A 66,613-nucleotide genomic window follows, 5' to 3' on the forward strand; every position below is an offset into this window, starting at 1 on the left:
CAGGCTAAAAATGATATTGCTAAAATATTGGTATAGTAAAACAAGTATGACCAAAAATGTCAGCATCAGTTATAACGAGGGGTCAGTTGCTAGGAAGAAATAAGGTTTAGAGATGGTAGGAAAAAGTGAAGAGAGATAACATATAACCTTATTAAATTAATCCAATGCAGAAGATTTTGAACAAATGAAAGTAGTGAGGACGTGATACTTTATATCTTTTGAAAAAAAATATGTGTATATGTATATATGTGTGTATATATGTATGTATATATATATATATTTGTATGTATACTATATATCTTTTTAGGATAGAATAAATCATGTATTAACCAGTGCTACCTGATGCTAAAATGAGCTAATACTACAGAGCCTTATTAGACACTATGAAATAGTCAGCTATGAGAAGAAGGTTAAGAGCGCAGTTCAAAGCACTAGAAGCTTGAAGTTTGGTAAATACCCATACACAGAAGAGATTCCTATGGACTGGGAGATAGAAAATGTGAGAGGAAATTTAAAAAGTGCTAGGCACCTACAATTGCAGGCATTCGAGTCAGAAGAAGTGGGTTCGAGTTCCAGCTCTACTCCTAAATAGCTATATAATGTTGGCCAAGGTATTGAAGTTTGTACTTCAATTTTCTTCATTTTTAAATAACACTTATACAATAGAACAATATATAATATTACATATTTTGCAAACCTGAAAGTGCTATATAAGGATGAGCTATCATAAGGATGGAACATATATATATATATACATATGTATGTATATATTCGCAACAAAGATTTTGTTTCTCTAGGGAGCATCATTTTGTAAATATTTGGATAGAAAAGTTGTTGTCCCTTATCTGAGTCGCCAGTCTCACTCCAGTGACACTATTTTCTTTTTCCTGGGGGATTACTCCATTGGATTTTCATTGGTCTAGAGCTAGAAGGCATTTTATAGAACACTTAGTGAAACCTCCTTATTTTACAGGTGAGGAAACTGAGACCCATAGAATGCTTGTAGTGTCATAAAATTTATAGGTCTAGAGCTGGAACAAACTTCTAGGTCATCCAGAACAAGCCTTTCATTTTACAGGTGACAGTCAGAGATATTTACCTGAGGTCATATGGTAAAGGGCAAAGCCAGGATTTGGTCCCATGAAGCCTGAATCCTGAGCCTATGAATTTTCCAATATATCATACGTGTTCATTGTCACACAGCTAGTAGGTAACAGAATTAAAATTTGAATCTGGTTCTTTTCACTCCAAATCTAATGCTTCTTCTAATAAACCATGTTTTCTTTGCTCTCATCCTCTAGTTGTACCCTTGATGAAAAAAGTCAGCAGACAAGGCACTATTGATACAGCACAATATTTGGCCTTCCATCTGAACCCCCAAATTGCCAAAGGTCACATCCTGTACCCCGTCCCACCTCACCACTGAAATACATGTCCCATCATGTCCTGGAAGTCAATGTGAAGACAGTATTATATTTAACTAAATACATCTATTTGTGTAAAATGAGAGACATCTTTGTTTGTTTGTTTCTTTGTTTCTTTTTTGCGGGGCAAAGGGGGTTAAGTGACTTGCCCAGGGTCACACAGCTAGTAAGTGTCAAGTGTCTGAGGCCGGATTTGAACTCAGGTACTCCTGAATCCAGGGCCGGTGCTTTATCCACTATGCCACCTAGCTGCCCCGAGACATCTTTTTATAGCACATAGTATGTGTTCTCTGTAGCCATAACAGAAAATAAAAAGAAGAAACGTTGAAAGATAAATAATAATCTTCTACCATTTAAAATTATAAAGAAGAGAGTGCCCAGTGGCTCCTCAGAACAAAGTGCAATGTTTTGGCTCAACCTGCCACCTTAGGATTTCATTGTGATGTGAGAAATAATTTCTTAATTGTTAGATCATTTAAACATTAGAATTTAGAGAAGGTAAGCAAGAATTTTTTTTGAGGGTCTTTAAAAAGGGACTAGATTGGGTAGCTAGGTGGCACAGTGGATAAAACAGCGGCCCTGAATTCAGGAGGACCTGAGTTCAAATCCAGCCTCAGACACTTGACACTTAATAGCTGTGTGACTGACCCTAGGCAAGTCACTTAACCCTCATTGCCCCACAAAAACAAAAACAAAAAAGGACTAGCTTTTCACCTTTGTGAAATGGCTTAGCCATACTGCAAACTTAAGAGAGAATAGGCTCCATTGTTTTCTCAAGGTCTCCCTTGTGTAATTTAAGATTCTAAATGTGGATTCTAATCTGTTCCCCCAGTTTTGGGGGAAACTGACTAAAATCACTGATAAAAACGAGTTTAGGTTTTTAAGGGTTTATTAGAAAATAGAAAGAAAAAGATTGAGAACAGAATTCCAACAGCCTGGCATTCCTATCTTTCCTCAAATTTCCTGTGAAGTCCTCTGCCACCACCACCACCAAGTCAGGAACCCAAAAACATCAGAGCTCTCCGCGCAGGCTCCCTCTCCTCCTTCCTGTCTCCTCCCAGAAAATAGGAGGCTCCTCAAGTTGATTGGCTGGTAGCCTTGATAGACAGCACCCATGAGCAAACGTCATTTCCTGATGCCAAGGAAAAGCCACAATGTCTCTGAGGCATTTTCCTCATGGTGGAGCTTTCCCACAGCAAGTCTCCAGTAGGTGGCATCATTCCAATCATTACACCCTCTAGACTGATCTGATTCTATTGACATTGAGGTAAAAAGTCTATCACACTTCCCCAGCTCCAATTCCTGCAAAATGATTTAAGGCATGAGATGCTTACCACCTCTTTTAAATTTTGACATTTTGTCTATATGCTTTTTTTGTTCTTTTCCTTGAGAATATTGAGTGACTATATTCATGTATACATACATATGTATGGGTATAAATATATATATATGTATATATATATATACACACATATATACATATACATATGTGTGTATGTATGTGTAGAGTCCCCTTAATTTCTTTCTATAGTTCAAATTCTCTTAAAAATCTCTCTCAGGTTGCTTTCAACTCTCCACATGGAAAAGTAAAGTGACGTACTATAGCCAGATAAGAGCTTGGCAAATTATTTTTCAACATTTATTTACTTATTTATTAATTTATATATTCATTTATTCATTCATTCATTCATCCATCCATCCATCCATCCATCCATCCATCCATCCATCCATCCATCCATTCATTCATTTTTGGTATGCTTTGCTCTGGAGGAGAAAATCCTGTAAGATAATTATGTTTTTTTTTTCTCTTTTTCCTCCCAATTCTGTCAAAGCCTCTGACTGAAAAAGCCAATGCAATTTTGTTCATTGCTGAGATTTTTTTTTGCAACTGAGAACTCCTCATTTTGGGGGGTGGTGAAAAATGTTCTCTACAGTTTGTGGTATGGAGAGGGGCTGGAGAAAATTTGGTCTGAGAGCACAGTGGGAAGGAGCTCAGTCAGAAAGATCCATTTCCCTTGAAGTATTCCTCTTCATGTCAATTCCCTAGTCAGGTTGAAAGTCAGAGAGACAGGTGTGTGCTCGGCAGCAAATAAGACATGAAGCCCCCCCGGGGGACCTTGTTCCAGGAAATTCATTGCTATATGGTGGTCCCAATAGTAAAAGGACTTGCTCCCTCTCTTCTTTTATATTAAATGCTATTAGTTTTACAGAATTCCAAATATTTAGCAACTCACTGATGATAATGATTCAGCCACGTTTTTTTTTTATCCTTTGAACCTTTTAAAGCTCTTTGTGTTTTCCTAATAGTTACTCATAGGAGCAGGGCTGGGATTGGAAAAATTCATGCAGGTTAGTGCCTGTTTCCAGTCCTTAAGGTGCTGTTGAGTTTGAGCAATAGCATACAATACAAATTTGGCTAATTCCATTTTTTTTTTTTTTTGGTGGTGGCGGTAAGGAGTTGGACTGGTTTCTGGGTACATCTCGTTCCCGAGTCAAATGAATGATTCCCTTTCAGCTGCATGTGTTTGAAATGGATGCCTGACACAGCCTGAGTCTCCATGTCCTGATGAGGGTTTTTTTTTTTTTACTGTTGCAAAACAGCTAACAGGACAGAGACTGCTCCCGCCCAGCCAGGGGGTCAGCTCAGTTCTGACCAGGCCACATCTGCCAGCTAACTTAACTCTGCACTGCAGTCACTGGGGGCTGTCCCTGTCACTGTTTCCTCCAGATGTTTCAAGTCAACTCTGGGTTATCTGATGCTTCAGTACAAGTGGTGGGATGCTCCCAGCAGGAGCTGCCATATCTTTTGAAGTGTCCTTGTGGCTGGGCCTGACAGGCAAATGGCCAAAAGATGCTATCTTTATAACATCTGCCGTCATCTCTGCTGTGTGTGGGAACTAATGGCTGCATTTGATAATTAGGCCTTTGCACCATAGCAGAACAAGGGCATGCATTGCTTCATTAAAACAAACATAATTATTTAGCTTATATTTATATAGCACCTTTCATCCCTCTGGACCCCAAAGCACTTGAGAAGGTTTATCTGTGAGAGTCACCATCACTTGTATTTCATGCATTAAGCCACCTCAGGGAATATGAATATTCCCCTTGTGGTGACAAAAAAGAGGCAGGATGTATAGCCTATTACATCACCCAGTAAAATAGCAGAAGTTGGATGTGCAAGGTTTGTGGCAAACAATATGTACACTATGTAAAGAGCCATAGGTGTGAGTCCTAGGTTGTCCACCTGGGAGTTTTGTGATGCTGGGAGGAGATATTTACCCACTAAATACCTCTATTCTTCCTCTAAAATGGAAATAATGACAGTGCCTGCCTCTGATAGAGTTGTTCTAAGGGTCAGATGTGAAAATGCCTTGGAAAGGGCAGGATCATATATATGGATGTTCTGGCGCTTTAAATATCTATACTATTGTTGTAACTTAATTTTGCAGACATTTTTGACCCAGTAATCTCATTTCTAGGCCTATGGCTCAAAGACATCAAAGGAAGAAGAAAAGTGCATGCACACATACATGCACACATACACTCACACACACACATACACGTAAATTTTGCTAAAGCAAAAATTAGAAACTAAAGGGGTGTCTACCTATTGTTGAAAGGCTAAACAGATTATAATGTTTGAATGAAATGGAATATTATTCTGTTATACAAAATGATGAAATGGATAATTTCATAGGAAACAAGGAAGACATCTATGAACTGATGCAGAGTAAAATGAGCAGACAGACCTAGGAGAATGATTTATATATGACAATAACTTTTTTTCTTTCATAAAGAGAAGTGACACTGAAAAATTTTAAACAATGCAATGATAAATTATGAGTCCAGGAGAATGAAGAAGAAATATGCTAGCCAAATCCTTATAGAGAAGTGATTGTATGATGAGACATACATTTTTGGCCAATGCGAGCATTTGTTTTGTAGCACCATGCATATTTGTTATGAGAGGTTTTATTTATTTTTATTTTTTGATGACAGTGAAATGGGAAGGAAATCTAAAAAATGTTTATAAAAATTAATTTAAAATTGATTTTTTAAAAAATAGTTATTTTTGTTGGAGGGGAGATCATGGTTCTACTATGACTATGTCAGTCATGTAGCCAATCTGCTTATGGGTCTCTCTCAATGTTGCAGAGACACAAGAGACAGACAGTGCATCACTGGGCCAGTGCTTGAATCTTCTCCAGCTTGGTATGACATGCCAGAGCTTGCATCCACTGGTATAGCTTTGGAGAATCCAGGGTCACCTGCACATCTCTCTAAGGCATCAGAATAGGGCCCGAGTGGAGGCTCTACAAATCTTAAGCTATTATTATTCAATGCAGTTATGCTGGAGGAGATGAATGATTCTTCCACCAACATCTTCCTTTGATGCCTCACCCTGGTGTGGAGGTGACCCGAGTTCTTGAAGGCTTTGTGAAGGTTGTACAAGTTCAAGCAGGTCCTAACAAACCGGAATAACTTTGAGCATAGGCCTGGTTGATGGATTGTCTGAAAACCAACCTTTCTATGTTCAGAGAAGCAAATTACCAAAATTTGGTCACCAGGAGGTGAAAAGTTTTCAGGTATGACAACCTAGGTAGAGCATCTCTTAGGGCACAGAGAGGTCATGATCTGTCCCAACAGAAGGTATACACACAGTGATCAAATTATAGAACCTCTAAATGCTGTTTGTGGAGTTGATGTGTAATTATTACTTTGATCATAAAATTCTCTTTAGTGTCATTAAGTTGTTGCATTCTGGGAAAATTATGTCTGTGAGGGGATAGACCATGGGATCATTCATCCAGCATAAGGATCCCATCCCCACAATGAAGCTGCAAATAGAGATTACCCAGGAAATCTTGATTAGAGAACTTCACCAGTGGGATACTGGATGTACCAGTGCCATTATGCTATTCTAATAATAATGGTTCTAGTAATACTAATAGTTAACATCTGTATAATACTGTAAGGTATGAAAAGTTCTTTACATATTAGGTCACTTTACCCTAACAGCAACCTTGTAAGCTAGATGTCATTAGTATCCATATTTTACAGATTAGGAAACTGAGGCTGAGATGAGGTTTAAGTGATTTGTTCAGGGACAAAGAGTAAATAATTGTCCAAAGCGGGATTTGAACTTGGGACTTCCTGACTTCAAGTCGAGTATTCTTTCCACTATGTGACCTAACTGAGGTTTCTTTTTAATTCAATAACAATCATGAGTGTTACCCAAAGCTCTATGCTGCTCCTTCTTCTTTTTCCCCCTCTATACTTTCATTTGATGATCTTATCAGTTTCTGTGAATTCAACTATCATCTCTATGTCAATGATTCTCAAATCTACTTATCCATCCTTAACCTCTCTACAACTCTCCAATCTTACAACTTCCTGTTGAACATTATGAATTGGATGTACTGTAGATATTTTAAACTCTCTATGTCTAAAATTGAATTAATTATCTCCCCCCTGCAACCCTCCACTTTTCATAATTTATAATTATTATGATAAAGGGTTACACTATCATCTTAGTCACCCAGGCTCACAATAGAGGTGTCATTCTTGACTCCTCTCTCTCTCTCTCTCTCTCTCTCTCTCTCTCTCTCTCTCTCTCACACGCGTTCTCTCTCGTTTTTTGCAGGGCAACGAGGGTTAAGTGACTTGCCCAGGGTCACACAAATAGTAAGTGTCAAGTATCTGAGGTCAGATTTGAACTCTGGTCCTCCTGAATCCAGGGCCAGTGCTTTATCTACTGTGCCACCTAGCTGCCCCCAACTCCTCTCTATTTTTAACCCTCAATATCCAATCTGTTGGGCAACTAGATGGCACAGTGGATAGAGCACTGGCCCTGGAGTCAGGAGTACCTGAGTTCAAATCTGACCTCAGACACTTGACACTTACTAGCTGTGTGACCCTGGGCAAGTCACTTAACCCCAATTGCCTCACTAAAAAAAAAAAAATCCAATCTGTTGCAAGGCCTATCAATTTTTCCTCCATAACGTTATCTCTTCTGACACTGACACCACCCTGGTTACGTTCTCATCAGTTCATGATTGGACCAGTACAAGAGCCTGCCAGTTGTTCTTTCTGGTCCCAAGTCCAATCCATCCTCCACTTACTTGTCAAATTTTGCTTCCTAAAGTACAAGTCTGACCATGTCACTCCCCTTTTCTGTCAAGTCATTGCCTCAGGATCAAATAGAACAATCCTCTGTGTGGCTTTTAAAGTCTTTCACAACCTAACCCCCTCCTTATTTACAGCCTTCTTATACCTTACACTTCTCCCCCCTTCCCCCCCCCCGCCCCCCCTTCTCACCTTGTTATTTCTTTCACAAGAAACTCTTATCTCCCGACTCTGGGTGCTTTCACTGGCTGTCTCCCATGCTCGGATTTCTCTCCAATTCAACCTCATGGTTTCCCTGGCTTCTTTCAAGTCTCAGCTAAAGTAACACCTGCTGATGAAGCCTTTTCCAGCCTTCCTTACTTTTTGCCCTCCAAGAGGACCTAGTATTCTTGCCTCTATGCTTTCGCATTTTTCACTCCATCCTTCACTCTCCAGAGGAATATTTTCTTTTCTTTTTTTCCTTTTTTTGTATGGGGCAATGAGTGTTAAGTGACTTGCCCAGGGTCACACAGCTAGAATGTGTCAAGTATCTGAGACTGGATTTGAACTCAGGTCCTCCTGAATCCAGGGCTGGTGCTTTATCTACTGTGCCACCTAGCTGCCCCTCCAGGGGAATATTTTCAATGCCTTATTCTAATTCTACCCCTCTTCACAATATTTCAGTTATTTTTCATTTCCTAACAAATAAAACACAAACTCCTTATTCTGGCTTTAATAGGCCTGTACCATCTGACTAAACCACCTTCCCTTTCATTTCACAATATCACCCTTTGTGGTGTCTTACCCTCTCCAATTTGTCTTTTACATATCTGTCAGAATGATATTGTTAAATCATGGGCCTGACTGAATACATTACAAAGTCATGTTATTCCATCTCAAATGGGCCTTCACTACACTAGGGGAGTCCTTTTATTTTTGTCAGTTATTTCTTTATCTAATCATAGCATCAGGATATGTTAGAAAACAAACAAACAAAAAATGGTATGTCATTTCCTATGCTTGGGTCCACCATGACTCAGGTATTTTTTTCATCACAGATACAAGTATCCAATCAATTGCCAAAGATTTTGCCTCTATCTCCACACCTCATGCCCCTCTTTCCTCTCATCTGTCACCTTTCCTCCACTAACACCACAATCACTCTAGACCAGGGCCCCACCACTTCTAGATTATTGCAATAGCCATATAATTGGTCTCCCTGCCTCAGGTCTTTTCTCTTTAATCCACTGTCCACATGGCTGCCAACATGATATTCTTAAATCACAGGTTTGACCGCATTTCTCTCTTTCTCAAAGAGCTCTAGGGACTTCCTATTGCCCTTAGGATAAAACACAAATGCTTCTGTTTGGCATTAACATCTCTCCACAGCCTAGTTCCAGCATACATTTCCAAGCTTAATGCACATTTTTTCCCCTTTTCTTACTCTATGTTCTAGTCAAATTGATCTGCCTTTTGATTCCTGGACATGATATTTTTTTTCCTTTATTCAGGACCTTGAACCATCTGTTCTCCATGCCTGAAATGCATATTCTCTGCACTCCCACCTCTTAAAATCCCTAATTTGCTTCAAGGCTCACCTCAAAGGCCACCTCCAATAAGAGGCCTTATCCTAATCCTTGGAGTTGCTAGTTCTTGACCACTGTTAATTATTTTTTATTTAATTTGTACATACTTTGCATTGCTTATCCCCATTGATATGGTTTCCTTCTTTATAATGCAAGATGCTTGAATACCAGAACAGTTCCATGTTTATCTTTTTTCTCTCCAGGCCCAAGCACAGAATAGGCCTTTCCATGTTTGTTGAATTGATTGTATATTGTTAGCTAGCTTGCACTTCCTTTTGTGGGCCTTTTGGTTTGGACAGATTGTTTTTACCAAAGACGTCCTGGCCCTTGTGAATTTGACTTTTATCTTCTGAAGCATTAGAAATCTAACCCAACAACGTGCCATCTGCAGCCTTACCAAAGTACACTTTCAATTTCGTCAAGCAGTTAACAGAAAAGGGTATTAAATACCAGACCCCAGACCAGTCTAAATCAACAGGAAGGATGAAAATGCCAATTTTGAATGAAAGGAGGCAAATGCTCTATTTGTGGGGGACATGTAAGCCCTTTTCTAAATCCAACAAACTGTAAAAAGGGCCCATCCCACAGGTGACAGAATGAAAAGACTTCAAAGCAGATGATGAGAGGAGGCTGCTGCTACAGGGTGATGGGCTTTGTTTCACAAAATCAGAACTTGAGTCAGACAGACATTTGTGCCACCCCCCCACAACCCTGGCCCTTTTCAGTTTCCTCCAAATCATCCTTCAATTGCACCACGGCTCTGTTTGCCTTCTGCGTCATCAGAACCCTCCCCAATTGTAGGCTCCACCAAACTAAGCATTCCACTCCCCCAGATAACCCCCCTCCCCTCTCACTGCAAACCATAATCTTGCAGGCAGACAATAAAGATAGAACAAGCATTCAAAAAATAAGTGGCTTTGGAGGCTTAGAACATGTCCCAACATTTTCTGCTGCTTTTTTTTCTTTTCCCCAGGCACTCAGGGCACTGCCTGCCTTCTGCACCTGCCACAGGCAAGTGTCTCTGTCTTTCAGTAAAATTACTTTATGCATTTTTAGTGCAGGTCCTGGCCTGCTTTACATCCTGCTTTACCCGAATGATTATATCTTCTTTACTTCACTAACTTTTCAATAGACTCTGCAAAGTAAAGCTGTCACTCTGATATCCGCCATTTGATATTCTCTAATGATGTGAGACTGAAAAGAGAGAGAGAGAGGGAGAGAGAGAGAACCACCTCCTTCAGCCTCCCTCCCTTCCTCTCTGTCCATGGCGTGTATAATCCTGCTTCACTTCATCCACGCTGTTGATTTGTAAAATCCCTTCCTTATTATGGTTTTTCAAGAAGCAAACTGATGTTATGTATACAAGCGCAAGCCTTGTATATACAATGCAAGAGATAGGAATAAAGAAATGAAAATTGGCCATTGGGGGGCATATTAATTCATGTGGATTTAAAGAGACTGTTTCAGAGGAAGGGGGTCAGTTGTCTTATATGATCCAATCCAAAACATACAGCCCCTCTAATTTAAGAGCATTTATTGTACTCTGTGGGTTTAATGGTTTTCTTTGAAGCTTTGTGAGGTAGCTACGGAAAGAGGATGGTTGGGAAAGAATACCACAGAAATGATGGGAAATAGATACACAATTTCATCTCCTGAGTTGCTCCTTTCAAATACTCATTGACACTTAAAACTGCATTAACTGAAATTCACTGACTTTTTGGTATGATTTTCATCCCAGAAACTATTATCTCCCTTTGAGGCTCACCAACAAGTAATTGATTAGATATTTTTCATTCATACAGATACCTGCTCTGTGATTTACCGCTAATCACTTTGCCCTCGATGTGGAGGACAGGGTGACTATAAATAACCTTGTACTTGCTGTCTGCCCAGAGCATGACCCAACTTCTTGGAAGTACCCAAAGACAGCGCTTTAAAGATACCTTTTTATCACATTCAAGGGGGCTCTCAATCATGAGTTGGTGGTAGCTTTAAGCTCTATTTTGGCTAGCTCTGAGGTGCTATATCCTTTACCCAGTTGACTGATGGCTCAAAATCTTCCTCAACCCTGCTGTGTAATCTGGAGAATGGGGCCAGGTGGCACTCTGAAAGTGCAGCCCAGATTAAGGGAGGAGAGTGTGGGGTCTATATTTTACACATTTTTTTCAAATGTACTTCATCTTGACAAGCCCCCTCAGAAGAGGGAAAGCTCTGTGAGGCTCAGGGCGGCCACATAATAGGGGCAGTGTCAGGCTAAACAGGCATGAGGGAGGTAAAAATCAACAACAGTATGTGTGTCTGAGGGGGAGGAATATTTTCTTGACTGATTAAGGTAGGAGGCATAAGGTACACAGAAAGCCACAAATTACCCAGGACAGAGTTGTTTACAGATCAAAAGGAGCTAATTATTGTATGGAGGTGTAATGACATCCTGATCATGAGATTTCTAGCACCTCTTATGATTTCAATTGCACTAGGGTTCCATTTTTTGTTTTGCAGTTTTCACTGTGACTCCCCCCCCCAAAGAATTAACATAGTTGCTGGATCACATACAAGCAGAGACACATACACCTTAAACACACACGCAGAAGTCACTTGCTCAAGTTTGGTTATTATTATTTAATGATGATGATGAAGATAATTAAACTTTATATAGTGCTTTGCATTAAAAAAAAACTTCCAAATACCTTCACATGTGTTGTCTCAGTTAATCCTCAGACAATCCTGTGAGTTAGGCAGGAGTTTTATCTAAATTTTATAGAAGAGGATACTGAGGCTCAGAAAGTTTAAGTAATTTGTAAAAGGTCATAGAGTTAGTAAGCATCAGAGCTTATGTTTGCTACTTTAGTATGTTTGCATTACATTTTCAAGTTTTGCATAGTCATTTAACTTCTCTCAGCCTCAGTTTCTTTATCTGAAAAATGGGGAAAATAATAGCACCTACCTCACAGAATTGTGAGATACCTAATTTGATAACAGATAAAATTCTTTGCAAACATTAAAATGCTATACAAAAGCTATTATTACTATTATCATTAATTATTATCTGGAAATACCCACAATTCTTACAATAGCTCAGGTACCTCCTTGCCAGTGGATAGGTCAGAAAAAGCACTTTAAAGTAAAAAAGCATAATGAAATTGCATCAGAAACATTGAATTCAAGTAAAAGCTGTGTGACTTCAGGTAAGTAATTTAACCTCTCTATGCTTTCATTTCTTTTTCTATAAAGTACAGGGGATGGACTAGACCAGAGATGTTAAACACATGGAACCATGAGCCAACTTCCAGTGAGGCCCAAACCAGGTTAAAATGTAATTGAAAAATATTGAACAAAATAAATAAGCTTTCAATAAAACATAGATAACATTACATTTTAAAACTAAGTTAATATGCAGCCCACAGGTATCCTTACATCTATAGATTGGTAGCCTCCATTTCTATTTGAGTTTGATAACATTGGGCTAGACAATCTCTAACATTTTATGTTTATTTTAAGAAGATTTTTAATGATAGGAATTCTATGTCATATGACAGTGTTTATTTAACCTAAGAATTCTCTTCCTTACATCTGAATAGATTATTACTTGCTACACACTAAATTCACTTCCATTTGTCTGTGTGTGTAAGAGAAAGACAGACACAGATGCATACACAGACACAGAAAGACACAGATACAGAGACAGAGATATAGAGAGACAGATAGACAGAGATACAGAAACAGAGAGAGACAAAGAGAAAGAGACAGACATACACACACACACACACACACACACACAGAACACAAGTTAGTATAAAACCTCAAGTCAACCTGCTTTACATAGAAGACAGCCTCCTTTTTTTTCAGCCAAAAGATGAGTGTCCATTCAGCATCTACTTGAGCACTCTTAAATATCCTTCATAAATCCACTGTCATTTGTCTAGGACAGGTCCGAAAGAACCAAAGGTGTGGAATCCATTGTATGTTCACATGAAACCATAAGCACTGGCTGGTTTCCACTTCAGCATTTCAGGACTTTCATGAATTTCAGCCTTTTCACCTAGAATCATCAAACCTCCACTGAAGCCAATGCTGATCCATGCAACTTGTAGACTTCCAGTTGATACCACAGGACCAAGATTTAGCTAGTAAAAAAGAGATTTCATCAGGCTGATTTTTTTTTAAAGAAGCTAAACAAAGTCCAATGACCCTATAATATTGGTTCTTCTCCTAGATGGTTCGTCCTTATGGTATAATTGTTTTATGACTTTCTTTTCCCAAAGGAGTGCTAATTCATTCTCAGCACCTTGGGCATTGTTAAGTGGATATACAAGTGGTTCCAGCTCATTGGCAAGGTTCAGCATTTGCTGACTGATCAATACCAACCGGGTTGGTTCTTCTTCCTCCCCCTCTTAAATATAGGAACTACATTTCCCCTTCTTCATGTATGTCTTAGTGATTTCTTCTGGCATATGTAAGTTTTCAAAAATAATTAGAGGTTTTTCAGTAGCACCCTCCAATTCCTTCCCTACATTAGCAGGTATTCTTGCTGTAGTTAGTATCTGCTGATTGAACTAGGCCCAGCTTTTCCAACCATTTTCTTCCTTAGTCTAGGGTGCTTTTTTTCTGCTTTTTTCCCCATCCTTTATGGCTACAGTCATTAGACACAAAAATATAAAAAAATGTAGACTTCTTTGTAACTTAATGTTGGCTATTTTTAAACCTCTCTATGTTTTAGGGAGAAATATCATTTTCTTTGAGAGAAAGTAGAAAACATTAAGTTTGGAAATTCCTTGGTGAGGAGAAATGAAATTAATGTTTACTTGTTTACCTTTCTTTCCCCAGTACCTGAGTCAGTATAAGAACTTCAACACCTATGTTTAATTAAAATTAAATTAAACTTAACATTAAAATGTATTTCTTTTCTCTGCTACTCTTGCTCCAACTCTTTCTTTTTCATTTCTATAGTCTTTAATTTTTTTACATCATCTTACTCTTAAAGGAGGAGATAAACACGTATGATTTTACTACATGTGCTCTATTGTTGGGGGGCTATTATATTTTTTCCCTGGGCAGATTTTCCCTTATCTTAGATTTCCCATAGGAATTCCTTCCTCCTTAGAGCAGTCATACAAGAAAATAAGTTAAATATGACAGGTGGCTCTCCATTTACTCACCCTAATTGGATGCATTTAATTTTCAATTCCACCTGTAGCTATCATGTGCTTATCTTGTCTAAGATTCTTATACGCTGTGTTACCTAGGACAACTGATTTGACCTTTCTAAGCATGAAATTCCTCATTTGTAAAACGTGTATAATAGAACTTAGCTCAGAGAGATAATGCACGTAGAATGCTTTGGAAACTTTATTAAATTAAAATAATCATTATTATTACCCTCCTCTCGGGAAGAAGCTTCCTGTACTGCCTTTTCATTGTGTGGTACAAATAACATTGCATCTGGGGTCGGGGGATCTACATTTTAAACCAGTTCTTCTACTTCCTCCAAGTATGACCCTGGGTAAGTCACATATACTTTCTGGGCCTCTACTTCCCCATCTGTGAAAGCTGATGGTTGGACTAGATGTCAAAAAGGCCTTCCCAGCCCTTTATTTATAATTTGTACTAGACATACTGACATCACAAGTATAGATTTTACCTTTCTTGTCTTCATAGAAAGCCTTCAGCATACTGCCTTCATAAATGACAGCCAGTCTTCATACACATATCAGCTAACAGGTGTTATTTCTATTTTATTTTTGCTGAGCAATGAGGGTTAAGTGACTTGCCCAGGGTCACACAGCTAGTAAGTGTCAAGTGTCTGACACCAGATTTGAACTCAGATCCTCCTGAATCCAGGGCCAGTGCTTTATCCACTGTGCCATCTAGCTGCCCCCTAACAGGTGTTATTTCTAAAAGCAGCCTTGGTCTGAAGGTCTAGTTCATAATCTCAATTTTGCACCTGTGTCCTGTAACCTCAAGACTAGCTGAGTTGTTTTGGGCATGTCGAACTCTTTGTGACCCCATTTGGGATTTTTTTGGCAGAGAGACTGGAGTGGTTTGCAATTTCCTTCTCCAGCTCATTTTACAGATGAGGAAACTGAGGCAAACCAGGATTAAGTGACTTGCCCAAGGTCACACAGTTAGCAAGTATCTGAGGCAAGATTTGAGCTCAGGTTTTCTTGACTCCAAGTCCAGTGTTCTATCCATTGCTTCACCTAGTAGCCCCCAACCTCAAGACTACTTTTACCTTTCAGCATTATTGGATATATATACCACATTTGATTTTTTCTACACACTGGGTCTTATGGAACGAGGCTAAAGGAGGTAGAAAAAAAAAGAGGAGAGAGGGAAAATAATCAAATGACAGCTGCATTGTTGCCCTCTCAAATTGATGTTCACCAAAGGAGTGGTTTACAAGGCAGGAAGCTTCACATCTGGAGCAATGTGGAGATGAAGAGACGCACAAAGGATAGCATTATGGGTCGATCATGGGCCAAAGTCAGGCCATGTAGGAAAGTCACTGAAAGCTCTGATGCTCAGGTTATGATTTGGTAGCTTATAAGAAGTGATCTTTGAGATAGTTGTCTCCTCTACATTGTTTGTATGGCACTCTATTCCTAAGGAAAAAGACCCCTGGGTGTAGCTGTGGGTGGTTCTTGCCTAACAGTGGAACTGGTTTGGCCCAAGTTAAGCATATTATGGAAGCTAGCCAGTTGGGTCTTAGCTAAGTATATTTGCCAGGGAAGCTGTTGGTTTATCATATAATGGGGATGATGTATCTTCTTTAATCAGTTACTCATGGGTAGCTCAACTTTGCACCTGCCTTGGCTATTACAAGGCATGCCCATTTATGACTGCTAATCCTTGGAGGAATTTCAATCGTCAGCCAGGCAAGTCAGTCAGCAGCATTTATTGAATGAACACTTCCTAAGTTCTGGGGGTGGGGGTTGGCAAGGTTACCAAGGTTATGGTCCCTGGTTTTAAAGATCTTAGAATCATAGGGGAAAGGCAAGAAAGAAAGAAATTGAAATATACTTAATACACACCAATATTTACATAACTAATCATCTGTATATATGCTTGGGGTAGTTAGAGCGAGGAGAAGCTAGATGAGAAAAGCTTCCTGCTGGGGGAAAAATCCTATAACAAAATAAGAGGGAAATATAGCTAAGACCTTCAGGAGATTTCCAGGACTCTACCCTCACTGATGAAATTTGTTATTTCTATCAAGATACCTTATCACGATCTTTTGATTTCCAGATAATTCAAAAGCATTCTTCCCTTTCTTAATACTCCTAAGTGGCTAAAGACAAATGTGGCCCTTGAAGGGAAGTAATGATCACTTGAATCAATTAATGACTGAATGAAAATTCATTTATTAAGTACTTACAGGTAATGGACAGGTAATGGGTTAAATGTTAGGGATACAAATGTAAAAAGCCATGCAGTCCCTGCTCAGCAGAAGATTATATCTGAATACTAGAAGACAACAAATATAGGGGAATGGAAGTGATCAGAGAAGGGGGTTTTGGCATATGAAGCCACAGGGATGGTGAGTAGTACCAAAACTAAATTCCTTTCCAGGAATGCTATTGTTGTTTTACCTATTGAACTAGAGGTAGAAAGTGGGAGGTAAAAGAGGAAGGGTTATGAAAATGATCTCAAGGTAGCATAGCAGGTATGAGTTGAGCTACATAGGGAAAAATCTCACCAATCAGAACCCCAAGGACCCCAGACTACAAGCCCTATCATTCATTGGACACTTGTCATAATTTGTTATGTGATATGTATACTTACATAGTATATAGTTACCTGTAATCTTATTTCTCTATTTAAATTATAAATCTTTGAGAGCAGAGAGTATATGTTAGTTATCCTTACATCTTCTACAATTCTTATAGTGCCCTGTACCATAAGTATTTGTGAAATTGAATTAGTGCTTGAGGAGAGGGAAGTGACTGCGCCCAGAAAACATGGAGATATTGGAAGGGAACAAAAGAAGGAAGGAAGATAATTGATGGGACTTAACATAAAAAAATAACAACAAAGGGGCAGCTAGGTGGCGCAGTGGATAGAGCACCAGCTCTGGAATCAGGAGTACCTGAGTTCAAATCCGGCCTCAGACACTTAACACTTACTAGTTGTGTGAACCTGAGCAAGTCACTTAACCCCAATTGCCTCACTAAAAAAATAAAATAAAAATAACAACAAAAAATTTGGAATAATGTGGGGAGAGGGATAAGTAATTAAGATTTTTCCTTAGTGTAGGATCTTTTCAGGTTCATAGAGTTAGTGCTGAATAGATCTTAAGGTTAGCTTGTCTAATGCCCTCTTTTACAAATGAGGAAACTGAGGCCCTTCAAAGTTAAATGACTAGATCAAGTTCATTCAAGTAGTGATTGAGGTGGGAATGAAACCAGTCTTCTGACTCCAAATCTAGAGCTATTTTCTCTATTCCAAACTACCTCAGTCAGTATTTGAAATAAACTAAACTAGATGCTGTCTCCTAGGTTGTTCTCCACCAACTCCATCTTCTTTATACTCTTCTCATTTTTAGAAAAATAAATCCTTATTTTCAATTCAGGCTTATAAAAACTGCTGAACTCCCTATTCTGGGGCCTACTGGCCAGCAGATGCCCTCAGAGTCTGTTTGGCCCTGGTGACCAACATGCCCACACAATTATTGCTTACTGTCTGATCTGGGCGATGTTGACACTGAGGACAGAGGCCAAGAAAAGGTAGTTTGGAGAGCAAACAACAAAATGCATTTGCTTTTGTGTAGACACAGCCTTAGTGCACAGGACCCATGGTTTTAGCAAAGGCTAGGCCCCAGGACTGCTTTGCTTCTTCTTTTGGGAGGTGGTCTAGCTAGTCAGGTAGTGTAGCACCTGGCCTAGCTAAGGAGGAGGTGGGGCTGCAGCATTTCTGCTGCACCTGTTCTACCTGTGGCTGTGAAATAATGCATTTCCACTCTCATGAATTTCATACCTTTTGGGAGCAGTTTTAATGCTATACTTTAAAAAGAGAGAGAGAGAGAGAGAGAGAGAGAGAGAGAGAGAGAGAGAAAAAGGAAGGATCACTTTCTTCCTGTATCCTTGAGGCCCAGAAATTTTGATTGTGCCAAATTCTGATTTTGCCTGTGACTATTAACACCCCAGAAAACAGGGCTCCCCTTTCAGCATTTTTAAGGGGTTTGACATTTTTGCATTCTTCACTGAGAAGGAACACGTCCTGACAAGGCATGCGGTTAGAGCAGATGCCTGCATGCCTTAGCTGAATTGGGAGGCCAAGGGAGGGGAGGGGGCAGAGGGAGGAAGGCAAATGGAGGGAGCCATGGAGGGCAAGAACTCTGTTCACCTGAAAAAAAAATCAGCCTAGAATCATTTCTTTTTCTCTTTACTAAATTTTCTTTTTCTTTATTCTCCTTCATATTCTTGCTGCCCCCCCCCAAATATTTTCTTCTAACACAGAGGTCCTCCAGGGCTATGATGCAAGAGGGAATGCTCCAATGTTTAGTGTCTCCAAAGTTAATGAGTGTTGCATCTTATTCTAGCTTTCTGTTTTCAAAGCTTGTGTATTCATTGAACTTCCCTAGAGGACCCAGCTCAGAACCATCTCTCACATTGTGACAGGTGCAGAGTAGGTCACACTGAACCCAGAAGCTGTGCCCAAGTCAATGCGGAGTGAAGGGAATCAAGTCTCCCAAACCAACCTACTTGATATTATCCGGTACAATCCCTTAAGCAACTGAGGCCCACAAATAACAATTGATATACAGTGCTTGTCATTTTACAAAGCTCTTTCTCCTATGAGGTAAGTAGTTTTAAGTATTTATACCCCCATTTTATGGATGAGGAAACTGAGATGAGACCACAAAAGTTTAAGGTCCAAGTTGTACCCAAATTATTGATAGAATTGGAATAGGTTTATATTTTTTACCCTGAAAAAAGGAAAGCTTTTAGTTGTACTCACTTGTTCGCTGGATTCTGAGGTTGTATTATCTCCTCCACTTTGATCGGCTGAAGCCCAACCCGTACATGTGGTTTTGTTGGATCACTACCTTTTAGTATAACATGTGGTAATTTGAAGAAACAAACTCTATATGGCCAGGGAGTATCAACATAGTTTTAGGGGGTTATAGACATTTTAGCTAAGGTTTAAATGCCTTTAATCACCTCACCACTGACTTTAAAATATACAATTTTCTTTTGGGTGCCACCTATCCTCACTTTTTACTTTTTCACCTTTTCAGCCTGGGTCAAGCTAGGTTTTCTTCCTGTCTGGGCTCCAGGTCCACATTTTTGGCTTCTACTTGAAACCACACAGAAATTATGGCTACCTCTTTCAACCGTTCAACTTGTCTATGGTCTGAAGCTCTAGAAAATCATGTCTCCCTTCTGTCTTCTCTTTCCCTGGACTATTTTGTGGAGTTCTCTTGGTTCCATGGCTCTGCCAAGCCCTTTCTTTGCTCATCATTATAAGTACCCCCTGCCCCCATGATGAGCAGCTCCTCTGCCTTTAATGATTTAACCCTGTCTTTTGTCCTTACCGTCTTTTTATCCCTCCAATATGTACACCTCTATCAGACCATTTGGTGACACTTTACTTATCCTTACTTCTGTCCTTTGTAATTTTACAGATTCTAAGCAGCCACCTGCACACCTCTCATTTACATTTGAAAAAAATGGCCAAGGCCTGATATTTATAGGTGAGCACCATATATCTTTTCAGTGCCTCTCCCAAAACATGATCATCTTCCAGAGGAGGGGGTATTTTATCATGGCCTCACAGAAAGTGATACTTTACCCAACTGTTCATGACTGCAGATCATCAGAGAGGACTGCAATTCTCAGCTCTTTGTGTCAGACACCAGGGAGGCTATATCATCCAGGAAGGAGGACCAAGGGAGCCAAATGGTACTGGAACCTCGCGGTGCACTGAGCTGTGAGCCATAGGGAATTCAGGGTCAGTCTTTTGGTGAAAAAAAATATATAGAAGGTAGAAGAAAAGATAGACCCAGGCTCAGACGAAAGGTAATAAATGCTCTGTTTGTGACTTTCCCCAACACCACAAAGTGTTAAAAGGGTATATCACACAGGTGACAGAATGTAAAGCCTTCAAAGTGAAGATGAACCACTGTGGACAGCCCAGGTTGTCAGATTGTGTTAACAGAATCAGGACTCTCCTCCGACAGACATCTGTGCTACCCCCCACCTTGGCCCTTGTCAATTCCCTCCAAAGCAGGCTCCTGCGTCTCTTTCAGCTACAAACCACAAGTTCTGCTGGCCTTGTGTCATCCAAAGCCTCCAGAACCCAAGACTTCACCAAACCACTCATCTTTCTCCCCACCCGCCCTCCCTGCCCTGCCCCACGCCCCGCTGCAAACCATAATCTTACAGGCAGACAATAAAGATAGAACAAGCATTCAAAAAAAATGAATAGCTTTGGAGTCTTAGAACGTGTCCCAACACTTTGTGCTGGTTTTTCTTTTCCCCAGGCACTCAGGGCACTGCCTGCCTTCTGCACCTGCCACAGGCAAGTGTCTCTGTCTTTCAGTAAAATTACTTTATGCATTTTTAGTGCAGGTCCTGGCCTGCTTTACATCCTGCTTTACCCGAATGATTATATCTTCCTTACTTCATTAACTTTTCAGTAGACTTTGAAAAGCAAAATCATCCCTCTGATACCTGCTATTTGATATGCTATAATGTTAGCCTGGAAACAGAGGTAGGGGAAAAGAAGTCCTTGGTTTGGTCTTACTTATCTTCATCCTTACATTTTATCTTTTCCTAATCAAATGACATAACAGAACAACTTTGCAAGCCTTTAAGCCCTTATTTAAGGGCTAGATGTTGTCTTTTTTTCTCATTTATTAATTTCCAGTGTACCAATTACATTATTTGAGTTGAGGCACTTCACTATAGAGGATAAAGTGTTAGGCTTTCAGTCAGGAAAAAAACAAAACAAAAAACCCAAAACGACAAACCTGAATAAAAATTCTACTTCAGACTCTTAACAGCTGTTTGACTCTGGACAGCATATTTTACTATTTGGAATCTCAATTTCCTCATTTATAAAATAAGAATGAAAACAATAGCACCTACACTTCAATGCTGCTGAAAGGTTCAAATGAGGTTTTATACAAATATATGTACATATCATAGACATAAGCTCTATTAGAAACATGAAATTTCTTATAAATCACAAATTGTTAAATTAATAGTAGTTATGATTATTTAGATGGCCCTACTACTTTTTCTTTTTTAATACTGGCAGATTTTCAGGGCAGTCTGCAACTGGGTGATGACATAAATGGATCATCACAATTGTTGTAGGGGCTGCAGAAAGATAGGTGTGCTAATGCATTGTTGGTGGAGTTGTGATTCAGTCCAACTATTCTGGAAAGCAAATTGGAACTATACCCTGGAAATGTGTAAACTGTGCCTTTTACCCAATTATACCAATATTAGACCTATACATCAAAGAGATAAAAAAAAGAAAAGGACTTGTATGTGTTAATGACAACTATTTCTTATCATATCAATGAAATTATAGGAGTCTCCATCAATTGAAGAATAGCTGAACAAATTATGGTTTATAAATGTAATGGATTACTATTTTGCTATGAGAAAGAAATGAGGAGGGAGCAGTTAGGTAGCGCAGTGGATAAAGTACCAGCCCTGGATTCAGGAGAACCTGAGTTCAAATCAGACACTTGATACTAGCTTTGTGACCTTGGGCAAGTCACTTAACCCTCATTGCCCCACCTAAAAGAAAGAAAGAAGGAAGGATGGAAGGAAAGAAATGAGGAAAGAGATGGACTTAGAGAAACCTGAGAAGACATATATGAATTGATGTATAGTGAAGTGATCAGAACCAAGGACATCATCTATAAAATAACACTGTAAATAAAAGTAAGAACCTTCATCAATATTATTATAATCAATTATGACTATTTGTGATTCCAGAAATTTTGTGATGAAACTGAAGGAGCTAGGTGGTACAGTGGATAAGAGTCTAGCATATGAAGTCAGGAAAACCTGACCAGTCCCAACTCATTTTCTGTTTGTAGGGTCTCTCTCAGGTATACATAGTGATGGACAGGAGAGTACTTAAAAATTAATTATCAAACTCTTTACTCCTGAACAGAAGTTGACAAACATTTAATGTTCAATCCTGGTGAGAGCAGGATGGATGGAGAACGATGGTAAAAGCCAATTGAAAGGAACCTTGGCCTCCTTTGCAGAACAGTGACTGTAGCAGGGTCTAGTCAAAGGGAACAAAGGGTAAGCCAATCTGTATTATTGCAAAAAATTCAGTAACAAAAGCTTCAACATTTAAAAGCAGATCATCAGTGTGCACCAGTGTGCACCAGGAGAAGAAGATATTGAGTCTTGCTTTACATCTTGCTTTATCCAAATGAATATATCTGAGTCTTGCCATGGTGTTGTAGAGATAGCAAAGGACTGATGATGTCTAGCAATGTAGAAAACTAATGGAGAGCCCTTGAGATTCTGCCTTTCACTTCATACAGTCCTTGAAGGTGCAATGGCCTTGTATTTTAGTGCTCAAATAATTGTAGATGCTGGATAGTCACTTTGGTGGTACTGAGTTTACAGAAGAGAGTCATGTGTTTTTTTTAATCACCTCTAATAGGAGGGAAGAAAGAAAAACTGATTTGTGTTATGGTTCTAAGTCTGCTGTAGAGAAAAGAGAAGTACTTATTGACAGCATGGCACATTTAGCAAGACATAGGGAACTTCCAAAGGGTATGAAAAGCTTTTCAAAGATGTATGGAGAATATTTTGTAAACAGATTACCTTATTGAAATGAAAGAATCTGTTTTATTTCATATGTGCATATTCATGGTTAATGATAGAATTTATTTTCATATTGAAAAGGGGATGCAAAGGACAGCTAGGTGGTGCAGTGGATAGAGCACTGGCCCTGGATTCAGGAGGACCTGAGTTCAAATCTGGTCTCAGACACTTAACATTTATTAGCTGTGTGACCCCGGGCAAGTCACTTAACCCCAATTACCTCACCAAAAAGAAAAAGAAAAAGAAAGAAAGAAAAGAGGATGCAGAAAAATTTATTGAAAGTCAAAGTTACAACCCAGATAGCTAGCTGTTAAAAGTCCCTACCTGGTGACTTCTTTCCCTCAGGATAGTAAGTCCCTATCTTATGGGGAAATCTGGGCATCCTCATCCTTGCCAAACCCTTTTTTGGAATCCTGTAATCTTATCATGATGCTTCTGTATTTCCTCCATACTTGTTATAACTGAAATTGTTAAACTGCTTTTGCTTCTGGGTCGAATTTATCATACTATTGAAACTGATAACACTCTGTAACCTATGGATAAACAAACAAACAAAAAAGACCAAAACCCTTATATGCCCTCAGAAAGAGGGAGTCCCCAAGCTCCCTTCTGAGGGGGGGGGGTGTCTCCAATATGATCATGTTATATTTCTTCTTGGTAAAAAATTAAATTGGTATTATGTTTTTTTTAAAGTCAAAGGTACAGGGATTGAAAAAGCTTGAGAACTCCTATAATAGACTGACCTCAATTATCATGGGTATGGTGCAGGATGAAATGATGTAGATCTAGTTTATAATGTGTTCATCAAAAACAGTCCCATCATCAGATAGAGTTGATTTGGTTCGTCAAGGAAATATTGATGAGAAGTGATAGATGGAATGACTAGAAGAAACTGAAGTTAGCCTTGCATAGCCATAAGATATGTTCTCAGGTATGGATTACAGAAGCCAAAGAAGAGGCAAATCCATTTCAAATGAGTTTCACTGAAGAATTTCAGACAAAGTCTACTGGAAGATAGACAAATGGACAGAGCCATTCTTTTTTGTAAAGTTAAAGAAACAGAGGTCATGGCAGCCTGCTTTGGGCACCATACAAACAGAGCATAGTCAAAGACTATGACTAGATGGGGGAAGCTAGGTGGTGCAGTGGATAAAGCACCAGCCCTGGATTCAGGAGGACCTGAGTTCAAATCCTGCCTCAGACACTTGACACTTACTAGCTGTGTGACCCTGGGCAAGTCACTTAACCCCCATTGCCCTGAAAAAAATAAAGACAAAAAGAATATGACTAGATTTTGCTACAATTGTGGATAAAATAGGGAAATGCCTCCTGGGAATACTTGAGAGACATATATGGTCTTGCTTTTCCAGTACTTGAGTTCTACCCACCTGCCATTGGCAAACTGAGTAATATCAGTTACATATATTAAAGCATAGCTGAGTCTGTGTCTTCTCCTGGAAAGTGTGGTATTGGTGTAGCATTGTACCAATCCTCACTGCTTCAACTATCCATGGATGATTGGCAGCTAGAGCAGCTCTATTAATCTTTAAGAATTGATATAAAGGTCAACAATAAAGGGAGTGTGACCCTCGAGTGATCTAACCTACCTCCTCAGAGGATATCCCACTTTTGAAAGAATGTCAAAAGGTGGAGATAGGCAGTGGAGTACCGTAATTGACTTATGAAAACCTCAATTGATTCATGACTATGAAAGCATAATGACTTTCATTATGATTATGGACACATGCCTAAGGTAAGTAGAGACACAGAAGTACTGACTCCTCCTTTACTCCATCCCTCCATGACCAAAATTGGTAGTTTGACTACTCCTTTGTGAATTTCCCAAGAAGTTGCTTTCCCCCTTCTGTCTTCTTTAAGAGATTACAAGCCAATTTTGTGAATAGTGTTGGGGAGACTTAGGAAGATTCTGTTGCCTTTTAATTTCTTGTGAATTGCCTTGCTAATCTGCTGTGATGAAATATTTTGCTATTTGACTTGTGATTCTTTTTTTTATGTATAAGGTATTTTATTTTTTCCGTTACATGTAAAGATAGTTCTCAACTTTTGTTTATACAAGCTTTACAATTTCAGATTTTTCTCCCTCCCTCCCCCCCTCCCCTAGACAGCAGGTAATCTGATATAGGTTATATCTATATATCTCTATACATATACGTATATATGTATATATATACACATATATATATATACACATAATAACATTAATCCTATTTCTGCATTAATCCTGTTACGAGAAAAAATCAGAGCAGTGATGCAAAATCTCAAAATAAAAAAAAAAAACCCAGCACCCAAAACAAAAGAAATAGTATGGTTCAATCAGCATCTATACTCCACAGTTCTTTTTTTTTTCTTGGATTTGGAGATCCTCTTCTATCATGAGTTCCCTGGAATTCTTCTGTACCATTGCATTGGTGAGAAGAATATAGTCCATCACAGTAGGTCAACACTCAATGTTGATGATACTGTGTACAATGTTCTTCTGGTTCTGCTCATCTCACTCATCATCAGCTCACGCAAGACCCTCCAGGTTTCTCTGAACTCCTCCTGCTCATCATTTCTTAAAGCAAAATAGTATTCCATTGTATTCATATACCACAACTTGTCCAGCCACTCCCCAATTGATGGGCACCCCCTCAACTTCCAATTCCTTGCTACCATGTAAAGAGCAGCTATAAATATTTTTGTACACGTGGGTCCCTTTCCCCCTTCCATGATTTCTTTGGGCAAAAGACCTAAAAGTGGAATTGCTGGGTCAAAGGGTATGCACAGCTTATCACCCTTTGGGCATAATTCCAAATTGCTCTCCAGAATGGTTGGATCAGCTCACAGCTCCACCAACAATGCATTAGTATTCCAATTTTCCCACAGCCTCTCCAACATTTATTATCTTCCTTTTTTGTCATTTTAGCCAATCTGATAGGTGTCAGGTGGTACCTCAGAGTTGTTTTAATTTGCATCTCTCTAATCATTAGAGATTTAGAGCATTTTTTCATATGGGAATAGATAGCTTTGGTTTCTTCATCAGAAAACTGCCTGTTCATATCCTTTGACCATTTCTTAATTGGGGAATGACTTGGATTCTTATAAATTTGATTTAATTCCCTATATATTTTAGAGATGAGGCCTTTATCAGAAGCACTGGCCTCAAAAATTGTTTCCCAGCTTTCTGCCTCCCTTCCAATTTTGGATGCATTGCTTCTGTTTGTACAAAAATTTTTTAATTTAATATAATCAAAATCATCCATTTTGCATTTTATAATATACTCTATCTCTTGTTTGGTCAAAAACTGTTTTCCTTTCCAAAGATCTGATAGGTACACTATTCCTTTCTCTCCTAATTTACCTGTGGTATCACCTCTTATGTCTAAATCATGTATCCATTTTGACCTTATTTTAGTATAAGGTGTAAGATGTTGGTCTATGCCTAATTTCTGGCATACTATCTTCCAGTTTTCCCAGCAGTTTTTGTCAAATACTGAGTTCCTATCCCAGAAGCTGGAGTCTTTGGGTTGATCAAACACTACATTACTAGTGTCATTTACTACTGCATTTCCTGAGCCTAGCCTATTCCATTGATCTACCACTCTATTTTTTAGCCAGTACCAGATAGTTTTGATGACTGCCGCTTTATAGTAAAGCTCGAGGTTTGGTACCGCTAACCCCCCTTCCTGTGAATTTTTTTTCATTATTTCCCTGGATATTCTTGATTTTTTGTTTTTCCAGATGAATTTTGTTATTATTTTTTCTAGCTGTATAAAATAATTTTTAGGTAGTCTGATTGGTATGGCACTGAATAAGGAAATTAATTTAGGCAGTATTGTCATTTTTACTATATTAGCTCTGCCTATCCATGAGCAATTGATATCTTTCCAATTATTTAGATCTGATTTGATTTGTGTGAAGAGTATTTGGTAGTTGTGTTCATAGAGTTCCTGGGTTTGTCTTGGCAAGTAGACTCCCAAGTATTTTATATTATCTACTGTTACTTTAAATGGAATTTCTCTTTCTATCTCTTGCTGCTGGACTTTGTTGGTCATGTATAGAAATGCTGATGATTTATGTGGATTTATTTTATATCCTGCTACTTTGCTAAAATTGTTAATTGTTTCAAGTAATTTTTGAGTTGATTCTCTAGGATTCTTTAAGTATATCATCATATCATCTGCAAAGAGTGATAGTTTTGTTTCCTCCTTGCCTATTCTAATTCCTTTAATTCCTTTCTCTTCTCTGATTGCTAAAGCTAACATTTCTAGGACAATATTAAATAATAGGGGTGATAATGGACATCCCTGTTTCACCCCTGATCTTATTGGGAAGGCCTCTAATTTATCTCCATTGCATATAATACTTGCAGATGGCTTTAGGTAGATACTGTTTATTATTCTAAGGAAAGCTCCACCTATTCCTAAACTCTCCAGTGTTTTTATTAGGAATGGGTGTTGTATTTTGTCAAAAGCTTTCTCTGCATCTATTGAGATAATCATATGATTTTGGTTGGTTTTCTTATTGATGTGGTTGATTATGTTAATAGTTTTTCTAATGTTGAACCAGCTCTGCATTCCAGGTATAAATCCCACCTGGTCATAGTGTATTATCCTGGTGATCACTTGCTGTAATCTCCTTGCTAATATCTTATTTAAGATTTTAGCATCAATATTCATTAGGGAAATTGGTCTATAATTTTCTTTCTCTGTTTTTTGCTTTGCCTGGTTTTGGTATCACTACCATATTTGTGTCATAAAACGAATTTGGTAGAACTCCTTCTTCACCTATTTTTCCAAATAATTTGCATAATATTGGAATTAATTGTTCTTTAAATGTTTGGTAAAATTCACCTGTAAACCCATCTGGCCCTGGGGATTTTTTCTTAGGGAGTTCATTAATGGCTTGTTCAATTTCTTTTTCTAATATGGGTTTATTTAAGGTTTTTATTTCTTCTTCCATTAACCTGGGCGGTTTGTATTTTTGTAAATATTCATCCATTTCATTTAGATTGTCAAATTTATTGGCATACATTTGGGCAAAATAATTCCTAATTATTGACTTAATTTCCACTTCATTGGTGGTAACATCACCCTTTTCATTTTTGATACTGGTAATTTGGTTTTCTTCTTTCTTTTTTTTAATCAAATTAACCAATATTTTATCTATTTTATTGGTTTTTTCATAAAAACCAGCTCTTAGTTTTATTGATTAATTCTATAGTTTTTTTGCTTTCAATCTTATTAATTTCTCCTTTAATTTTCAGGATCTCTAATTTAGTGTCTAATTGGGTGACTTGTGATTCTTAAGCAATTTATGAATTAAAGTTGTATTAATTGGAAAGCCAAAGTATGATTTTTCCCCATAACTGGTTAAATAGTACATTGAACCTCCAGGTAGGGAGGGGGTCTGAGAATAGATGGGAAGCATGGTTATACAAATGTTCATCTTTAAAGAATTCCCTTTTACAAACTGAGACCTCTTTCAGGGATAACATTATAAACACATACTCAAACACTTGAGGCTACAAACCCTTGTAAGAACACTCATTAAATTGGAAAGGATATCCTCTTGTAGAACTCCTTCATCCCTTTTCTGCATATTATCATTTCCCTTCTCCACACGCTAGAAGCCTATCCATATTTTCCCTTTATCCTCTGCCCCAAAAGATTAATGTCTTCCTGTCTAGTTTAAAGATCATCCTTTTCCTCTCAATCCAACTGGCTTGGGCTCACCTCTCCAGTCCTCTGAAAACATTTATCTGACTTTATTCCTCTTACCTTTAATTGATCACACAGTCACCAAGATTTGGTAGCCAGTGACTACTTTTTCTGCCATTGATAATGGCACTCTCCTTTTTTTGGTGACTGGATACTTCTGTAAACCATGAGTCAATGGTCAAATCCCTCCTGGCAGTCAAATGCCATAGAAGACTCATAAATAAGGAATTGACTGGATAGTTTTCATTCATACCAATGTCTGGCTTTTGGTTTGCTGCTGATCACTCTGTCCCAGACATGGAGGACAATTTGGTAAATAAATGACCATACCTTTGCTGTCACTATTTTGAACACACCGTGATCAAACTACATATCTCACTGCTGAATATTTGACTTGAAAAGGTCTCTTCTCAGATTAATGATGCTTTCGAATATAAGTTAGTGGGACATTTAAGCTGCATTTTGACTAGCTGTGAGGGGGTATAACCCGTACCTATTTGATTGACAGCTCAGAATCCACTTAAATCCAAGTTTATATTTGGTGTTGGGGGCAGGTGATGCTCTACCAGTGCAGCCTAGGTTAAGGGAGGAGAGTGTGGGGTCTATATTTTACACATTTTTTTCAAATGTACTTCATCTTGTCAAATCCCCTCAGATGAGGGAAAGCTCTGTGAGCCTCAGGGAGGCCACATAATAGGGGCAGTGTAGAGCTAAAGAGTCATAAGGGAGGTAAAAATCAACAAAAGTATGTGTGTCTGAGGGGGAGGAATATTTTCTTGATGGATTACGTAGGAGGCATAAGGGTACACAGAAAGCCACAAATTACCTAGGACAGAGCTGTAAGAAGCTAACTGCCACAGGAGGATGAAATGATACCCTACTGAAGATATTTCAAATATGAAAAAAAATTCATTTTTGTCCTAATTATTTCAGTGTTATATCTTATTCTCCGCCCCCCATCCCAAAACAGAAGTAAAGAAATATTTCTTGACATAGTTTAAATGGACAAAGGAGGTTTTAATTTCTGGACTTATGGTCATTGATGGTAGTAAACAGTCTTATTCTGCTATATAGTTTCCCCAGACTGGAACATGGGACCTTGAATATTATATGACCTTAATTCTGGGTTATCTCCTTATGAATAGAATGATAATTCTAGGACAGATAGAGTACTATCTTGTCTTCTGAAGTAACTAAGGATTCTAGTTCCTTAGCCAATTCAAAGGTTCTTGGTGCATAGGATCAAGAGTGACTTCCTTATATTTAACCAGACTTTGTTTCATTTGTCAGTAAGGGAAGATTAGAGAGTAATTAACTGTACAGCTTTTATCACTGTAGATGATACCTTTTGAATAGTTTCACTTACCTTGACTCCTTTTTTTGTTTTTTTGGCTGGGCAATGAGGGTTAACTGATTTGCCCAAGGTCACACAGCTAATAAGTGTCAAGTGTCTGAGGGTAGATTTGAACTCAGGTCCTCCTGAATCCAGCGCCAGTGCTTTATCCACTGTGCCACCCAGCTGCCCCCTCTTACCTTGCCTTTTGAAGCATAATAGTCTCTTCCCATCTTGCTAAATACTTAAGGGGGATAGTCCCCCAAATTCTTTGTTTGGCCTTCTTCCACTTTCTTTACATTGCCTCTTCTTTGACAACCCCATTCAATGGCAAAGTTCAGTTATCATGTATACAAATAATTTCCATTGTCTATGGCTCCAGGTTTTACCTGGCTTCCAAGCTCCACACTTACATTTCTGATTATCTGCAGAATAGAGTCACTTATGTATCATTTCTAGATTTTGCCACCATGCTTCAAAAGCCTCTTCTCTTTGGACTTGAGGCTCCCTTCCATTGGTGAGGTTCCTCCTGAAAGAAAGAGCCCAGACCAGCCATGCTTCATTCTTCAGATTTGCCACAGTACAAATATCTTCCTCCCCCAATTCCCGTTCAGTGCTTTAAAAAAAGTTCCCCTACTTCATCAAAAAAGTCACCTCCTTGAGGGAGGTGCTGTCTTTTTGCTTGGGTGTGTAATCTGCAGCACTAACCCACATTACCAATCACATAGTGCTGTAAATAAATGACGTATTGACTTGACCTATTGGTATTTTCAATGCTCAACATTTAGAAATCTGAGCTTTTCCTTAAAACCCAATTTTCTCTTTTGATTCATTTTCATATCAGTGCACAACATTCACCACTTACCATCTTCAAAACATTGATTTACTTTTGATTTTCTCCTCTCCCTCATTTCTCGTGGTCAATTGGTTATCTGATCATCTTAGCAACATCTCTTGATTGCCAATTCCCATCTTCCCGTCTGTCTATCCTGACCCTGCCACTTCCTACAAGGTCTTCACACCTCCACTTTCTAATCTCTCCAATTAATGCTACATATTTCTGATTGATTTAACACTTAGTATTTATAGTTTAACATTATGTATTGTTACAAAACCCTTTTAGACTTCTAGCACCATAAGGGTATTTGTCTTCCTCCAGCATGGAGCAGGTTACACTGAGTATGCATTGATATATGTTTGTGAATTGAAGGAACAGGTGAATGAAGTTATAAATAATGCTGCCAACTTTCAAGAGATCAGGAGGTCAGAAACAAGAAGGAACCTTGAGAGCTGAAGATAAGATGAGATGAGAACATGCCCATGGAAGACTAAAAGCAGAAGCCTCTTGATTTGGGCTCAGTGCTAGCCCCAAGAAAAACCAGTTTAGGGAAAAACTGCGTGCTGTACCTAGGAAGTGATTGAGTTGGGGAACAGGTGGCTGCAAAGAGCAATTTGACCTAAAACTGAAGGGTGATGGCTCAGGCCAAAAATCCCTCACTGACTAGAAAAGAATAAAGAGAGTTTTATCAGGGAGAAGTTAGGATACTGGTACTGCCATTACTTAGAAGTATGATCACAATCTACTCACTTAACTGGCCCTAGCTAAAGTGAATAACAAGACTGTGAAATAAAGTTAATAATTATAATAATAATAATAATAATAATAATAACAGCAATAATAATAATAATGTGAATAATAAGTCCATTTTGACATAGTTTATAACTTTAATATCTCTTTGTGCTATGGTTAAATAGCCTTAGTACCCAGCTTTTAGTTAAAAGTTCCCTCGGTGGAGAACATAAGCTCACAGACTGCTTTTCTTTTTTTCTCTTTTTCTGTTTCTCGTCTCTTCTCTTTTTTATTAGAGCTGTTGGGTTATTTTTTTTTTCATTTTGGGATCCCCAGTACCAAAATACTGCCTGAAATATATTAGGTACTTTATAAATAATAATTGTTGAATTGAATGAAATAAAATCTAATTTAATTGATTTTCAGGGAGAGAGGGGAGAGAGGAACTGACAAAATAACATGGAACAAGGGTTGGTGATACTCAGGACACATCTTCAGAGGAGGCACTCCAACATGCTGACAAAATTTCTTGGGAAGATTTTGCATGTGAACTATTTTGGCTCTTATTTCATCTCGTTCCAAAATTTGGTTTTTGTACCACTATTTAGTGTTTTTTATAAAATGCTCAAAACAAATTAAGTTTTTCATTCTTCTTAATAATTCTCTTAAATTAAAACATGCATATGAAATTATAAAATATGAAAGTCAAAAAATATGAAACCTAAAATCTGAAGTTTGTATTGCTTTCAGGCACAATTATAGAAGCAAAATTAAAAGAACAGTTGAAAAAGCCATGAGAGTTTAGAAAAATTACAAATTAATATTCTTACATATCCTACAATTATTAGTTTATGATTTTAAATTCTGTGGACAAACTCCTTTTCTTATTCTGTATGGATTTTGTGCAAAATAAGTTCCCAAAAAGCTTGTGATGATTTTATGTTACAAAATAATGCAGGACAAATTTGTAACTTGTACAATCTATTCTTTAATGGCATTTGTTGGCTGAGTGCAAGGCTCACTAGTTTCTGGTGAGAATGAAAAACTGGTTGGTAGTAAAAAATATATGTCTAATATATGTATGAATGCATGTATGTATGCATGCATATGTATACACAGTTGATTGCTTTCCAAAGTGAATTTTTCACTTCTGCTTGAGGGGTGACCGAAGAACACTGTGCCTGGGCTCTCTTCCACTTAGTGCATATCATTGTTTATAACCTGGCTTCCTTCAGAAAACAGCTGGAACGAGGAAAAAGAAGCCAGGATTTTGAGTATCAAGTAAAAGAAGGCTCCACTCTGTTCATCCTAACCACAACACCCGCCTATAGCTCCAGCTAATCTATTTTCAGGAGGGGGAAGGAGGAGGGACTCAGCCACAAGTTGGATACACTTACTGGAAAGAGGAGCCAGGTCTGGGTCTGGCAGCAGAGGAAGAAAAGCAGTAGAAAAAGAGTAAGGAGCAAAGAACATGTCACTAAAATGAATTTTGCTAAATTTCAATTTGCCAATATATGAGCAGAGGATAGATTTTCTCTGCTCTTGCCAAGTGCATTTTGAATGTACTTAGACATTCTGGCCATTAATTTGATGGGAATGGTCCTACATCAAAGGGAAGCCAGGGAAGTGTGGTCTGTTCATCTATTTATGAAATCTAGAAATCATAGAAAGAGGAAGTGGAGTTTGGACTGGGAAACAAGCAGCAAGGAGGATTAATTCTATGGATATAGGGAAGCTCTTAACCAAGACCCTGCCCTAGTTAATCAATGCCAATAGACTAGTCTACCTGTTCTTGCTTCTATAAGCACTGCCATCATATATTTTATGTATACAGAATTGTTTGCATGTTGCCGTTCCTCATTAGACTGTCGGGGTCCTGGAGAGTAGGGCTACTTGTCTGTTGTTTTGGGTTTTTTTGTTTCCTTTGTATCCCCAATTTAGCATGGTACCTGCACATAGTAGGGCTTAATAATACTTATTGACTTAATCTAATTTTATTCAGAAATCTAAGAGACAGGTATCCAGTTATAGCTTCCAACTTGCAATTCAAAGATGGGACATGAAATTGAAGGGTCATAACAATGATGAAAGCTCAGTCTTATATAGCTACATTTATTTCAGGTGATGCTTTCTTTGTCCACATCATCTAAAAACAAAGAAAAGTACAAAAATGGTACTCTGTAGTCATGGGAAAGTGGGCTTTTACCCAGGGTGGAAAAGCAGGCAGAGGACTGGTAGTTTCTAGATTATGTATAAACATTAACTGTTGGTACTTGAAATGTGAGATAAATGTACATACTGTTGTAGGAATTGAATCATACCAATATTAAGATTTTTTGCTATAAATGAAACAAAAACCAGGAAGATAATTGAAGGTTTTTCACCAATATTCAATCAATATGCATTTATTAAGTACCTGCTATGTTCCATGCACTCTGCTCTATGCTATTATAAAAGAATAGGAGGTTGAAAAATTATACGAAGAGCTCAATGATACCTTTCAAATTATGTAGGTGTTACCTATGTATGTAATATGTGCATGCACACATGCATGTGCATATGTGTGAATAGAGATAGATTATTCATGTTTATCTTGTATGCACGTGTTTGTATGTTTGTGTGTGTGTACATAGCTGGCTTAGGCAATCAGCACCATTGGAGCAGCCACATCAATAAGGTGAAGTATTAAAATATTATTTTTTTAGAAAGAATTTTTATCCCAACTACCCCATAAGGAAGATGAGGCAAGTATCGCTGCCTGTGTTTTACAGAGAAGGAAGTTGAAACCTGAGATTTACCCATGATCATAAGGTAAATCTTAATGTCAGAATTAAAACCATAGGTCATAGATCTCCTGACCCCAAATTTTGTTGTATTTTTGGGTATATGTGTGTATCTATATTTTATATAGATGCACACACAAATATACACACACATCAAATATATATAGGTATATATACACATACATATATATGGTACACACATATATACATATACATATGCATGCATATATACACATATGTGTGTGTACACACACACACACACACACACATATATATATATATATATATAAATGATTTGGGCTCACCTAAAGACTAAGTAGGACATTAAGGTTTTTAAAAATATAAGATTTCTGCTGACTCTGGTTTAAATTGCTGCTAGAAAAATGCAATTATGTCAAGAAATCTATTAAGAAAATAACAGTTTTTAAAAATCAAGAAAACAATTGGATAGTAAAAGGTAATAAATCTTTTATTTCAGGAAAGGATTTATTTAATTCAATTATTTGCAATGATCTTTTACAACTGTTAGTTTTATAATTTCATTATTCATACACAATTGATTTTTTATGATGATGATGATGCATAATATAGACGAAGAATGTACCAGTAGGCAAATGATCTGTGATTTCATCAGCTGGGGAACTCCCAGTATGGGAATTCTCTCCAGGAAGCAACCTATCTATGATCTGGTAGATAAGTCCTAGGGAGTAACCAATCAGAAGTTAAATGCCTTGCCCCAGGCCACACAGCTATTAAGTAGCAGGATTTGAACACAGGTCTTCCTTATTCCAAGTCCAGCACTCTATCCACCTTGCCAGTATTTGCATCTGAGCAAAACTGTTTGCATTATCTTTCCTCCTGCTGCTTATTATATATGTGCACTAAAGAAACAGAAACAAGAAAGGAAATAATAATTTAAAAGTAAAAATTTTTTAAATCCCCTTGATTTGATGTTTTTTTCTGATTTGAAAGAAAACCATCATCTGATAACCTGAATCAGGGGGAGGTGCATTTGATTGCTCATTAAAATTAAGAAAAACTGTGTACCATTGGCACAAAACCAAATTTAATTTGTTTTTATACAAGGGGAATTAAGTAGTTTCAGTTATTTTCTTTAACTTGGTATTCACAGTCATTATTCATATTCATCCTATTAATGCTTCATGATAGCATTACCACTTTTTTGCTCATAAAAATCAAATTAGTATAGATCCATATGTAAATTTATAGCCCTGGACATGATAAATTGTAAAATAAATGTGAATCATTTTTGTCAACAAGCAAGAACTGCTGGTCTGAGTTCTGATCTTCCATCAGTCTGTCATAATAGTTTACAGGTAACTAAAATAAAATTTAAAACATTATCAATGCTTATTTAAATTACAAAGTATAGAAAATAAGCATTTGGAGTGTGCTTTTTAATTTGCTGTCTTGCAACTAACACAGATGTTTAGGTGTCCTTATTCTAGAGATCATGGGGGTCTTTGAAGACCTGGGCTTCAAATTCTAGATGGCTCTGCAAAATAAAAGTGAAAAAAATTAGACACAGCTTACACTAAACTCTTGTAGGATTCTTAAAGTGGCCCATTTCAATTGATGACATAACCATAAGTTAATGAAAAAGCCTTTCCAGTCAGAGTGAAACAATTAAAATGTCTTAACCTTGTTAAGAAGGGTAGATCAATTGGGGAAATGGAGGGGGGGATTAGGTGGCTGCTGAGGAAAGAGCTATTGAATTGTGGAAGAAAGTAATTAAAAGTTATCAAATCCATTCCACATTATAAGACAATAACCTTATTATCTGTTGTGAATAATTTATAAACTAAAATATACAATTATCTACAAGTAATGCTATCTATATTCAAAGATTCATTTCCTTACAATGCCTTAGCAAGGTAGTGAGTAGTGGATGGCGTGTATCCTTTTAGAATCTCCAGAAATAAGAGAGAAATCCTAGATCGATTCACTTCTGAGATGAAATTTCTGAATCCTTCCACATTGTCCTACTCACTGCTCACCTTTTCTAAACCCCAGTCCGGAATTCCTCTGTTTGATACTATCACTTTTGTTCAGGAGGTTCCGTAATGCCTTTAGAATAAATACAAACTCCATGTTGAATTGAAAGACTTTCATAATCTGGTTACAACTTCTGTTTCTAGGCTGATCACACATCACTCTTCCTTTATGCTCTTACCAGCTAGCTCTCTTTCTGTTCTTCACACACACACATAATTCCATTTTCCAGCTCTGTACTTTTGCACAAGCTATTCCTAATGCCTAGAATGCTTTTTCTCTTCTTCTCTCTGTCTTGAAATATCTAACTTCCTTGAAGATACATCTCCTTTGCCACCTCCTTAAAGAGTTCGTTCCTGAATCTATCAGTGATTACTACATCTGCCATATTACTATTCATTTATTTTGGATGTATCTTGTATTTGTTGTTGTTGTTTTTCAGTTGTTTCAGTTGTGTCTAACTCTTCATAACGTCATTTGGGGTTTTACTGGCAAAGATACTAGAGTGGTTTGCCATTTCCTTTTACAGCTTATTTTACAGATTAGAAAACAGAGGCAAACAGGGTCAAGTGACTTGCCAGGGGTCACACAGCTAGTAAGGGTCTGTGGCTAGATTTGAACTCACAAAGATAAGTTTTCCTGATTCTAGGCCCAGGATTCTATCCATTGTGCCACCTAGCTGCCTTGTATTTATCTGTAAAACACATTATGAATATGAAATGGAAGTGATCAATGAAGAGATTAGATATGATAAATAAGGATCTAAAGAAATATGAACAGAGGTTCACAATACTATACAGGAGGCAGCGACAAAAACATTTCAAAGAGAAAGAAGAGCAAAAAAGCACAATGGTTGTCTGATGAGGCTTTACAAATGAGAAGTGAAAGGGAATGGAGAAAGGGAAAGATACCTAACTGATGCAGAATTTCAAGGAATAGCAAAATGGGGATAAGGTTTTCTTATATAAGCAATGCAAAGAAATAGAGAAGAAACAATAGAATGGGGAAAAGATCTCTTTGAGAAATCAAGGGAAATCAAGAGATATCAAGGGAATACTTCAGGCAAAAATGTGTATGATAAAGGAACAAAAATGGTGAAGAGTTAATAGAAGTTGAAGAGAGTAGGAAGAAGGTGGCAAGAATATGCAGAAGAAATATACAAGAAAGATCTTAGCATTACCAATAACTAGAGTGGTATGGTTAATGATCTAAAATCAGACATCCTAGAGAATGAAGTCAAGTGCTAGGAAGCATTATTATGCATTCAATATGTCAGCAAATTTGGAAAACTTAACAATAGCCACTGGATTGGAAAATATTTTTAGTGTCTCAGTCCCTAAAGAAGGGTAATGCCAAGAATGTTCAAATATTGAACAAATGTGTTTATTTCACAAGCCAGGCCAGAAAGGTTATCCTTAAAATTCTGCAAGTTAGACTTCATCAATATTTGAAGCGAGAATTATAAGAACATACTGGTTTTCAAAAAGTCAGAGGAACTAGAAACCAAATTGCTAACATTTGTTGGTTTATGAAGAAAGCAAGGGAGTTCCCCCCAAACAAAACATCTACTCCTACTTCACTGACTACACTAAAGCCTTTGACTGTGGATCACAACAAAATGTGACAAGTCCTCAAAGAGATGGGAATACCACATCATTTTACTTATCTCCTAAGGAACCTGTGTGCAGTCCAAGAAGCAACAGCTAGAACTGCACATGGAGCTGACTGGTTTAAGAGTGGGAAAGGAATACGACACAGTTGTATATTGTCACTTAATTTATTTAACTTATATGCAGAGTACATCATGTTAAATGCCAGGCTGGCCAAATCAAAAGCTGAAATTAAGGTTGCTGAGAGAAATATCAACAATCTCAGATATACAATTGAGACAAGCTGATGGCAGAAAAGTAAAGAAAGAATTAAGAAGCCTCTTGAAGAGAAGGAAAGGGAAGAGTATAAAAGCTGTCTTGAAGCTTAACATTAAAAAAAAAAAAGAACTAATATCTTGGTAACTGATCCCATCATTTCTTGCAAATAAAAGGAGAAGAAATGTAAACAGTGTCAGATTTCATATTCTTGGGCTAGAAGATCACTGAAGATGGCAACTGTTATTTCATGAAATTAAAAGATGTTGCCTCCTGGAAGGAAGGATATGATGAATCTGGACAGCATACTAAAAGGCAGAGACATTACCTTGCAGACAAACATCCGTATACTGAAAGCTAGGTTTTTTTCCAGTAGCAGTGTGTGGCTCAGAGAGTTGGACTATAAGGGAAGAAGAGCAACGCAGAATTGACACTTAAATGTGGGTGCCAGAAAAGACTTTTGAGAGTTCCTTGGACATCATGAAGATCAAATCAGTCAATGCTTAAAGAAATCAAAATGAGAATATTCACTGGAAGGTCAAATACTGAAGCTAAAGTGTAAATACTTTGGCCACATAATGAGAAGATGGTGCTCACTGGAAAAAACCCTGATGTTGGGAAAGATTAAAGGCAAAAGGAAAAGGGGACAGTGGAGGATGAGATATAGTGTCATAGAAATAATGAACATGAATTTGGACACACTTCAGGAGGTAGTGGAGGATAGAAGGGTCTAGAATGCTATAACCCATGGGAGCATGAAGAGTCAGATGTGGCCCAAACAACAAGAAAACATGCAACTGTCTGATACAGTGAAAGCTCTTGAGGGCAGGGATTATTATCTCACCTCTATATATTGATATCCTCTAGCTAGCACAGTGCATGGCACAAAGAAAGTATTTAATAAATGCTTGCTGATTGATATAGGAAGATAAACTGAGGAAAAGTTCAAATGAAGGTTTCATTTGCTTTTATGAAAGATGATGATGTGGGTATATTTGCAGGGAAGCACTAGTGGATAAAGAAACATAAAAAATAAGAGAGAAAGTAGAGGCAGCTAGGTGGCGCAGTGGATAGAGCACTGGCCCTGAATTCAGGAGGACCTGAGTTCAAATCCAGCCTCAGACACTGGACATGTTCTAGCTGTGTGACTCTGGGCAAGTCACTTAACCCTCATTGCCCTGCAAAAAGAGAGAGAGAGAGAGAGAGAGAGAGAGAGAGAGAGAGAGAGAGAAAGGAGATAGATGAGGAGGAAAGTTCCTAAAAGAGAAAGAGGGGAAATACATGGCTATATCCTAAGGTTAAAGTCCTTAGAGAAAAATTAATTTCACAATTCCCAAGTAGTGAGAACAGAAATATAGTCAAAACAATACATATTAGGAACTTGATTGTGGGATGCCCTTGGTGATACCTCATCTTGACAGATGGAAACTTAAAATATATTTCATATGACAAGAGAGGGCAAGTGGTCTTACCCTAGTTCCACTTTGGTGGCTCACAGTTCCTTTGAGTACTTTCTTTCTAGGACTGAAAAGGTTCTTCAGAAGCTATAGAAAATAACAAGGAACTATGAGAGCATTGTAATAGGAAGCCCTAAGTACTAATCCAGTGGGGAAATTCATTTGTACATGGCCAACTACACATTTGCTTTAATGCTGTGCAATGAAAGTTGGTATCTTTAGTAACTGTTAATACCTTAAAATCTGGTAAACATGGACCAAATGCTTCCATCAAAAGAGCTTCTTCTCTAACAGATGTTTCATAGTCTGCAAAGGATAGCTTCCCATCATGGTCATGATCCTAAGAAAGATGGAGATTAGAAACTAGTAGATATTTTGAGAATCAGAGTTCTACCCCCCTGCTGAGAAAGACATTGTGATAACCAGGGCAACACCCCCTTGAGGAGAAAGCATGTGACTAGTGTAGGGAAGCTGCCTGGCATCCGGAAGTTACATCTATTCATAAAACCACATGTAAGTCATGTCAATCAATGCTATCAGCCAATTAGCCTGGAGCTGTGTGTGGGGACTGCCCCTCTTCTGGTCCCCCAGGGAGCTTTTGCTCTAGGAGACTGAGGATCTGTCTTTTTCATTGGAAGTCGTGATAGGAGCAGGATGTGCAGGGAGCTAGGCTCTTTCTTTCTCCACGTGTTCTCTTTACTCAACCCTATCATGCTTTAATAAATGCTTAATGCCCCCAAAGACTGGTGCTATGAGTTTCTAATTTAAGGTGACCACACATTAGATTTTTAGACATAGCAATTAGATTTTACACCTCACAATATCATGGCAATAATGGTTTTGCTAACATTGTGGGTCACATATGTATAACAATACATACGTGATAGAAAGAAAAAAAATCACATGGTTTTTCTTTTTATCAAGGAGAAAAATCCACATGTCACAGTAGCCAGAGAGCTGGTCTCAGAGCCAGGAAGACCTGGGTTTTAAATATTGCTTTTGATACATACTGCCTATAAGGCCCTGGGCAAATCATTTTAATCTCCTCATGATCTCAGTATTGATCTAAGAATATAAGTGGTAGAGGTACAGACTTGCATCGGCAGGAGTTGTGTCATGAGAAATTCCTTATACTAATGAAACCACAGATTCAGTCTCTATCTCCTGTCTCCACCAAAGAGAACAAAACGATTACTGAACTTCCCTTTTTTGCTTTTATTTCATACCCAACTGATGGCTTTGATGGTAACATAGTGATTATCATTTATTATAACATGCTTACCATTTTCTTAAGTGATTATACTCAACTAAAGTCCCTTAATCGCAGCTTCACTCACAGGCGCTCTTCTTGCCACTTGGGTATGCTTGAGGAAGGCTGTTTCTTATCAGCATGTGAAACATTTCCTCTCGTGAAATGAAACCATCACCATTCAAATCGTAAACTTCAAAACAATCTTTTAAAAACATAATAAATTGGAATTTTATCAAGTTGACACTTCATCAACTTTCCCTTAAGTAATTTTAGAATATACATAGGATAGGGACCTAGGACGCTAGCAATTTTAATAATTTTCACTGTGACTTCACCACTGTTTAGTTATCATTGCCTTTATAATTTTGATTCAAAGAGAAAAATTCATGCAATCAACCTAATATTAAAGCCAGTTTTTTATTCATACATGTTACATCAAATACACATCTATGACCTAATGCTACAATTATAGCTTAGCAGAGAGTCTTCTTTTCCTTTCCACTTAGAAACTTAGAACTACATTGGGCAGATTGTCCTCTCATATTACGTGCTCCCTGTAATCATCTTTCATCACATCCAATATGTAATTTCTTTCTAAAGGGTGGGCTAGGCTAATGGAACCCAGAACATACTTGATTTCCAGGATTTTCTTAGACAGTGAATTTGGGGCCTGACTCTGGCCACCTATGTTGATTGATGCCACATGCTATAGCCCATTATGGCAATATATACTAACTTCATCAATGTTAGAAAATTTGACCACCTCTCAGTAATATAAAAATATCCCATGCTGTTATATGTCCTCCAAGTCTCCTTAAGGTTGGGGTGGAAGATGAATTAAACATATAAGCTATAGGACTATAAAGTTTAAGGACTCCAGCAGGTCCCAGGATAATATGGGTGCCACTTCAATACCCCCCCTTGTATATACTATATATAGTATAATACAATATATATATTATATATATGTATATACACGTGTGTATGTGTGTGTGTGTGTGTGTGTGTATATATATATATATATATATATATATATGTTGAGATTGAGACCCGACAATATCCAAAGTATTTTGTATTGCTGTATTTTTGTTCCTCTCCCTCCATGGCAGCCCTGTCCTCCTGAATCCTATAATTTGCTGAAAGTAACCTCAGCACTAGACTAGATAGCTCTAGTGAAGAGTACATTGATACTACTGGCTATGAAATGCTTAAAGTGATATATAAATGCTGGTTCTTAAAAAAATTCTTAATTGCCTAATGGGAGCCCAAAAGATTAAGAGGTTTTTATCTTTCTATGGGATGTTTAGTGTTGTACCACACTTCCTTTTAATACTAGGATGGAACATTATACAAGATGACCAAAAAATAAGCAAAAAATGCCAAACACCTTAAACTGAAGCATCTATCTGCTCCTTTTTCTCCTTGTCACTAGGCTAAATATCTTTTATAATGTGTTTGTTAATGTGTTACAATTCTGGGTTTTGCAGATATTCTATAACTGAAGTGATTTTGAAATAGGAATTAATTATGCAAATATCACTGTGCATCTTAACCATACTTTAATACAATAGGGAGTATGTAAACACAATATATAGAGGGAGCTAGATGGCTCAGTTCTGGGCCTGGAATCAGGAAGACCCGAATTCAAATCTGGTTTCAGACACTAACTGTATGACCCTGGGCAAGTCAGTTAACCTCTTTTCCCCTTAATCCACAGTAGAATGAATGGGCAAACCACTCTAATATCTTTGCCAAGAAAATCCCATATAGGTCATTACATCAGACACAATTGAATAACAACAAACAGAATAAATACCATTTTAGACAAAGAAAGAGATATAGACCAGACTTAGAATATGGAGACCAGACTTAGAATATAGAATATATGAGACTGCCTGGTGTAATAGAATGCACAATGGTGAGGATACATGGATTCATAATCCAACCTCTTTCTAGTTGCTACTTGACCAAGTGGAATCAATCTCTCTCGGTCTCAGTATCCCCATTATAAAGGGATGAAAATTGAACTAAGTGACATTTAAGGTCTCATTTAGCTCTAAATTCTATGATTCTACATCTCAAGTAAAATAGAAGGATGGGAATTACTGATCGACAGTTCAAAGCATAGAACATGTTCTGAAGTCTTTTTGTTATTCGCGATTGTTTGGATACACATAAAATTTGTGTTTGCTGAAAATGATTTTTAAAAATCAAGTGAGAAAACAACTATTTTCATGTGGAATCGTTATTGTCTTTTGGATTCCTTTTCACTTTGATAACTCTTAGTCAAATTAAAATCTCAATCTTGTTTGCCTAAAACCACATGTTGTACCTTAGAATCTTTCCATTTCCTTTTAAAGTGTGTGGTCAATTCATTGAATATTTCTGTTGTGTCTTTTTTAATCTATAAGAAGATATGCACTATTCACTTAGAAATAACATTTTACCCAGGGCCATACAAGACAATGATAAAAGCATAAACAAATTAAAGTAGTGGTTTTCAAACTTTTTTTGTTCCAAGTACAGTATTCTTGTGAAAAGACACTGTAGCATATTGATTCCCCTATTAAGTAACATGTGTACTCTGATTCATTCTGGATTCACACTTGGACTTCTTCCTGGAAAACTTTCCTGGGTACTTTTTCTTATCCATGACTTCCTTGGGATATAAGTAGAAATGGAGTTTCTGATTCAAAGTGTATGGACATTTTAGCCACTTTATTTTCATAATCCCAAAATGGTTGTACCATTTCACAGTTACACCAAAAAATGTATTAATGTTTTTCTTCCTGCAAACTCTCCAGACTTGTTGCCATTTTGGGGGGTCTTTTTCACCAATCTGCAGGATGTGAGGTAAAATCTTGGTGTTTCTTTGTGTTTCTCTTATTATTAGTGACTTGGAGCATTTTTTCATATGGTTGTGAATACTTTGCAGCTCTTTTGAAAACTGGTAATTATCTGTTTACCATTTATTTATTAGGAAATTGCTATCCATGATTGTGTGTGTATGTAGTTTATATATTTTGGGTAGAAAACCCAAAATTGAGAGAAAATTGATACAAAGATTTTTCCTACCATTTGACTACTTCTCTTCTTATCCTGGATGCATTAGTGTCTGTCCAGAAGCTTTTCAGTTTCAAGTAATCAAAGTTATTGACTTTATCTTTTGTAATTGTCTCTATCTCTTGTTGGGTTAAACTATATCTCTTACCTATAGCTGTGAGATATAAATAATCTGTTTCTCTTAAAAATTATATTATGATATTTAATATTAAGGTCACATTCATTTAGAGTGTATTGAGTGTGCTATAACGTGCTGGTCTATGCCTAATTTCTTCCAGATTGTTTTAGCAAATAGGGAATTTTTGTCTAGGTAATATGTTTTGTACTTTATGAGTTCTCTTGTTTCTGAATCTCCCCTGTTTTGTCTGCTTCTTTGTTCTATCTCTCTATTTTTTAAACCAGATTGGTGATTTTTCAAAGTAAAAATTGCAATCTGCACAATGGTCTTTTTATTCTCTCTAAACCATGATAATAGCATAGCAAATAGCATATGACAAGACCCATGATCTGGGCACTTAATAGCCTCACAAAAGTGATACTACACAGGTGAGGGGCCCAAGTCTTAAACTTACAACTTAATTTTGCAACCAAAATTGAATGTATGTTTTCTTACCTAGAGGGATAAAATATTGTTTCTCAGATGTAAAAAACTTATCACTAGATATAAAACAAAACTATGATGGAAAAGACTTATATGATATACTGCTAATTTAACGAACACTCAAGTCTACCAAATACAGTCCAAAACACTTGAACAAATAGAATTGCAAACAACAGTGAAATTTACCAAATGATAACTTGTGTACAATTGAAAAAATCAGTCTGCTCTATATCAAGAGTTGACTAGATATGGATGAAGATGTCACAGCCTGCACTGCCATACAGTATGTAATTTGAGGCTTTACAAAATATTCAAGGACAAACATCCTAGTAGCTTCTCACAAACCCTTCCCTATTTCCTAATCTCTACTTGACCAAACTGCTTTACTGCTGAGTCTTACTATGTGAAATTTGTAAAAATTGTGATATAATTTAATAACATGAGAAATTCCATTCACTTTTCAAATTCAGCTAAAAATAAATACACCAAGAAATATCCATGTGACAAAATATGTTGAATAGTATTTTTGTCAAAATATTCTTCTACAGTTAGTACTTATGTCCTTGTATGATACTTCAAAAGTCATTATTTCCTTCACCCCCTTCAGATTAATAACTTATTACTGCTTATCAATTTGTCTTTTGATCACATAACCCGAAGGAAATTGTTCTCTATGAGATTATCAGTGATCTTTTATTTGCCAAATCCTAATATTTTTTCTTTGTCCTTATACTTCTTTACTTCTCTTTAGTATCTGATACTCTTGACTGTTCCTTCTTCTCTTAGTTACCCTGTAGTCCCTGGGTTTTCATGATTTTCCTCTCCACTGTTTTTTGGTTTTGGTTTTGGTTTTTTGGTGGGGCAATGAGGGTTAAGAGACTTCCCGGGATCACACAGCTACTAAGTGTCAAGTATTTGAGGCCAAATTTGAACTCAAGTCCTCCTGAATTCAGGGCTGATACTCTATCCACTGTGCCACCTAGCTGCCCTGACTCCACTGTTTTTCTTTCTATTTGCCTGGCTGATCCTTCTCTGTTTCCTTTGGATGGATGGTCATTATTCTTTTCTCATGACCAATGCGATAGTGTGCCCCAGGAATTTGTCCTCAGTCTTCTTTTTCAGCTATCAAAGGCAATAATTTATTATTACATTTATGTAGAATTATCTATGTATTCAGTCTTAAACACCCTCTTCTATCAATAACTACTGCCTACTAGATATTGTCAAACGGATGTCTGGTAGTCATCTTAAATTCAACATATTCAAAAAAGGACTATTGCATTTGTCCCCAAAACTTCTCATTTTAGCTTCCCTATTTTTGTTGAGGGGTACCAACCATCCTTCTAGTTACTGAATTCTCAATGGAATAATCCTAGATTTGACTTTCCCTCTTCAGTCCCTCATATCCAATCAATTACAAATAATTGATTCTACTCCAACAACATAACCTCGCATCTATCCCTTTCTCTCCACTCACATGGCTACCAACCTACTTCAGGCTCACAGCAGCTCTTCCCTGGATGAACAGCTTCTCAACTTGTCTCCTTGTTTCAAATCTTTCCTGGACCAATCTGACCAGCTGGCAAACTGATATTCCTAAAGTAAAAGACTAAACACATCAAGCTCCTAATTAAGCAAATCCAGAAGATCTCTTTTAGCTTTTGTAGATAAAACAAACATGATTTACCCTTTTCCCCCTCAAGGATAAGGTATAAACTCTTTCCTTTTAAAGTCCTTCACAATCTGGGTCTGGTTTGTCTTCCCAGGTTTACTGCATAAGATTCTCCTCTATACCCTTTGCTCTCAGCCTAAATGATCTGCTTGCTTGTCTCCAAACATTACCTTTCATCTCTAATCATTATATTTTTGTACTGGGCTGTTCTCCATTCCTGGAATGCACACTTCTTACCACATAGGACCCTACCAGCATCCTTCAAATTTCGGATTGAGGGTCACATCTTAGAGGAAGTCTATCCTGTACTGATTCTTCGCAGTTGTTAATACCTTTATCCCAGAAATCATTTTACATATATTTTGCATTTATATGTCTACGTACTTTGTGTTTCCCTGCAATAGAATGTAAGCTCAATGAAGTCAGGATTATTTTGGCTTTTAATCCTGAAGACCAAGCACATGATAGGTGATTAGGAAATCTATTAACCCAAATCTTAACTTTTAAATACAGTAACATTTATTATTTGTTCAAATGTGAATGATATGAAAAAAATAAATTAAGTAGATATGATAGATAGCTAATTCCATACTTGTATAGATGTGAATTTTTCAAATTGCTTTCAGCTTATTTGTCTTTCTGGTTTAAACTAGAATCACAACCTGAATGCTCCAATTTCAAGCTATCATCACAAAAATGTGATACATTTTAAAAGATAGAATATAATTTCATTTCTTTAGCTAGTAGCCTTAAAGAAAGACAAAAAGTTTAAAGTACATTTTATCAGGTTGCTTTGGTAAAGAATACATAATTTGGGGCAGCTAGGTGGCGCAGTGGATAAGAGCACCGGCCCTGGAGTCAGGAGTACCTGAGTTCAAATCCAGCCTCAGACACTTAACACACACTTACTAGCTGTGTGACCCTGGGCAAGTCACTTAACCCCAACTGCCTCACTTTAAAAATAAAAAAAAAAGAAAAGAAGAATACACAATTTAAAGTTTTATTATGTTATGGAATTATTTTAAATGTTGTTAAGCATAGATGTGGAAATTTACTTTGGAAAAAAAGCAAAAGATTTTTTGAAAAGTGAAAATGTGTCAAATACTCTAGATTTCAAAACAGCCATAAATGCCTTAATTTTGTCCTTAGCAGAGGTCCTAAATATTAACATCTAGCTCACCATCTTTGCCCATAATATAAATGCCTAACAAATATCTGCTTAATGAATGAGTTAAGCAAAAACCTTAAAATAAATGCTCCAGGGGCAGCTAGGTGGTGCAGTGGATAGAACACCGGCCCTGGATTCAGGAGGACCTGAGTTCAAATCCGGCTTCAGACACTTTACACACTTACTAGCTGTGTGACCCTGGGCAAGTCACTTAACCCCAATTGCCTCACCAAAAAAAAAATGCTCCAAATCCTAATAAATCATGTTTATTTCATCTGTGGCACATATGCTAATATGGGGCACATTGCTGTGTCAAGATAATGGAATGTGATAAAGAACAATATGCTTTCATAATTTCCTCAGTATGAAGACCTCCTTTCTACCAGCACAAATTACAAACAATCTATGATTTTTTTCAGTCTTAGCGAAGTGCTTTAGGCATACAAGTTAAGTGTCACATAGCTAATAAGCACTACAGGCAAGATTTGAACCCAGGTATTCCTGAGTGAATGAATGATTTATTAAGTGCTTAGCTATTTTCAAAGCATTATGCTAAGCACCAGACATGCAAATAATAAATACAGTCCTGTTCTCAAGGTACTCATATTCTAATTCCAGAGACAATATACATGGAAGTTTTCAGCTTCAAAGCAGATAACAAGGTCTCATGGTCCTTAGGGTACAACAACAAAGTAGATGGTAAGGCCTCTTCTTTTATTTCAGTTGGTAAAATCACACTGGTTTCTGGTGCTTAACTGTTTGATGGTGCCAATGGCTTGGTGGAAAGCTCTTTTGTCAAAGTCTTCAGAAATTGTGGCAATAGAACCCATAGGAGCAGTTGCCAGTTTGCATCTTCATAACAGTTACTTCCCAGAATGATGGCTTTCATCATTGGCAGCATTATTATCACTAAGGTTCTTGGGTTCAGAATCCTGGGATGGTAGTCTCCATCGGTTCTGAGGGTCAATGGTGGTCAAGGTGGTAGTGGTTGTTTGATCAGTATGGTACGCACTGCCTTCTATTGTTTTGTTTTTGTTTTGTTGTTCCTCAGAGTGGCCTACTTCCTCATTTAGGCCCTCTTGCCCATGTGAGTGGCAGTTGGTTTGCATTTGACAGAGATATCTGACCCTTTTCCCATGAAACTGCCTCCCCAAATGATAGCTGTGAGGGTTGGGTTAAATGTAGGATAGATCTTTGGGGCAGGATTGTCCGTCTCCTCTCAGGGTTCTTGTGCCTAATTGTCTTTTGGTGGCAGTTAATCAGAAGTTATTCTTGGTGATAATGATGAAAGTAGTCCCCTTCTTCACAATGATTTCTCTCCTAGTGATAGCTATAGGGGCTGTTATGAAAGCAGGGGTTGAGTTTTGGAGACCACTGTTATTTCCAAGATTCTTTGTTCAGAGTCTTGGGCTTTCTCCTTTCCAGTCTAAGAGGAGATAATAATAAAGGTGGTGGTGATTTGACTTGCCTGGCATGTGCTTCCTCTTCACTCTCCCAAGGTGCCTTGCTACATCAGCTAAGCTGGCTTGCCCACCCTGTGAGTACCAGTTGATTGGCAGTTGGTCCCCTCTCCACAGGAGCTGCCATCATCTCTGGATGATGATTGTGAGGCTAGAAGCAAGATTAGTGGTCTGGATGTTAGGGTGTGGCCTCTCCCTAGGCTTTTGAATTTATATTATGAAGTCAATACTAACATCCTGCCCACTATTTCAGGTTGCTTCTATGTAATTGACAATTCATATTTTAAATGTCATAAATATTTATGGAGGTAGCATATACTTGTTAGAGAAGGAATGAAGAATGGATACAGAGAAAAACTGTATCAACTTACACATATAATAGATATAATGTAGTAACACACATATTTGTTGTAGTAACGTGGTATAAATGAAAAGAGCAATGCCCTTAGCTGTTACAAATATTACATTGAAGTAACAGCTGCACCACTTATTAGCACTATCATCTTGGCTTGTCATTTAATGTCTTTTGGTTTTCTCATCTATAAAATGGAAATTATAATATATGTATCACTTACCTACCTTAGAAGTTGTTTCTCAGGAAAGTTTTGGCAAACTGTAAAGCACTATGCAAATGTGAGTCATTATATCATTCCCCATGGTGTCTAGCACAGTGAAGCAGCCATCATTTGGAAGTGGAATGGGGGACAAGGGGTTCCAAACCTGTGTACTGAGAAGATAAATGACTTTCCCAGGGTCACATGGCCAGTAAATATCAGAATCTGGACTTAACCACCTAGATCTTCCTGACTCTGAGGCAAATATTCAAATATTCTACTACTTCACCTTACCTCTCACATAAGTGATATTTACTTAATATATGATGAAACAATATGCAAAAATGTTTGGATTTAATCTTTAAATAATAGTTTTAGAATCAGCTATAAGTTAATGGGTAAAAAGCACCACAATAAATGCTAACTTTATAATGCCTTATTATGAAACTTCAACTATATAGAGTTCAAGTCAGATATTGGTCTTGAACACAAGTGGTAAGTAAAACAAGCCCATCTTTTTTAAAAATCACATTTAAATTAATACTCTCCATGTTGAAAAAAAAGATATGGCTTAACAAAATAACTTTTGGGAGGTTAAGATCTGTGATTTTATTGATGAGAGAAAGCCCTGTAATAAAAACTCCTTGCACCAATACATGTAGGGAACTCCTTTCTAACTTATAGTGTAATAGTTAGGTAATACAGTGAATCAAGTGAGGGACTTGAGTCATGAGAGCCTGTGTTCAAATATGACATCAGATACTTACTAGCTGTGAGACCCTGGGCAAGTCACTTAACTCTCTTTACTGTAGTTCCCTCATCTATACAATTAGCTGGAGAAGGCAAAGGCAAACCACTCTAGTATCTTTGCCAACAAAACCCCAAATGGGGTCACAAAGAATCAGACCCTACAGAATAAGAATAACAAGAGTTGCCTGAGGCACTAGGAGGTAAAATGAATTTCCCAGGGTCAGTCATATAGGCAGTATATATCACAGGGGAAGCTTAAATCTGGGACTTTTGATTCCAAGACTGGCTCTCCATCCATTATGCCATATAGCTTCATTAATTGGGTAAACTGAATTGAATTCTCTATTGGTACTTGTCTTCTACTATACCCATTATGCCATGATGTTTTTCATCCAATGAAAAAAATTAGAATTCTAAGCATGTATATATAATTAGCATGAACCTATATCAACTATGCAATTAATTTTCAGGCAATTAAAAAAGTAAAAAAATATATTTCTTGATTTTCCTCTTTATTGTCCATTACCCACTCACTTTTCATTGATTAATATTCATTATAATATATTGGATAGAAGCTCAGAGTTCAAAGGAAAGGTATAAGAGGAAAATGAGTATCACCAGAAATCTCTGTTTTTGCACAGTTTAGATTAATACAAATCAAGCAATCTTTATCTGTTTTAAGCACAAAATCCAGAAAATAACCATTTCTAAATCAAACACTGAAACCTTACATTTCATTTTTTCTTCCAAACTCCCTCGAAGGAACACACATAATCCTGAAACCCATTCTGTTACATTCACAAATCCGTCATTGTCTTTGTCAAAAGCACGAAATACTACAAAGAAAAATTTGATACAAATATAATGATTTACATGAAACTTCTTTTTAGAACATTTTTTTCAATATAATATTTTGTCAGAGACTACCACAGTATAAAAAGCCCTTTTCTCTACATTTTCATTTTCCTTTGTATGTGGGGAAAATGAAAATTTGGGAAATTTGAGGTAATTTGTTATATATAGAAAAGAAATACTTCCACAGAGAATTATATAGTCATAGCAGGAATTTATTCCTATTAAATAACATGTTTTATTTGTAATTTTTGTACATAATCTTTTATGCAAAAATACAATGTGTTTTCTATGATGAAGAGAAAAGCCAAAAATTCTTTAAGACCAAATTATATATATATAAAACCAACTGAAAATAAATAGAAATATTATATAAATAGCATATTTTATGAAATTTAGGATTTTCCTTATAAAAATGAGGCAAACCTGATATGACAAATTTTCTTTTTTTAATGAATGCTTAAATGTTTTTGTCCCTGTTCCTATGACTTACTAAAGTTTATTTTCAAGTGAATTTTGAATCATAAAATGCAAATTTCATTACACAAATCACCTCCCAAACTCCGAAGCCACTTAAATAATTTTTGCCCAGATTTGATCAATATGGATTGATTATGTCTTCTTACCCCTGTCCATAATCATGTCATCAGTCATTCCAAATGTAGTATGCAGTATGTTTCGAAATGCATTACGATCTAGTCCCGTGATACCTTGTTTCTCAAGTGTTTCTCCCAGCAAGGTATGAAAAAGTTTTATGAGGCACTCTATTTCATATCTGTTAACTGTGATGAAAAAGGCAAGAGATGAAAATCAAACTTATAAAACACTGAATTTGTGATAATTTTGTTATAATGGGTGATGTACCAAATGTACAGTTGTAAATGATAGATAATACTTTTTGATGTATTTTTGAAATCAAGGGTTAAATTTAGCTAAATTTAGCTTAACAAAAAGGGAGGTTAAGAGTACCTCTAATTTTTAGTGGTAAATTTTTTAAATGGGTATGTCATAGTGTTATAATATCATAGAAAGGAATTAAGAGGTCATCAAGTCCAAGATTCTCATTTTAAGGATGAGCAAACTGAGTTATAGAGAAAATAAGTGACTTTTCCAAGGTCACACATGTATCTGAAGTCAGAGTTGAACTCCAGGCTTCTTGACTTGAAAACCGGCAGTCTATGCTATGTTGCTTCAATAGAATTATGTTACATTAGAGTTAAGAAAAAATGTCTGGCAAATGTTGGTAAAAATTAAGCACTTGTTCACTTCTGTCTGATTTTTGTAACCCCATGGGCCATGGCACCCAAATACTGTCCATGGTGTTCTCTTCACAAAGATACTGGAGTGGCTTGCTCTTTCCTTCTCCAGTGGATTAAGGCAAATAGAGGTTAAATAGTTTGACCAGAATCACACAGCCAATAAGTGTCTGAGGCTAGATTTGAACTCAGGTCTTCTTGATTCCAGGCCCAGCACTCAGCTGCTTCAAACAGGAACTTAAAAAAATATGTTTGAGGAAAGATATAGGGTTAAAAATGGGAAAATAAACCCAAAACCTGACTATTAAGAATGCCGAATCAATAATGCTTCTATCTATTAATTTTCATTTCAACATCTTAATTATGAGATTCCGTGCAACTACCAATTTTACTTCCTATAGTGCTCCATGTTCTAGTACCATGGAAACAGATTTCAGGCTCATGTAAACCATTTGGGCACTAATTTTCATTTCATTTTGTGGTAAAAAAAATATGTAAGTTTTTTTTAACAGTCGGTTAGGATAACTGAAAGACACCAGTTTTTCTTTAAGGACCACCCTTTCTGGGAGGAGACCAATGGCATGAGCTATGCACGCCAGTGCGCCTGCTGTGCATGTCAGACTGCCTGCTATGCACTCGACTTCCGGGGTGCGAGCTGAAAAGGCAAGGAGAGAACGGAAGTGGGGCTTTTTTCTGCTCCGCTGGTCTCCTGGCTGCGCTGCACAGACAGACGCGGACTGGAGTTTGACTTGGCCCGGCTCTTGGTTAACAGCACGCGCTTGACTCGGTCTCTCTCCCCAAAAGTGGCCTTCGGTTTTGGTGAGTTTTATACAGAATATAGACTAAGCCTAGACTTAAGACGATTTGTATTGTATTTCTACTTTCCTATCCTTCTAATCAACATCACCTTGTGACTACCATACAATAAAGGCTCTATCTAGAAAACCAGAAGCTTCTTCCATTTACTAGTCTGGGAGATAAATTAAGGGAAAAGTTAAGTAGGGGAGATTTATGATCTAATATCCAATTTTAATCTCACAGTTTCAATTAAACACCCATTAATTCATAAGTACTCTCATCGAAAGTAGAAACATCCTTTCAAATAAAACTTGTGATATTTATCCTAGCACCTACAGGTTCCAACTGATATCACTCAAAAATGATTTCATGCTACTCCAATGTGCAAGTAAGTAGTCACAAAGAAGTAAACAAAGTTTATGCTGGTAAGATAACTGATCTGAGAGATAGGAAAGCAAGGCTCTCTAATCCTGCCTCTGTACCTGAGTAATTAGACCACTTGAGACTAGTCATAATCTCTCTGGCCCTTACTTTTTTCATCTATTAGGGGACCTGAAAATACTTAACATTTTTTCCACTGCTCATATCCTAAACTTCAGAACTTTGGAGAAAAGAAATTAATTTCTTTTTACAATGTTTATGCTATAATGAATCTTTCGCCTCAGAATATTTTTTCTATCATGGAAGATCATAAACCATTTACATTCTCCCATCTTTAAAATGTAGGCATGTATCTATATATAAAGAGATAGATAGATATGGATATGGATATGGATATGGATGTGGATACGGATACGGATACGGATACGGGGGATGTGGATGTGGATACGGATATGGATACAGGGGATGTGGATGTGGATGTGGATGTGGACACGGATATGGATACGGATATGGATATGGATACAGGGGATGTGGATGTGGATGTGGATGTGGATGTGGATGTGGATACGGATACGGATATGGATACGGATACAGGGGATGTGGATGTGGATACGGATATGGATACAGGGGATGTGGATGTGGATGTGGATATGGATGTGGATGTGGATGTGGATGTGGATGTGGATACGGATATGGATACAGGGGATGTGGATGTGGATGTGGATGTGGATGTGGATGTGGATGTGGATACGGATACGGATACGGGGATGTGGATGTGGATGTGGATGTGGATGTGGATGTGAATGTGGATGTGGATGTGGATACGGATACAGATACGGGGATGTGGATACGGATACGGGGGATGTGGATGTGGATGTGGATGTAGATGTGGATGTGGATGGGGATATGGATATGGATATAGATATAGTCCCTCCTATGAACTGCTAGGATGGCATTGATGTAGTTCTATAAGATTGGGAGATTTTAAAAAGATATTTTCTTGTTCTAGAATTATATAAAGCTTAGGCACATATATATATACACACACACAAATGTCTTATAGATGCAAATACATTAGTCTATCTATGATCTATCTATAATCTAGCATCTTATTTATTTATTCAGGGTATCCAAAAGTCAGGCTGTAGTGCAATTTTCTGTTATTAAAAGATTAAAATGGTATTAATATTTAGGTCTATTATATAGACATATATATACACACACATGCATATGTATAATGTATATCTCTATGTACATACACTCTATGTACCCATATATATGGATTCATATATTCTTTTTAGGGAATTAAAAAAAATATTTACAAACATTTACTTAGGGGTATACAGGTGTCAGTCTGTTACTACATAACATAAATAATATGAAAAAACCCTAAATATGGGATAGAAGTAGAATTTAAGCTAAGGAGTTCATTTTGAAATAGGATGGATTTTCATGCTGATTTAGAAAAACAAAGCAGGTATTCACACACGGTAAAATACAACCTTTTTTAAACAGGCAGCCAGGAATTAGGAATTCCCTGTATACACAGCACTGGCTAATTGTCAGATGAGGGCAATGTTTTATTTCTAGGCCTCACAACTTGTAGAATATAGAGGCCTCAAAGATCAAGGAGCCCTGATGATAAAAGGACTAAATGAGATAAATGCCTGTGATGAAAAACTAAAGTAACTGAGACTATATACCTGGAAAAGAGAAACCTGAAGGTTAACTTGAGCAGCATATTTACATATACAAAAAATTACACAAAAGATAACTTTTCAGGTTTCATTGAAGTCCCTGTAAATAGAAATAAGCTAAAGCTGTGAGGTTACATATAAGAAAAATTTTCTTGACTATGAAGTTCCTTAAATACTGAATTCTGTGAAGGAAGGAAAGTATGACATTTCAAAACATGTTTCTTTACCTTAGTGTGGTAGAAGGGGTCCTAGATTTGGAGCCAACTGCTTTGGTTTTGAATCCTGATCCTGCTTGACTACCTTAGGAAAGTTGTTGAGACTTTCTAGGACCAAGTTTCCTCATTTACACTAAGTTGGGCTAGATGTTGTCTGTGGTCCCTTTTAGGTCTAAGTCATATAATTGATTGGGTAATTTTAAAAGACATTTTCTTGTTCTAGGATTATATAAAGCTTATCCACTTAGGGGGCGGCTAGGTGGCGCAGTGGATAAAGCACCGGCCCTGATTCAGGAGTACCTGAGTTCAAATCCGGCCTCAGACACTTGACACTTACTAGCTGTGTACCCTGGGCAAGTCACTAACCCCATTGCCCTGCAAAAAAAAACAACAACAACAACAACAAAAAATAAAGCTTATCCACTTAAGAATTAGGGTATAATCATCTCCATAATCAAAATATATTTGATGAGAATTTGGTCAGAATATAATAGATATACACCAAGAAAAATAGTATCCATATTCCTTCTCCTCCCTCATCTCAAATCATTAAAGTTAATTTGCAGACTTCTTTCAAATTTGATCAATTAATCAAAAGACATTTATTAAGTGACTGCTATATGCTAGGTACCATAAACAATACAATCAAGTAGTCATTAGGGTTTCCGTTTTTCTTTTATAGAATAACAGATGACAAAAGTGTTTAACATCTTTTTTTTCCTGTTACCACCAACCCTTAAAAAGTATACTCCTTTCCCTTACAAGTTTACATAATGAGGTCTGTTTACAACATATTGCAAACCTACACCAAAAGGACTATGTTTCATTCATTGTTTTGCATAACACCAATTGTTTTGTCAGAATGTTTATTCAAAACAGCTATTGAAAAATTTTAGAACAGCTGTTTTTTCAGAGATGAAAAAATGTTTTAAGTAAAAAAGCATCAGACTATAATAATCACAGTAATACTTTAAATGCACGTGGCTTCTTTGTTCTAAGGAGTTAAAATGTTCTCTCTACATAGCATAACCTTTTATTTACAGTATAGTACTGTAACAGTTTTCTTTTGTTGCCACAGCCAAAAAGTAAATCACACTCATTACATCAGATATTAATGATTAGAAATTGCTGAATCCTACAATCTCTAGGACAGCCACTAAAAACATGTTTGTTCTTTCCTTTATTCTTGATAATACAGGGGCACTCCCAAATTCAAAGTTTGCTCCTGTTTACTCAGGTGGTTACAAGTATTAAAACAGTAAAGAAACCATAATTGAATTTTCTAGATATACCTCTTATTTATCAAAATAATTTTAATCTATATTTCTGAATTCTGTATTCTAGCCCTTGTACAATGTAAGTGTTCCATTTAACTCTTGAAGAGTTGAACAAATAATTTCCAGGGCTTCTTAAAATGTGGGCATGATAGAGACAGGGACTTGACTTGTGATTTCAGTGATAGAAGGAACTTCCAAATGGAAATCCTCTCTCTCTACCAATGCAGGTAGGCACTTTCTCCACAGTTTATAGCATTAGCTAGTTGTCTAGAGTATTGAAAAGTTCAGTGACTTACCCAGTTTGTACTCAACTCAAGGTAAAGCCATGAATGCATGTCTTCCAGGGTCTAAAGTAAGCTTGCTCCCAGAAAAGTGTGTTGACTCTTATGGTCATGTTAGGGATATTTAATGTCCCTATCACCATTATCAATCTACCCAAGTCCCCAAATATTGCATCAAGGGCCCCAAAGGGGGAAATTCTTGTATTTAACTCATCTCAACAAACATGTATAAAACTGTGCACCAAAAGTGTGTTGGATACTGGGAATACTAAAAATAAAAGTTTCTACCCTCAAGGAATTTACATTCTACCAGAATATACAACATATACACAAGTTAATTATATCCAGGATAATTTGAGGAAAGAATATTGACAACTTGGTGGGGAGATGAAGGGACATTCGGTAGAATATGACACTTGAGCTGAACTTTGAAGGAAGCTAGAGTTTAAATGTGACATGAGTAAGTTGGGAGTACTTATTTCATAAGTTGCTTCCACTTGCATTCACATTCAGTGTAAAATATGCACATCCTTCATAATTTATACATATATTAAATGACCATATTATAAATAGGTCTCTGTGTAATATTACAAAAGGAAAACTTGAAGGGAGATTATTTATTAAATATTCACAAAAACCTGTGTTCCTGAACACAATCACAGAATGGACAGCCTGAAAGAAGACAGAAAAAAATGGGGAGTTGGAATGGAGAACAGCTGGTAGGCCAGTTTGTAATGAAGAATGTGTGATGGAGAGATCTATGAAGTAAAAACTGGAACAAGTAGGTTTGAGCTAGATTGTAGAGGGCCTTAAGTGGCAAATTGAGCAGTCTTGAATTTCATCCAGGAGGTAATAGGATACCACTGAATATTTTTGAGTAGGATAATGATATTGTCAGACCTATTCTCTATTGATATTAACCCGGCAGCTGGTTGGAAGATGGACTTGGGGGTGAGAAAACAGACTGGAAGTGTAGGAAGGAATTGCTGGGTGATAGCACTTCCTCAAAAAGTTTGAAAAAATAGTATCCCTGTATATGTGGCATGGAACCATTATTATAATGGGTACCAAAACTATAGCTGTGTAAGTTGCATAAAATATACAAACTATTCCTACATGTCCTTGTTTATACTTTTGAGTTTTTATATCAATTGGCATAACACAGTGTCTAGATCACGATAACCTTTCAATAAATTCTTACTGAATTGAACTTAAGTTCTTGTCCTGCATTGGTATCACAGTATATTTGGTATAGGACAGCTATGCAAATTTCATGAACATAGTAGTTATTATTCCACTAGTAATTGTGATAAGCCCCAAGCATCCTGTGAGAATATGAATTTCTTTTTCTTTTTCCAAAAGATTGTACAAACAAGTCAAAAGGAGAGTAGGCAAGGGTGTGTAATAGGGTTAAGGGCAGGGGACTAGTGGATAGCAGCTAATTCCTGAAAGAACACTTACTACAGAGATGGATTTCTGCCCCGAGGAGTGAAGAGGAGGCAGTTGCTTAGACTCATTAATTCGACCTGCCTTCAATTTTATACATACAGTAGATATGGATAAAGGTCTCCTGTGAGAGGAGTTACAGGAGGCAGGTGACGTTCTAAAGGTCTGAAGGATGTTCTTTTTGTAAATTGAGGAAATGATAGGGAGGAGACCCTGATACGTTCAGTGACCCGGTAGTGTAAAAATTGGGGGCATGCATCAGGAAGCTGGTGCTTATATACGTCTCAAGGCTTGGGAGCAAATGGTCACTTTTAAAGTTTCCTCAAGAGGTAAATTTTAGAAATCAGAGGGAAACCGGGGAAAATTCTGTACGTGGAGCTGATTGATGTGAGTGCAGAGGGGCGGGGGAAGGAGAAAGTGTGACATCCGTGGCCTTGGCAATGGGCCAGGAGACGGAGTTAGGGTCTCCTGGGATCCCGAGTTGCCTGTCCCAGAGTATACACGCGGCTCGTCAGGAATGTGATCAGCGCTACTCACAATGCTTGGAGGTTTTGCTCATGGAGTCCGTTAGCTTCTGCAGTCTCTTCCGGTTCACAGTATACATTGTCGGGACGGGTGAGGAGAGAGCTGTTGTTCTCTCGATGGTCTATCACTGCGAGCTCTCTGGAGTCACCTGGAGCCTCCCACCCGAAGCCTTCTGGTATGGTGGTCCACAGGCCAGCAGGATCGCCCCCTCTCCAGCTCCTCCCTGCCCCTTCCTCACCTCGCCTCCCTACCTGCCCAGACCCGCCCTGTCCCATTGCTCGCCCCGCCCCACTCCAAACACACAACGTGACTATGGCAACCAGCTCAAGGACCAGTCTGCTATTGGTTCGCGGGGAGATAAGTGTCTAGTCCGTCTAGAGAAACCCCTCCCGGATTCCAGGGTGACGAGCTGCCAGGTGCTGGGAAAAATTGCTCTTGCTCTGGCTCTTGTGTCTTCGCCTTATTATAATTATTTTAAAAATCTCTCCCAGTCTCTGTCTCTCTGTTTCTGTCTTTTGTCTTTCTTCTATCCATTCTTTTTTTTTTCTGTCTCTGTTTCTCTCTCTCCCTCTCCCTCCTCTGTCTTTCTATTTCTGTCTCTCTCCTATATCCATTCATTTTTTTCTATCTTCGTGTCTCTGTCTGTCTGTCTCCAGCTCTTTTGTTTTTTTTTTCCTGTAATTGGTAGAGACATGAATGAGGTAGTCCCGTTTCAAGTTAAGAAAAATCAGCTACAATTGCTTCCATAACTCTATATTAATTTATAAATGTTGATTCTGTTTGCCTTTGTACCAGCTCCTACAGCTTAAGGGAGTCATTGCCCTTTCCCTTTACCTGTGATGACACTCATTATGTGAGGAAACTTCCTTAATTATGTAGATCACTATATACTCTGCAACTTAAAGTTTAGAGTTGCCTTGGGCACTGGAAGTTTGTGTTTTTCTCAGTCTTTTGGCCAGTATTTGGGAAAGACAGAGACTGAGTATAAATTTTCCTGATTTTGAGGCCTCTATTTTGCCCACTAAACTGAAGTAAATGAATTTCAAGGAAGCTGATTTGTGTCTGACCTCCGTCAACAATATTTACCAGGTTTAGGCTTGAGATTCCCCTCAGAGAAAGTAAGGAGAATGTTTCATGTTCAGCTGTCTGGTTAGACTAGATGAGCTAAGGAAAGACTGTTGACTCTGAAGTCAGAAGCCTTAGGTTTATGTCTTACTTCTTAGTCTTAATATTTGTATGACATTGGGCAAATCACGTAGTTGTTCCTAAGACTTCCATTTCCTCATATGTAAAATGAGGGAGTTGGTCAGTCAAAAACATTTATTAAGTGTCTATTATGTTCTAGGCTCTGTTCTGAGCACTAGGGATACAAAAAGAGCAAAAGAAAATTGTCACTCTTGTCAAGGAGCTCACAAACTAATGAGGAAGACAACAAGCAAACAAATATGTATAAATAAGATATTTACAGAATAAATATGAAATAAGAGAGGGGAGCCACCAGAATTTCAAGGATTCAGGAAAGGTCCCTATAAAATATTGGATTTTAATTGGGACTTGAAGTCAGTAGGTAGAAGTGAGGACAGGTGTGGGGGACAGCCAGAGAAAACTCCTAGAACCAAGAGTTTGAATGTCTTGTTTTTGGAACATCAGTGCATGAATTGAATTCGCTGAATTGAAAAGAGTATATGGCAGGAAGGAAGGTGTAGGAAGGCAAGAAATGTAGAAAACTAGGTTATGAAGGGCTTTGAATGCCAAAGAGAGGATTCTGTATTCAATCCTTGAAGCATTTGCCTGTCACTGAAGTAGGGGAGTAACATGGTCAGACCTATGCTTAAGGAGAATGACTGGTGGATGAATTGAGGATCGATTTTGCTGAGAGTGATTTAAGGCAGGGAGACCCACCAATAGGCTATTACAACAGTCTGGGTAAGAGGTGATGAGAACTTAAACCAAAGTGCTGGTACTGTCAGAAGATAGAAAGGGGCATACTAAGAGATGTTGCAAAAGTGAAATTGACAAGTCTTGGCAAAAGTTTGCATCTGGTTGTAAGAGAGAGTAAAGAATCAAGGATGTCACCTAGGTTTTGAGCTTGGGGAAAAAGAAGAATAGAATTTCTCTTGACAGTAATAGGGAAGTTAGATGAAGCAGAGGTTTAGGGGGAAATTATGAGTATGGTTTTCAGCATGTTGAGTTTCAAATATCTACTAGACATCTAGTTAGAGATGTCTAAGAGGTAGTTGGAGATGTGAGATTTGGAGGCCAGGAAAGAGTCTGCGGCAGGATAGATAGATTTGAAAATAATCAGCATATATATGATAATAAAGTCATGGAAGCTGTTGATCATCAAGTGAACTAGTATAGAGAAGAAGAGAGGTCCTAGGATAGAAGCATTAGGGATAACTACAGTTAAGAAAGCATAATCTGAATTAGGATCCAGCAGAGGATGCTGAGGAGTGGTCAGATAGGTCAAAGGAGAACCAGGAACACTAGTGTCCTAAAACCCTAGAGAAAAGAGAGTGTAAAGGAAGAGAGGGTGATCAGCAGTGTCAAAAGCTGCAGAGAAGTCAAGGAGAATAAGGATTGAGAAAAGGCCACTGGGTTTGACAACTAATATCATTGGTAACTTTGGAGAGAACAGTTTTAGTGAAATAATCATATCAGAAGCTAGATTGTAAGGCGTTAAGAAAAGAGTGAGAGGAGAGTCAGTGAAAACATCTCTTGTAGATGGTTGTTTTCAAGGAATTTATCCACAAAGGGCATAAGAGATATAAGATGAGAGTTAGTGGGGATGGAAGGATCAAGGAAAGGTTTTTTTAAGCATGTGGAAACACACATTTGTAGGCAATCGGGAAGGCACTGTAATACAAGGAGAGATGAATAACAAGTAATACAAGGAGAGATGAATAACAAGTGATACAATGCGGATGATAGAAGGAGCTTTCCAAGGAAGGCGGGAGTACAAGACAAGAAAGAAAGCATACATGGTCAGATGACTGGCCCCATTCCACTGCTTTCCCCGCTAAAGGCTGAAGATGAGATAGAAAATACTCAGCAGGAGATGGAAGTCAAATCTGCACAGCAGGAAGAGGAAGTCCCACTCCCCACCAACTTTGCTCTTGTTTTTGTTTCTTTTTCTCAAGGGACAGACAGGTGCAGCAGGATATGGAAGGTCAAAGGGAAGGTCACTTCACATTGGGAATGGTGTCCACATTGCAATTGGGAGATCAAGCTGGCAGCAGGAGGTGGGAATTGCCTTGTGCTGACACAAATGGAATTTGGCTGTCCTCTTGTCACCTTCATCCAGGGGATACATATAGCAGAAACTAAAAGATAGAAGATGGGGGCAGCTAGGTGGCGCAGTGGATAGAGCATCAGCCCTGGATTCAGGAGGACCTGAGTTCAAATCCAGCATCAGACACTTGACACTTACTAGTTGTGTGACCCTGGAAAAGTCGCTTAACCCTCATTGCCCTGCAAAAAAAAAGATAGAAGGTGAAAGATGGCTAGCCAGAGGAAGGTCTGGTTCATTTTCTCCTTGCAGCTCTAGGTCTGTGCACATAGGTTCCTTCCAGTTATAACTCTCTGGGCTTCTGACTCACTTGTCTTCTGAAGGGAGTGAGGTAGCCTTAAGACTATTTGGGTTCTTGCTTTTTGTGTTTTTCTATGTTGCCAAGAGGGAGGCTGGAACTGTAGAGCAACTAATATAAGTAGTATGCATCTTGCAAAGAAGGACTTGGAACACTATACATGGTACAAATGGAATAATGGAAGGAAGTCATTGGTGAAAAAGCAAAGGAAGATGAGAAACAGGGCCACAGAAGGGGCCAGGCTACAGCCTTATGTGTAGTAAAATGAAGCCCAGCTCCTGTCTTTATGGAAAGGGGCTACTATAATTGATTTTCTCCTTATTCTAAAGATAATCCTTGGGGCAGCAAAGAGAGTTCTCTCACATACGAAGCATGAGAACAATAGTTGGTCTTCTCTTCTATACATTGGCAACATCCTCTTTAAGATAATAATATAATGGGGGCAGCTAGGTGGCACAGTGGATAGAGCACCAGCCCTGGAGTCAGGAGTACCTGGGTTCAAATCTGGCCTCAGACACTTAACACTTACTAGCTGTGTGACCCTGGGCAAGTCACTTAACCCCAAATGCCTCACTAAAATAATAATAATAATAATAATATAATGGATGTGTTACTAGAAACAAAGATAAGATGCAATTTCTCTTGGGAGGATGTGAAAAGAGTCTTAGAAATCCACTATGGGCACCTTATTTTCACATATGAGTAAACTGATGGCTAGAGGAGATAAGTGATTTACCCAAGCCCCTCATCACTTTCCACCAAGGATTATCAAAATAGCTTGCCTCGTTATTCTCCCTGACTTAAATTTCTTCCAATTCTAGTCTATCCTCCGCTCAGCTGTCAAATTGATCTTCCCAAAGTGCTGGTCTGACCATGCCACTCCTCTATACTATAAAATTTGGTGACTAATTTCTCCAGGATCAAGTATAAAAATCTTCTGTTTGCTTTTTAAAGTTCTTCACAACTTGGCCTTTTTTTAACCTTTTCACTCTTCTTAAATTTTAGTTCCTACCATTTCCTCAGCAATCTAGTGACACTGGTGTCCTGGCTGTTCGTAGAATAAGACACCCCATCTCTGGACACCTTCAGGTCTCAGCTAAAATCTTACCTTTTGCAAGCAACCTTTCAAGGTCTTCCTTAATCTTTGTGTCTTCCTTTTGAGAATGACCCCACTTTATCAAGTATAATTTTTTTACAAATACTTTGTAATAATAAATTGTATTAAGAATGGGTATGAGTATACATTAGCACCTAACTTGAATAGTATTTCTTTATGTCACCTTGACTGGTAAATTCTTTTTTTAAATTTTTAAATTTTTTTTGGTGGGGCAATGAGGGTTAAGTGACTTGCCCAGGGTCACACAGCTAGAAAGTGTCAAGGGTCTGAGGCCGGATTTGAACTCAGGTCCTCCTGCATTCAGAGCAGGTGCTTTATCCACTGTGCCATCCAGCTGCCCCCAGCTGGTAAATTCTTAATGGAAGTGGTAGAGAATAGATGGAATGAACAACAAAAGCAAGATGATTTTACTCAGCTATTGAGATTCTAGGGGCTACACTCAGTTGCATCCTATGTGGAATTCATGCCTATTTTCATAGAAACCTTTTTGGTAAATTTGATCCTTCCCCCATTGCAGAAAATTAGGAGCTGAAAGGATTGTTTTAATGGTTCCTGAAAAGCCCACAAGCCCCACCTGTCTCCAGCTAGTGTCTCTTAAGTATCACCTAGCAAAGCATTCAGAACACGTAGGCTGTCAAGCCTTAGTGGTAGGCAAGCCTGCACTAGTGGATAGCACATTTATGTGGTGTCCACATATCCTGACTAACATTCTGCATACTTATCTTGCTGGGGAGCACCCACAGAGTGAGGTAATGAGTTCTTATTTCACAAGCTTTAGGCTCGGGACCAATCACCTGTGTTCACTTGAAGTGGAAAATATGATATGTGGGCTATCATGGACTTGAGAACAAAATGGTTAAGTCTGATGGCAGCAATAATTGCTTATTGAGAATTTTTTTTGTGAAGCAGAGATAAAACTATGCCCTTTGCTATGCGTAATTTTCTGTTTCAAACACAGTAGAAAAATATCTACTATGAGTTAATGTCTGAAACTTACAGCTCTCTTTAGAACAGCCTCAATTGCAGAGCTGACCTCACCATGATGCTTGGCAGGTCTTTTTCTCATCCTGTGCTAACAGAGGCAGAACCTTATATGCCTGATGGCACATTTTTTCAACATACTAATATTTAAATATAGTGATTTCACAAAGTCCTTGTGCAGTTGTCACATTTACAAATTTTAATAGTCAATTCCAGTCAACAGGCATTTATTAAGCACTTAATATATGCTAGGTAGTCTGCTAATCCCTGGGAATACAAATACAAGCAGAGAGACAGTTCCTGCCCTCAAAGAATGAGCTTACATTATAAAAATGGGCAGAAAAAAACAACATTAAAAGGAAGCTGAAAAGAGGTGTGGTACCAATGTAGGGACATGATACAAAAAGTCCATAGAGTCAGGAGTGCAGTGAAGAGAGGAATGAAGGTATCACTAAAATGCATGATCTGAAAGGAACTGGCCAATCAGAGAAAGAGACCACAGTGTGAGGTTTCCAGGGCTAGAGTCAGGGGTGTTCTAGGAAATGTTTAATAACTAGCTTGGGGGTAGTGGGATGTAGCATTATATACTTTTAAGTTTTATTCGCATTATTAACACTTTCTCCACCACTTTCTTAAGTCTAGACAACCATCAAAACAATAAATCAAGCTCTGATTTGCTGATTTCTAAGGTGTAAACAATCTTTCTGAAAATTCAACATTTGGCTCTCATGAGCCAGTTCAGACTGGCTTTAGTACACCTGTAGAGTAAACTTCCAGGGTAAAGAGGTTTCTATAGAATGATTATCATAAAGTTCATTAGAGTTGTGTTGATAGAAACTATCTGTAAAGAACATCTAAAGACGAAATGAATTGATTTATAGCCGATAGGGATTCAGTGCTGTTAGTTCTAGGCAGAGTTTAACTAGGGCAGGGTGATAGGGTTGTAGTCTCAAGCACTAAAATTTGGTGAGCGCTAATAGCACTTGCATTCGTTTACAACACTGGCACAACTGAACCTAGCACCTAGTTAACACCCAAACAGGGGGCTACCAGCTTTCTTTCTTTTCCCCATTGTTTTTTTCCACTGTCATTTCAGTTGAATGTTTTACTTGCTCTAGCTACACCCTGTTTCTTCTTCCCATTTAGGTGGCAGTTATCAAGGACATTTGTCTTTCTGCTACCAGTCAGTGTCCAAAGATCTTCTCTTGCTACAACTAAATTTAACTTTTTAAAAAGTTGATATGAGGGTTTATTTTGTGTTGCTTGCCAAGGGTGCCAAAATTGCTAGTTATAGGTATAACTACAGGACGCAATTTATCTGGCGTGCCACAATAGGGCTTTCCCCCTTCCATTTGTCAGAGCATGTGAAACAAGAGTACACTGAATTACATCATGTAGTGTACTTACCCTAGGCTACAACATACTTCCTTTTAATATCATTTACACATTTTTTCTTTAATATCTATGACCTAAGTTGTCCAGATTTCAAAGTACACTACAGGGGCAGCTAGGTGGCACAGTAGATAGAGCACTGGCCCTGGAGTCAGGAGGATCTGAGTTCAAATCCGGCCTCAGACACTTAACACTTACTAGCTGTGTGATCCTAGGCAAGTCACTTAACCCCAATTGCCTCACCAAAAAAAAAAAAAAAAACCCAACAAAGAAACAAAGTACACTAGAGCTTTAGACAAAGATCCAAGGACGGAAAAAAGGGTTAAGAGGAAAGAGCCATAGTGTATGTCAGGAGGCTAGGAACTTATGATCATATAGGATAATTAAGGAGCTATATATTTTAGAGGTAAAACACTTGGGATTGGTGAGGAAATCGAATTATGACTTCATTGAATTGAGGATAACTGGAGCTTAACATGGATGGAGGGAGGAAGATGTCTTTCTCTTTTTATTTCCCTGACTAGACAGGGAAATTTGCAAAGGGCAAGAACAATATATTACTGAATATACTCCCAAGCATTGAATCTTACATATAGCAGCATAGCACCATAGATTTAGAGCTGGTAG

At 37.7% G+C, this 66,613-nt stretch overlaps 1 protein-coding gene across 1 annotated transcript; it reads right to left on the minus strand.

Moving 5' to 3' along the window:
* Positions 1-34,838: 34,838 nt before the first annotated feature.
* EFCAB1 (EF-hand calcium binding domain 1) lies at positions 34,839-59,167 on the minus strand. The gene is made up of 8 exons (XM_043993798.1): positions 58,922-59,167; positions 51,660-51,815; positions 50,913-51,017; positions 40,999-41,115; positions 40,888-40,898; positions 39,897-40,001; positions 39,677-39,748; positions 34,839-35,207 (listed from the first exon to the last, which is right to left on the minus strand). Exons 1-8 carry the CDS (start codon positions 58,986-58,988, stop codon positions 35,079-35,081), a joined length of 762 nt encoding a protein of 253 aa, XP_043849733.1. The 5' UTR covers positions 58,989-59,167; the 3' UTR covers positions 34,839-35,078.
* Between the last annotated feature and the right edge of the window lie 7,446 nt (positions 59,168-66,613).

This window comes from Dromiciops gliroides, chromosome 1 (assembly GCF_019393635.1).
Source record: "Dromiciops gliroides isolate mDroGli1 chromosome 1, mDroGli1.pri, whole genome shotgun sequence".
Lineage (NCBI taxonomy): Eukaryota > Metazoa > Chordata > Mammalia > Microbiotheria > Microbiotheriidae > Dromiciops > Dromiciops gliroides.

Coding starts and splice junctions, on each gene's coding strand:
- EFCAB1 (XM_043993798.1), bottom strand. CDS start 58,988: ATGTATACTGTGAACCGGAAGAGACTGCAGAAGCTAACGGACTCCATG. Junction 39,749..39,896: donor CATGTTTACCAGATTTTAAG/GTATTAACAGTT, acceptor TATTTTCTATAG/CTTCTGAAGAACCTTTTCAG. Junction 35,208..39,676: donor GCCACCAAAGTGGAACTAGG/GTAAGACCACTT, acceptor CTGTTTCTTTAG/TGCACATATATAATAAGCAG.